This window comes from Desmodus rotundus, chromosome 3 (assembly GCF_022682495.2).
Source record: "Desmodus rotundus isolate HL8 chromosome 3, HLdesRot8A.1, whole genome shotgun sequence".
In the NCBI taxonomy this organism is placed as follows: domain Eukaryota; kingdom Metazoa; phylum Chordata; class Mammalia; order Chiroptera; family Phyllostomidae; genus Desmodus; species Desmodus rotundus.
The window spans coordinates 180,531,520-180,599,375 of NC_071389.1; the positions used below are offsets into that span (position 1 = coordinate 180,531,520).

Genomic DNA, 67,856 nt, shown 5'->3' on the forward strand with positions numbered 1-67,856 from the left:
TGTTCTTGCTCTCCACTGTATCCCCAGGCCCTAGTTTAGTACCCAGCATGTAGTAGGTGTTGAATGAACGAATGAATAAAAATACTAGAAATAATTGATAATGGCTCAGAGTTCTCAGTGCAAAAGACACTTACTCTGGTAGTAAATGACCACACCTGTCACATAATGAGTTCTCTTACTGCACATCCTCAGGATGCACTGGGACTCACTGAGGCCCAGGATTTGGTGTGATTTGTGTGCCCTGCCTCACATGGGTGATTTGTGCACCCAGTTCACATCCAATGTGCACTGTGTTTCCCACTGGGAGACACAAGGATGGCTCACTCCCTGCTGTTCTGACCTCAGAATGAAGGACTGTCAGGGACAGACAAGCAGGAGGGCAGCCACTGCAGCTGCTGCTCAGAACAGCAGGCTTCCTTCTGGGAGGCGGGAGTGCAAGGCTAATGATAGTAATAGTGCAGGGGATGAAGGGCAACTGTCTGGAGGGGCGTGGGTGTGAGCAGAGACTCAGCCACAAAAGCATTGTGCACAGATCACAGGGCAGAGATCAGGGAGGCCAGGAAGACAGAGGAAAGGCAGGTGGAGGGCAGAGGACAGAATGAAGAGTTCCATTGGGTAGGGGTCCCAGGTGAAGTTCGCTAAGCAATACATATTGAGGGTATATATGCTAAGCCCTGAAGTAGGTTACAGGGGAACAAAACAAATGAGATCTTTGTTTTCTAGTATATGTGGGGGGGGGCAGACAATAAACAGTAAACAAATATAAGATCATTTCAGAGAGTGAGATGAGTTGGAAAGAATGAAATATATTGATGAGATAGAGTGGGTGGTTTAGTGAGAGGAAGGAGCCAACCTGGTAAAAGTGAGACTGAAGGGGGCACAACAGCTTCCAGAAACCAGGGATTCAAAAGTGCAGGGGTGCTAAGAGAATGATTTTGGGTGTTCTAGAATATCAAGCAGTCCAATCTGGCAGGAACACTTTGAACATTGAGGAGGAATACAAGTTGAAAGGCCTCTCCCAACAAGGAGTTCAGATTTATTCCAAGTACGATAAAAAGGCACTCAAATATTTTAAGCAGGGAAGGGCATCCTGAAGATGAGTTTGTAAAGGGCAAGGGCAGGATCGAGGGAATAGCTGGGAAGCTAGTGCACTATTCCAGCCATCATCTCATCTGGAGAGAATGTGAGCAACATAGTTGGAGAGAAGTGGATGGATTCAGGATATGTTTTGGATGCAGAGCTCATGGGACTTGCTGGTGAATTAGATACAGGGTGAGAATTAGTAAGAAAAGGGAAAGGGAAGAAGGATGTTTCCTAGGTTTTTAGCCTGAACCAGTGGGATGGGGAATACTGGGAGAGAAATGAATTGGCCAGGGGAGAATTAAAGACATGCATTTCAGCTGCATTAGCTTCGCATGGCTATTAGGCATCCAAGTGGAGATGTCAAGCAGGCTGTTGGATAAATGAGTCTGGAGCTCTGCATATAAATTTAGGACTCTCTGACATTTACATAGTGTTTAAGCCCTGGGACTGGATGACATCACTGGACAGAGAATGTGGAAAGACAAGAGGGCCAAGGACTAAGTCCTCAGAAGCTCAAACATTTAGAGGTCGAGCAGAAAAAGACTGAGGAGGAAAAGCTAGTGAGGTTGGAAGGAAACGAGGAGAGTATGGTGCGCTAGAAGGACAACCCAAATAAAACCAGGTTGTAATAGAGATGATTGGGGTGGGATAGGGTGAGCGTCCGGGGCAGGGGAAGCTACTTTTGATAGAGAGGTTAGAGAAGGCCTCCTAAAAGGTGACATTGGATCTGTGTGAAATATTAATGAAAAGAGTGAGTCATTGGTGAAAGCCAGGGCGAAAATGGTCCAGGCACAGGGAATATCAAGTGCAAAGACCTTGTGGCCGGTTAAGCTCCTCTAGTTCTAGAACCATAGATCAGGTACAGTGTAGCTGGGGCCTAAGTGTTAGGAAAAGAAATCGGAGAGTTACCTAGGGGCTAGGTCATGTAGGGCCTTGTAAGTCACAGTGGAGTCTGGATATTCTGAGTGCTAGATAAACTGAGTGATGTGACTTGAACTACTTATTTTAAAGATAATCGGGTTGCTTTGGAGACAATGCATCGTAGCAGGGTCAGAGTGGAATCGGGGGACTCAGTTATTGGGATAATCCAAGGATGGTGCGAGGTCTTCGAGGCCACCCCCACCTCGCTCCCCACTCCTCACTCTCCACCAGGAGTGAAGCAGAGTTGGGAACACAGAATCTCAGAAACTGCCTAAGGTAACCATGGGTGTCCGTGGTGTTAGGGTGGCAGGGTGGAGAAGCCCGCCATCACAACGCGGGGAATCAGAGTGTCGCTCACCCTCCGCCGCCTTCTCCAACCTTCCACCTGGGACACAGCTGAGCGCGCCTGGCTCGGTGCGGCAGCGGGAGGGTTAAACTGTGTGGCCTACGGGCGGGAGGGGGAGAGGCGGAGACCGAGCGCTTGGAGGTGCCAGCGCCGAGCCCCGCCGAGCCGAGCTCAGCGCGAGCCCAGCCGAGTAGAGCCGAGCAGAGCATCTCCCGCCGCCACCGACGCCGCCGCCGCCCCGCGCCCCAGGCGCCTGCCCCCACCCTCTCCAGCACCCCGCTGCCGGCCAACCCCCCTGACCATGCCCCGTGCCCCACCTGCTCCCGCGACCCCCCAGCCCCGCTCATCCCTGAGCGCCCGCAGCTGCCGCGCCGCCGCGCCAGGCTTGCAGGTGAGTGAAAGGGACCCCCACGCCCCCACCCGAGGGAGCCCGGCCCTGCCCTTCCGGACTCTGAGTCTTTCGCCCCCGCCTCTCCCCGCGCGGTCCCTCACCAGAGCTCCAGCCTCCAGCCCAGAAGGGCTCCTTCCCTGCCGCGCTATCCATCCCTCCTCCGTTCCCAGCTCCATCCTGCCCCTCTAGCGCAGTGGTCACCGTCCCCGCAGCTGCCTCCATCCTCCCTCCGGCTCAGGCTCCTGGCATCCTCCCGCTTTGGGTTCCCTGTCTGCTTTGGGTTCTCCCTCCCTCCGAATCCCTTCGCCGACCTCCTGGTCCTGGTGTTCTCCCCGATCTCCTGGTCCTCGTTTTCTCCCCCACTCTCGCTGCTTTCCAGCCCTGTGCTGGGAGTGCGGGCTCCTGAGAAGGGTGGGCTGGGGCAACACTGGAGATGGGGCCGGGATCCCCCACCCCAAGCTTCCCGCCCCACCCCCCCCTCGTCTCCTGCGCACAACAGGTCCGTGAGGCGCGAGGAGAGGGAGGGGGTGGCGCGCCAGCCTGGGGACTGCGGGCTTCCTGGAAGGGGTAGCTAAAGGGGGGTCGGGTCCAGAGACTGGAGTTGACGTCAGGGGGAAGGGGTGATGCACAAGGCGGAGAGGCAAGTGGGTCCAAGAGTCAACTGGCCACAGATGTCCCTGTGAGCCGTTCTCCGCTTCACTGCTTCGCTCCCACACTCCCTCCCGCTTCGTTCCCTTTCCGTCCCTCTCTCCCCCTTCTTCCCACTGTGCCCCATCCCTATCTCCTCCCGTGGCTCCACATCCCTTTGCATCGAAAGAAACAATTTCCAACTCCTCCATCTTTGCTGTTCCAGTCTTCAGTCCCATCCCTTCCTCTTCTCCAGTTGTCCACGATATTATGCTCCTTCCCTTCCCATTTCCTTTCTCCCCAACCCTGCTCTTCTCCACCCCTTTCTCCCTTCCCCTTCCACTGTCTCACCTTCCCTTCCTGCCTGGACCTTTTCCTTCCTCTCCTGCCCTTCCCCCTTCTTCCCCTGTACCCGTGACCCCCTTCACCCTCTGTTTCCCTCCCTGGCCTTTTTAATTCATCCTGTTCTCCCTTCAGCATCCTCCACGCGTCCAGTCTTCTGTACCCACCCCTCTTCTGTTCTCTTTCAGGGCTGACTCCTGCCCCTCACCCTGTGCTCTCTACTGGCTTCCTCTTCACCCTTCTCCCCTTTCACTTACAACCCACCTTCCCTTTCTGGGCCCTTCACAAACCCTTCACATCTGTCCCCACTGCCCACTTCCCCATTCCCTTCCTCAGACTTCACGATCATATTCCCATTATTCTCTGAGAGAACTTAATGTACAGATTTAGACCTAGAATCCAGAGGACACAGGGTGTCATATCCTCATTCACTCTGGAGAGACTGCGCCCCCACCCAGAACCCTCAACCCTGAAAACATGACCTTCCTTTTTCAAAACCAACCATCCTGATTCTCCCAGGATTCTTTACCCAGGAGAGCTACATTTAAGGAGGTTGCTTCTCCCTATTTCTGACTCCCTTCAGAGGGCACCTATGCATTTGGATGATTACATATTGAGCAAAAATTAGCCCTGGCTGGTGTGGCTTAGTGGACTGAGTGCTGGCCTATGAACCAAAAGGTCACCAGTTCGGTTCCCAGTCAGGGCTTGGGCGAGGCCAGGTCTCTCACACACTAATGTTTCTCTCCCTCTCTTTCTCCTTCCCTGTCTCTCTCTCTAAAAGTAAATAAATAAAATTATATTCTCCCACTCACCTCTCTCTTTCTCTGTCTCTTTCCTTCCATCCCTCCATCTCCTCTTCCCCTTCTCCTAAAGATGCAGATTCCTGGGGCCAATAATAAGAGAAATGCCTGGAACTGCAGGTGGGGTGGGCAGGCTGGGATGCTCCCACTGCGCACACACCACATACACACAGTCACAGACTCACTCCCTCAGATTGACTTCCTCTTCCCTCCCCCACTCTCAGATTCCCTCCCTAGCGGTAGGTACACAAAGAATCACAAGGTTCTTTGCTCTAAATTAAGATTCAAGAAAAGCTTGGAGCTGTGGGCAGCGGAAGTGAGAAGGAGGCCTGAGAAGTGAGAGTCGACCCTAGGGTGGGGAGGTAACAGTGGCCTGGGGAGTGGTAGATAGGGGCTGGGGTCTAGACAGGGAGCCATTCTGCGAGTTTTCCACCCAGAGGATGCTCTGTAGCAGTGAATCCTGGGTGGCAGCAACATAGCTGGCAGCCAGCAGCCTGGGAGGGGAGATGGGGGTAGAATTGGTGATGAATGAGCTGGGAAAGTACCCAGGGCAGGGAGGGTGGGGATGTGACTACCCCTTCTCTCTCCCAGTAAAGGCTGGAAATCTGGGTCACAGCTGAGGAAGATCTCGAACATGGAGTCCAGGATGTGGTAAGTCTGGCACAGCAGTGGGAACTTAGAGGCCACTTTCCCTGAGGTCTTGGCCCTTTTCCTCCTTAGGCCCACCTAGGGCCCACCATCCTAAGGGCTAGACACTAGGAAGACAGAAAATGAGGCTGTCTTCCCAAGGCCCACCTGCTTTTGCAGAGAGACCTGGAGAGAGGCAGCTGGGGATCTCTGGTATGAGCTTGTCCTCCCCACACATAGGCCCAAGATGGGCTCCATCTCACCCTCTTTTTCTTCCTTTTTGCAGGCCTGCACTGCTGCTGTCCCACCTCCTCCCTCTCTGGCCACTGCTGTTGCTGCCCCTCCCACCACCTGCTCAAGGCTCCTCCTCCCCTCGAACCCCACCAGCCCCAGCACGTCCCCCATGTGCCCGGGGAGGCCCCTCTGCCCCACGCCATGTGTGTGTGTGGGAGCGGGCACCGCCACCAAGCCGATCCCCTCGGGTCCCAAGATCTAGGCGGCAAGTCCTGCCAGGCACGGCTCCCCCGGCCACCCCATCAGGCTTTGAAGAGGGGCCACCCTCATCCCAGTACCCCTGGGCTATTGTGTGGGGCCCTACAGTTTCTCGAGAGGATGGGGGGGACCCCAACTCTGCCAATCCTGGATTTCTGCCCCTGGACTATGGTTTTGCAGCCCCCCATGGGCTGGCTACCCCGCACCCCAATTCAGACTCCATGCGGGGTGATGGAGATGGGATCATCCTTAGAGAGGCACCTGCCACCCTGCGGCCATTTTTATTCGGGGGCCGTGGGGAAGGTGAGTGGGCGTGGGAGAGGCTGGTAGGGATATGAGGGTGGGGAGGCTGGTTGAAGACTCAAAAGACAAGAAGAGATACCTTGTCTGTAAGCTCCTTCCACAAATGTGCTGGCACAGGAGGCAGGGATGAAGATGCCTCTGAGCCCCCAAGCTCAGGTCCATGGGAGAAGACAGATGTGTAAATACTTGGGGATGTCAACGTAATAAGTGAACACTACTAGAGTCATATACAGCATGTTTTTAAGAAAAAAGAGGGGAGAGACTTCTGCCTGGGGCTCAGGACACTTTTCAAGAATTGACATTTGAACTGAACTTGGAAAACAGTAGTAGTCCATGCAGAGGAACACCATGGGTGCAAGGAACTCAGGGTGACAGCTCAGCTCAGGGAGCACAGAGACAGGGCCAGTGGTTTAGGGGTGATGCCAGGGCAGATATGGTTGCTTGCAGCCCCCTCCTCATCACATATATCCAGCTTTGAGAAAGTGGAGAAGGATTTGGGAGGAAAAGAGCTAAAAATTTCCGGTAAAGCTGATGAATAGAATAAAGGGGGTGCTCTAGAAAGAGCTGGGCAATACGGATTCACATTGCCAGCCCTCCTCAAGCTTACTGATCCTGCAACCCAACTCCATTCCCACTGCCTCGCGGCTCCTCCCACCTTGAGCCTCCCTGAAACTTTCTTCCCATCCCAACCAGGTGTGGACCCCCAGCTCTATGTCACAATTACCATCTCCATCATCATTGTTCTTGTGGCCACTGGCATCATCTTCAAGTTCTGGTAAGCTGGGGTGAGGAGGGTGCTGGCAGATAAGGACCGAATGTTTGGCTGGAAGGAGGGAAGGAGCAAGGGCATCAGTTTTGCTGGGGGTGGGATAGGAAGTGGTTGATTAAAGCAAGACCTTGGGGAAAGGTAGTTAAGGATTTGGGTTGGGGGAGACAGTGAGAAACCAGGGCAGATCCGTCCTCCCAGGGAAATAAAAGGGTAATGGGAGAGATGGGGGATTATTTATGTGCACTAGGGGCTTTGGTGGGAATCCCTTGTCCCCATTTCCTCTAGAGGAGGAAGACAGAAAACTGACCCAGTCTGTAGAGCCCCTCCTTACGGCTGCCTGGGAAGGAGGGAGCTAATCTGGAGCTTTCTCTGCATGTATTGAATAATGGGTCACTCAGTCCTTCACATTTTACTGAGAGAATCACTAGACAAAAGTGTCCAGGTCATTAGCTGACTTTGAACTAGAACTAAACCTGCCAAGGCACATGCTGAGGAGAGAAATGTTTCTTCTGGATATGCATGGGGGAGAAGGCAATTCTGGGGAACTCTACCTGTTGGTGGGGAGGAAGTACTATTCTGTGGATCTGGACCAGGTTGGGAGGATGGTTTAGATCCCAGAGCCCCAGGGAGACAGGGTAGGAGAAGTGGTTTTATGGACACATGGTCTTAGAGGCCAGTTTCTATCCTGTTAGGGTGAGGGAGGCTGGGGGTGACCAGCCCTGCAGGCCCAAGATGGGGCTTCTTAAATTTATGAAAGAAACTCTTCCCTTACGGCGCACCAGCTGGGACCGCAGCCAGAAGCGGCGCAGGCCCTCAGGACAGCAAGGTGCCCTGAGGCAGGAAGAGAGCCAGCAGCCACTGACAGACCTGTCCCCAGCCGGGGTCACTGTGCTGGGGGCCTTCGGGGACTCACCCACCCCCACCCCTGACCATGAGGAGCCCAGAGGGGGACCCAGGCCTGGGATGCCCCAGCCCAAGGGGGCTCCAGCCTTCCAGTTGAACCGGTGAGGGCCAGGGCAAAAAGATGGGAGGGTGAGGAGGGGAGGCCCTTTAGGTCTCTGGAACTGTGGTTGGGGTACTCCTTCCTGGGTGGGTGGGAAGGAGGTAGGCCTGGCCCTCCCAGAGCCTGTGGCTTTCCTTCCCAGCCTGGCTCCTGGCCCTCCCAAGGAGCCTGGACCTCTCCTTTCTGGGGAGACCCTTCCTTCTCCCCTCTCTGTGGATCTGTGTCCTGTTCTCATGCTGCCATTTAACTCCAGCTCTGCCCTCTTAACCTTGATTCCCTTTGTCTTGGACTCCCTTTTTGATTCTGGCTTACCCCTTGTTTCCTGACTGTGCCCTTTCCCTCTTCCTCTCAGGATTCCCCTGGTGAATCTGTGATGCTCACCAATGTTGGGGTGCCACCAAGCAGGAGGCCGAGGGGCCGGCATAGCCACTGCCCCACTGAGGGTGGGGCGGCTGTGGGAGCTGGGCTGCAGGTGCTCCTGGCCCCTGCCCTTGCCCTCCACCCTGGAACATTCACTGGCCCCACAGTCAGTCCTACCTGTTCACCCTCCTTTAGGTGGGGACCTCCCATATTTGTGGTTTCTGGTCCCCCATGCCCACCCTTGCACACTCACATGAAAGCCTTGCACACTCACCTCCACCCTCATGGGCCATTGCACACACTCATGCTGTTGTGCAGCCAGTCTTCTGCACCTGCTCCCCATCCACCTCTCTCCTCTGCTGACCCCGCACATTCTTCCTTTTGTTTCACATTTTTCACGCTGTCCTCTTCCCACAGTCCACGCTCATCTCAGTCACTCTGGTCAGTGGGCGACTTCAGCATTTCCTCTCACGTGTGCGTCTGGCCCCATGTTGTGATGGTGCGGGTCGTACCCACACTCTATCTCATGAACACCCACTGACCTCGTTTCTGTGGCTCCTGCATGCTGCCCAGAGGTCGGTGGGAGGTGAGCTGGGGGCTCCTTGTGCCGCCATCTGTCACGGTCCCATCCCACTCTGTGTCATGTTCTTCACTGTCCTCTCATTGCACTCCATGGGCGCTCTCATTACCCTGAGGGCTCCCCCACAAGAAAGGAGGTAGTGAGGCCCCACACTTCTCCCCACCCCACTGCGAAATTCTGTTGTCTGGGAGATGGGTTTTGGGGAGTCACCTGCTGCACTACATGAGAAAGGGGCTCCCATTTGCCCTTCCCTTCCTCCTAAGTCCCTTTTGTCTTATCTGTCCTGGCTGTCTGTATGTGTGTCACTCTCTGGAATTCAAAGCCCCCTGAGCCAGTTGTCCTCTTCCCAGCCTCCCTCAGGGCCTGCTGATTCCACTGAGGTTGGCAGGGACTGGAGGCAGCTGGTTCAAGGCCATCGGGAGCTTTACCTCCCAACCTACCCCTCCCCTTCCTGGGCTCCCTAACATCTCTCCCTCCCTCCCTCCTCTGTTCTTCCACTCACTCCTTTTGCCCCCCACCCACGCCCCAGGTGTGTCCCTACTTCTCTTAATTTTTTCCACTTTCCTTCCTCCTTCTTCTCTTACCTGGCTCCTATGCTGTGATATATATTTTTGTATTATCTCTTCTTGTGGTGATAATCTTGAATTCTTGTGGGATGTAAGTTTCAAAATTTTCAAATAAAGCCTTTGCAAGATACGTGAGTCCCCTGGTTCTGTCTTACGAGCCCTGTAGAATGGATGGGAGGTGAGGTGATGGGCAGCCAGGAGGGAGAAAGAGAAGGATGAGCAGAGGAGCCCCTCTGGACTCAGTGTGACCTGCGCTGCTCTGACCTGGAGTTGGGTTCGGGGACTTTACCTGGGGACTAGATGGAAGGAAGAGAAACTAAGGAAGCAGTCCTGAGCAAGAGCAGCCAGAGCAAGAGAAACTGGAAGAGTGGCTTGCTTGTTACTTGCCAGTGAAGGTCAAGAGAGACCATGTGAAAGGAGACAGAAGAAAAGGGCAAATTCCACAGAAGGACGGGCAGTGGAGCAAGCAAGAAAAGGGAGAAGAGAGAGCTGATAAGACAGACAGAGGGTGAAGGGTGAAAGAAGAGAAAAATGGAGCAATGGGAAAGAGGCTGCCTTGCTTGGTTTATTTTCAGCCATGCTCTCTAACCTGCCCCCACCCACAGTTGCCCCCTAAAAGCTGTACAGCATTGGAAGCTCTGTGGTTAACACTAATTAGCTTTCCCCACTCTGCCTTCTCTGATAGGGTATGGGGGTGGAATCAAGGGGTGTGTTTTCAGGGAGGGAACCCAGTCTGCCCAGCTGGGATCAGTCACCTCTGAGCCCTCAATTCTAGGTTTGGCTCTTGTAACAGCTCTGCAAAAGCCCACGGAACACATCAGCCTCTCAGCTGTTGCTAGGCTCTGTTGCCATGGTAACCACCCAGGTCCCATTTCTCCCCCCACCCCCATCTGTGCCCCACTTGCTCCCTGGAAATGGGGAGCTCCAGGGAGGAGAGGAGACTGGAATGTGTGAAAAGGCAGTCTGGGCTGCCCTGGACTGTGGATGCCTCCATGTGTTTATCTTTGCAGCTCAAATCAGGAATGTACGTGGATTGGTAGATGTGTGTTTTTAGGTGTTGGAGCGCTTGACTGTGTCCTCAGGGAAGTATGGCTGAGTTCATGCAGCACACAAAGGTGAGTGGGGAGGAGGCGGCATATTTCTCAGGACCAGAGCAGTGTGTACATTCGGGGCATCAGACTCCCTAAGAAAAAGACAGACTGCTATAGAAGAAAGCAGCAGAGCCAGGCTAGGGAGTGATGAACCAACTAAAAGCAGAGGTGCAAGGCAAACAAGCTGCTGAGGAAGGCTCAAAAGCAACCCAGTGGGGCCTGAAGAGACCCCAGTGGGCAGTTGGTAGACTGAATGGAACCTGAGGGTGCAGGAAGGGGTGCTGACTGGGGTGGAGTCGGGGGTTGTTGGGGGCAGTGAGGGAGGGATCCAAGAGGACAGAAGAAGCCTCATTAACCTTTCCCTTCTTTCCCCACAGGAATCTAGTCCTTGTCCTGGGTGGGGGAGGGAAGGGGAAGGAGCTCAAGTGCCTGGAGAGCACACCCTGGCTCTATCACCTTCAGCAACTGTCTGCAAAGGGACAGTGTGACCCTGCAGCTCATCCATATGCAAAAGGCACACATGAAGGCCCCTAATGAAGAGGGAATTAATTATTGCCTGATTAGACTGCTGTTTCTCTAAATTTAAATAGATTAAAATGCACCAGCAGGACACTGGAAATCCTCACCTGTTCTCTCTTCCTAAATGCCCTCTTGCCCGTGGAAAGTCAGATGGGAGAGACAGAGGAGAAAGGAGACATCCTAGTCTTCTGAGTTTTCCTAAAGGAATTACCCCCAAACTAAATCACCTAGTCACACTAATGGGGAAGTGTCTTGAGGCCACAGGGAATGGATGCTAACCTTTCTCTCTCTCTTGGAGCTGAAACTGAAACTGGGGCCTTGGAGGTCCTTGGAAATCTCCAAGGAAGTGGTAGAGCAGAGAGTCATTGCAAAGTGACAGACCCAGAACATAAACAATGGCCATACTACTCTCTTGGTTTTTGGAGGCCACGCATCACAGACACTACTGGGACCAGAGTCTCTCATCACTATGCATTGTACTGTCTTTGCCTCCTGAGCTGTGTATCAAATGACTCAGCTGGGCTTCCCTTAAATGTTTTCCTGGAATGCTTACCACTGTGGCTCAGACCAAACCAGGGAATGGGGAAGCCCCCCGGAGGAGGGATCTCCTGGGCAGAGCTCCGGGTGTGGAAGTGATTCAAGATGGTAACAGTGTGCCAGCTGGAAAGCCCCGGGCTAAAATTAACAGCCCTCCTCCCCCTACACCCCACATTTATCTCTCTAAAGCTATTCTCTAAGGAGTTCAAGGAACTTAAAACTTGCTTCTTATGGCAAGGGCAGGAACAGGACTCAGCCGGAGACACTGAGGCCCAGAAGTGCCAGTTAATGTAAAGAGGAAAAGCACTAGAGGAGAGCCAGGACTTACAGTGATGACTACTACTTTGCTCCCACTCTTCTACCTCAGCCCCCAAAGTCAAGGTTTCTTGAATCATGGTTCTTCATCTCATACAGTAACTGGGTCTGGTCACATCTGAGTCCTTAAGACCTTTATCCTGCCTGCTGTTGCTACTGGGTTAACACAGACTAAGCACAGAGCCCAAAAATATGATTAAAAAAAAAGTAGATACTTAAAAAAGATACAAACAAGCTCTGGTGGGGGGTGGGTAAAAAGCTTGTGGGTTCAATCCCTGGTCAAGGGCACATACCTAGGTTTTGGGTTTGATCAGGAGGCAGCTAATCATGTTTCTCTCTCACGTGGATGTTTCTCTTTCTCTCTTCCTCTCTCTCTAAAGTCCATAAATATATCTTGGAGGATTAAAAAAAAAAAGATATAAACAGTTACAAGCCAAAGACACATATCTTCTTAAACATTTATTTTAAATATTTATTTTTTAGGTGTTCTTTGCTATTTCCTTGCTGTGGCCTTGGGAAAAATCACTTAAATCTTCTGTCTTATTTTCATTATTGTCAAATGGGCATTATAGTTATTTCTACTAGGTTTGTTTTGCTCTCTAAGCATGGGGCTGTTACTGTTGGTAGAAGGGGCTTCAATTCTGCTTCAGTCAAAACAGAGCTGCTCTGGCCCTATCAGGATGCAGGGTAGTGGCAGCATTCATTTACTCAACGCACAGTAGTCCCTCCTCATCTGCTGGAGATAAGTTCAGAGACCCCCCAAGGGATGCCTGAAATCTCAGATAGTCTGAACCCTACATATACTATGTTTTTTCCTACACACACATACCTTTTTACTTAAAGGAAGCACTTCCTGGTTTTTTAATTGCCATATCTGAGTTGCCAGCATCACTACAGTTGTGCTTTGGGGCCATTATTAAGTAAAGTGAGGGTTGCTTGAACACAAACACTGCAATACCTCCACAGTCAATCTGATAACTGAGATGGCTACTAAGTATAGGGCAGTGTACACCTTGGAGACATTGGACAAAGGGATGAGTCATGTCCCAGACTCAGCCCTCAGCTGGATGGCTGGAGATTTCATCATGCTGTTAAGAATGGCACATAATTGAAAAGTTATGAGCTGTTTATTGCTGGAATTTTCCATTTACTGTTTTTGGACCACAGTTGACCAAGGGTAACAGAAACAGTGGAAAGAGAACCTGTTGATAAGGGGACTGCTGTACAGTTACTTAGCATGCACTATATGCTAAGTAAAACAGTGGGAAGGACACTATGTATGGGACAATTTCTTCCCTGAGGAGCTGACAAGCTTGCTGAGGAGTCACATATATGAAATAGTTAAAATAGCAACAAAAGGTACAGACTAAATGCTGCGGGAATTAAGACATAGGGGCCATTATGGGTTGGAACAATCAGGGGAGGCTTCCTGAAAGAGTTCATATTAAGTGTTCATAAATGTTTACTGACCACTAACTAAATCCCAGCTCTTGTCCTTGCCCTCATGAAGCTAATATTCTAATGGGAAGAGGAGACAGTATGTCAGGTAGTGACAAGTGCCATATTTAAAAGCAAAGGGTGAGGAGACAGAGACGTGGAGGAGGGCAACAAGACTGAAGCAGAGATCAAAGCAAAGAGACTAAGGGGTGTGGTCAAGGAGGGGTGGATATTGATGGCTGCGAGAGGTTATCAGTTACTCTTTGGGCCTAAGTAGGAACCTCAGAAAACTGACATATCCTGTCCTCACCCGCATATTCAAAGCATTGAGAAATTCTTGAGAGTACAGCATAGGAAAAAAGAACGGCAACTTTCTACATCAGCCTATTCCCCGACCGCGGGAAGGGAAACGGGACCCTAGGCTTTTAAAATCCATACCTCCGCTGGTACCTTGATGCATAATTCATGAACCTGTCGGGATCCCACCCTCCCACTTCCCCAAAAGTCGCTTCCGGAAGCCGGAGGCCCGCAGTTCTGAAGATTCAGCTTCTGCCCTTAGCAGAGCCCGCCTTCACTTCCGTCGCGGCGTCACATCCACAGAGGGTTCTACCGGGTCCCTGGCAGAAGCCACTTCCGCCCCTCCTTGGCGTAACTTGAGGCTTAAGTATTCCTGGCGCTAGCGGCGCCGGATATGCTCTACCGCTTCCGGAAGTGACTCGACCTTTGCATTGCCCCCCCCATCCCTATTGCCCCCCCCCACGTTGCCATTTCCCTCCCTCCCCCCCTTTTTTCGTTTCCGGTGCTCCCGCCTTCTCTCCGCGGCGGACCAACTTGGAGCGTGTTGGGGGGGGAGGGAGGGAGGGGCCGTGGAGGAATTGGGGTTCTTGGGAGCACAAGCGGCAGCAGCACTTCCGGGTGAGTGTTAGGGGAGGGAGGGCGGTAGAAAGGGGGCCACCCACTGCTTAGAGCCCCCGCCCTGCGGGTGTCTCGCACGCATTCTGTGCGTGTGAGAGTGTGGTCTCTGTCGCGCCGAAAGTGCGTGCTCGCGCGCTCCGCGGTGCGCTCCCCCTCCCCTCGGCCCCTGAGGTCCTCCCACCCCAGCCGGTTCCCTCCTCTCCCAGCGAACGCCGCCCCTCCCGCGCTCTGGCTCTGGCGCCGCCGCAGCCGTCGCCGCTGGGTGAGTCTCGCGCCGCTGCAGCCGGGGCGCGCCAAGCTCTCTGCTCCTCCCCCCTCCCCTTTTCCCTGGGGGGGGGCGGGGAAGGGGGTGCTCCACGGTGTGACTGTACGTGTGTCCGTCCCGGAACCGGAAGTGGTTGTGGAGGAGCGGGCGATGGGGAGGAATGGGGGGGCTTAGGGGGCGGGTGTCTCTCTGGTGGGTGGCAGAGTTCAGCTCCCTGGTGGAGAAGGAGGGGCATCCCAAGGAAGGGCCTTTGAGGAAGGGGTGGGGGGGTTGACATCAGGAGAAGGCTCCCAGGAACTGTCTCAAGGGAGCAAAGGTTTTGGGGGGACAGCTGGGGTCTCCAATAGATAGACCGCTGTTCAGGCTGAGGGAGGTACTTATTGGCGCAAGGCCTTGGGTAGGCAGGGGCGAAGTCCTCCCAGAAGTGGGGAGGGGAGACCAGAGGAAGTGGCTGGGCCTGAACTGGCCCTGTGCTTGACACAAGGGTTTGTGCATCCCCCTAGTCCTCAGTTTTGCTCTCTGAGCCAGTCCTGGGGGCAGGACCCTTCTCTTCCAACTCTTCTGTTCTCTGACCCCTGGTTACCTGTGGCCCTGTGGAAAGAAGAATCAGTGTCTGAGGCCAAGAATAGAACCCAAACACTGGTGATAGAGTTCATCTTAGTTTCTGGGACTTAGATTTATTTCCTTTGTAGCTACATTGGGGTGGCACTGCCCTGCTGTGATTATAACCGTGCACCTTTGGATTCTTGGTTGGTGGTCCACCTGCCTTCCTGACTGCCTGCTGACAGTCCAAGAATTCCTCCGCAGTTCTCTGGTGCCTGCGCCCTTACTGGCCCCTGTAACCCAGACAATTTGTTTACAGAAAGTTCAGGAGCCCTGGAAAGGAGAAAGAATAAAACAACAGGAGGAAGAGAGAGAGAGGGTAAGACAATTTTGGGTTAATGGTTTTTCTTGTTTGGGGGGAGAAGGGGTCATAATAAAATAGGTTTTTGGGGAGACAGTATAACAGAATTCTTCAAGTAATAGCGATTGTAATACTGGTGTTTGCTGTGGGAGAAAAATCTGCCTTTTCCTACTATCTCTTGGGCATGCCTAGGAAGTTTCTGTGCAGAAAGTTGGTTCTGTACCCCATCACCTTCCATTCCCAACAGTGCTCATCAGGAATGAATTACGAAACGTGCAGGTGAAATCACAAAGTAGGGTTGCATTGTGTCCAAAGGAGAAACTTACATCTACTTTGGGGACAAAGGGGCCCTAATTGCTAGTATGTTCCTTGTGGCATAGCTTTTGGAATTGCTTTCCTGTATTTGGAACCAGCAGAGTTGAGTTTAGAGCAGGATGTGGATCCTTGATATTACAGCTTAGGGTTTGGAGTGGATCTGTTGAGTGATTGAATCTATGACACAGTTTTTTGAATTTGATGTGGCAGGGTGAAGTTTTCAGGAAGAAACTGGGTCATAGGTAGTTTGAAGTAAAGTAGATAAAACTGTACGGAGTAGACTCTGTAAGTGGGCCTGAAAGAATGGAAAATATAAGACTTGATGGTGATAGAATTTTAGGTAGGCTGAAAATGACAATGTATTGATCCCAACAAATTTTGAATTCAGAGCTTATAATCCTAGCGGTATCTCCTAGGATTATAAGGCTGGTTTATAAAATGTATTCCCCATAAGTTCCTGAGCCAAATTGATGATTAAATATTAGGTGCATATCCCCTCTTCTCCAGCCTTCCACTGCCCCCCCGCCCCCCATGCCTCACATTGCCTAGATCCATGATTTATAGTGGAATGGGCAGGTCAAGAGGAACCACTGTGTTGTTCTTCCCACCAGATACAGAGTATGATGGTCCAGCGGTGCCCAGGGTAGAAGGTGATGGTCCAGACTGCCATCTGTGTGGTGGTGGTCCTGTTGGTCTCAAACATGTGTGGTGTGATGGTCTTTTCCAATAAAGTTGGGGTAAACCTGTTTTGAGTTATATTGTACTTGAAAGAGTTTACAGAGAGTAGGAAGGCTCTAAATTCTATTAGGATGGCCCTTTTTGAATGTCCTTAGTAACTGAGAAAAAAACTTTGTTTTCTTACTGAGTAAAAAATGGTCCTCTGTTTTTTGCTTTGTTTTGGTTTTTTCCCTCAAATCCTTAACTAATATTGCAACCTTTCTGTAGTTGTGTATTTTGGAACAGTTTTGCTCAATAGAGTGTCTGAGATCCATGGGTCAAGTTCTTTGTGTAGTTGAATTTGAGTTGATTGTTCTTTGCATCTCTCTTTCTTGTAAGTGTTTCTAGTTGGTGATTACTAAGCTGGAGGCTCTAGAACTGATACTTTGGGGTAGTTCCTTTGTAATTATGTGGTCTTTATGTAATTTCCCCTAATTGTCACTAATAGGCCTCATCACATGGAAGTACTTCTCTTTGTTTCTTTCAGGAGCACTTTGAGCATTTTATTCTTTTTCTGTTTTTTGCTGCCTTCATCCCATCACACTGTGCCTCATGAATTTGTTTTAAGGGGTTTATTTTGCTGCATCGTTTACCCAAATAAAAACTCAGTAGAGTTGCAAGTTACTCATTTCTCCACTGATGTAGGAGCTAAAATTAGATTCCAGAAATCTTGATTCCTAGGTCCATTCTCTAGCTACTTAATGTGGTTGGTGTATTTCATGATTTTCTAAAGGTTGGCTGTGTTAAGAGAATGTTATTTTCCTGAGGAAAAGTTATGCTTTGTTTTAAAAAGAACAAAAAGTTGTAGTAAGTACCGAGAGAGAGGTGGTGGCCTTCATCATGTATACAAAAACCACATGCTGGGGGCAGTGACATCATTATTTTTTGATGGCTCGTAGCACTGTGGAAGGATGGACAGACGGACAGAGCTCTAGTGCAAGAGTTCAAGTCCTACTATGTGTTTATGTATGTTATGTAATACTGTCTTTTTTTTCCTTCACCTCCTCAGTGCTTCCAAGATTTCTTTGGAGATTGAAAAAGAAATAAAGCCTTGGCTGGTGTGGCTCAGTTGGTTGGAGCATCGTCCTGTAGACCAAAAGGTCATGGGTTCAATTCCCGATCAGGGCACATACCTAGGTTGTGGGTTCAATCCCTGGTCAGGGCACTTATGAGAAAGCAACCAATCCATGTTTCTCTCCCCCACCCCCCAAAAGCAATGAAAAAAATGTCCTAGAGTAAGGATTGAAAAAATGCAAAAAATAAATAAATATGTAGTTCCTTAAACCTCTTGAAAGAAAAGAACTGCCCAATTTAATTATAGCAAGCCTTCCTGCTTATTGTTAACATTTGAGGCACAGTGCAGGGGTAAAGTTGAAATTAGAACCCAGATTTTCAATCTGCCAATATACCTCTCTCTACTCACTGTGTTTTTCCTTCTTTCCTGTTCTTTGGGGCTGTAATAGAAATGACTCCTTTGGGTAAACGACTCCTTTTTTGGTGTATTAGCATAGTCATCAAAGCTGGCACTCTGTGTGCAGATGAGATCTCCTTATAATATCATTGGGCTTCTCCAGGTTTTGGAATGTTGGTACATGCCTGCTTAGGTGTCAGAATGGTTTGGTGAGAATTCCTCCATGAAAAAGAGTTAAGAGGGTGAGTGGTAAAATGGACAGTGAACAGGTACTTGAGTGATCTCGCCCCAGCGGCACCCTGTTACACTGCTCCGAGGGCGCCATTTGCCTGTATTTCTGGCAAGAGCCTTCCCTTCTTGACTCTCCACAGTGGTATAGCGTTTCTCAGGTGTCGTTTTGCAGGCAAACATTGCTTCTAGTTGGCCTAGCAGTACTCTCCATGTTACCCCCATTTGGGGGCTGACATATTTGTCAGGAGCCCACAGAGCACACTTACCATTTTGTCTTAGGACCAGCCATAGTTCTGATCTTCAGCCTTGTTCTCTTAAGAACCAAAGCAGAGTGACAGACTGGGTGTCCATGGAAGTGGAGAGGCCTATTATTCAGTTTATCCCTCCTGGATAGTCTGGCCTTTTTACTCAGAATCGTGATTCTAAAATCAGTTATCTTGGTGGCCAAGCGAGGTTTCACAGAGAATATTATCTTTAACTGCTGTCATCAGAACTTCATTTTTGAAAACATAGGTGAGAACTACCTGAAAAATATATAGCCCATTCCTGTAAATATTCTAAATTGTATGTTGTGAATCAAGCCACAACGGCAGAGAGCATGTACTTCAATTACATGGCTTTGCTCTCTTGTAGAATCCCTTTCTCTGACTTGCTCTGCTGTTTACTGTTTGCCTTCAATTTCCTCATTTAAGAAATGGAATTACAGGAGCGAACTTCAGAGAATTGTTGTAGGTATTAAATGATGTGATAGTTGTAAAGTGCTTAGAACAGGACCTTGAACACAGTAAGGGCATAGTAGATGTTAATGGTGGTGGTGGTGGTGATACTGTTCATATCACTTTGTGCGCCCTCTTTATAGGAACCTACAGAAACTGCTTTACCTGCACCACTTGTAGGGCAGTGAGAATAGATAACAGTCCTTTGGGGGGAGGGATGGGCCTCCTCGCAGGAATCTTATCTGAGGACATTGTTATTTTCAGGCTCTCAGTTTCTCCTTAATTTTCACGTCCAAAATGCATTTACTTCCTTGACTCTTTAGGGGGTGTTATCTTCTAGACCCTCCTTTCTTCTACTCTCCAGTACTACATTTCTATCATATATCACCACTCTTGTCTGTTTCACTTTTCTCAGCTAGAAGGTTGGGCAACATGGGGTCATGGGTTAAGGTTTGAACTCCTCACAATGTTTTCGAAATCTGTGTCTGGAGTCCACTGTCATTCATTCAGTTCATTCAATATGGAGTTGCTTACCTGGTGATAAGTCCTGTGTTAGAGACTGGAGAGGTCCAAGATGTGATCTCTGCCTCCCGAAAAGCTTGGCAAGATTGGTTCCCCATAAACTGCGGTCTGTTTGTTTCTCGATTTCTCTTGCCTGGGGAGGACCTGAGGCGCCTAATGCTGGGAGGAAAAGGTTAGCACCTGTTTTGGAGACTGTCTGGTTTTACTGTAATTTGTAACTCAGGGAGCAGGAATTACCTGTAGTTGATCCTCAGTCATTTAATACTGAGCCCCATTTGTGTGAAGCTGCTATAGTCACAAATTTGGTTTGTTGCCTTTCTCCTTTGCTACTTTTTAGGAAAAGTCTGAAATTCAGTTCTGCTTCCCTTTTTAGGATTTATGAAAACTGAAGGTGCTCGTTAATGGAGAAAAAAAAAAATCTGATGAGACTTCTAGAGAAGGATAAGGGACAGGGTTGTATTTAGAGAGATATTCTTTCTGCTTGAACTCCTTTGTTGAAGCTCTTTTCTAGTTTCCTTAGTCAGTACTTGAAACCAAGTTTCTGTATTCAGTCTACCTTCCAGCTCTTAGTATCTCTGCTGTCTGCTGCCAGCATATCCTCAGTGGGACCTGTGGCTGTAGGTCACAGGTCCTTCTTCCCCACCCGAATCTTGATTGCTCTTGGCTCAGAGTACGAGTGTGGTGACCATGTTTATTTCCTGCTGTTCCTTGTTTCCCCATTCCACCAGTCTCAAACTCTCTCTTCACCTGTTTTCTGCTGGGCTGGATCTTTCCTGGTCCAGGATTTTGGGAAGCTACTCTTGACCAACATACTTCCAGTTAAGCCTTTCTAGAAGTAATCAGAATGTAGAAACGAGTGAGTGGTGAGATGCCTTGGTTTGTACTCATTTGTGACTTGCCATGTGATTTTGAGGGATTAACTTTTCTTGCTTATTCTTCACTCCCAAAGTTCTAAGTTTAATTATCATCTGTGTACAGAGAAGAACTCAAGTTCTCAAGTTCAAACTCTCAGAAGCCGGGTGTTTGAGAACTATAAAGCAGGAGTCTAGTAATGTGGATGCGTTCTGGCCCTCCGTTGTCCCTATTCTGAATCCCTTTAGGTGGAAGTCTGGGGTGCTGCTGCTTCTGCTGGTGCTAGAACTTTTTTTTTTTAAACTGGTAACTCCTAGGTTCTCACTGCTTAGCCCAGCGTGTGTGGTATCCAGTGTAGCACCATAGATGTTCTTTGACCTTGGGATCAGTGGTATGTGGTCCCCAGATACCATATGGTACCCAGAAAATACATTGATTTTGCCCTGACTGGTGTGGCTCAGTGAGTTGGGCATCTTCCTGCAAACTGAAAAGTTGCTGGTTTGATTCCTGGTCTGGGCACGTGCCTGGGTTGCCAACCAGGTCCCCAGTTTGGTGGGTGTGGTAGGCAACTGATTGATGTTTCTCTTGAGCATTGATGTTTCTTTTCCCTTCCTTCCTCTCGCTCTAAAAATAAATAAATAAAATCTTTAAAAAACCCCCCGAAACACCTTGATTTTGATTGCCACCAATTTCATTCTTTAATATCCTTCGACGTTTTGTGTATTGGCCTAGAACCTTTCCAAGCTGCATAGAACTATAGATGTATCAGTTAGAACTCTTGGGGTTTTTTATTTCAAGGAAGGAGGATGTGAGGAATAAAGGAAATGAGGAACAGTGTTAGGTGCCCTGCTGTTTGAAGCCAGTCATTAGTGAGTTTCATGGGACTTTGGGCACATCCCTTCCCCTCTCATGACTTTAGTTTCTTTTCTTGTCAGCAAAGGAAACTAATACCAATTCTGTTTCTCGGGGTATGGAAAGTGTTCTGTGGGTAAATGAGATGTGTATACGTTCTTTCACTAGCCTTAACTAGGACTGCCTTTGTTGGATGGGGATATAGTGCTGAGTGGCTCTGACCAGTGAGACTAATATGCTAGATCCTAAGGTATTTTTTAAAATTTTTATTTGTAAAGATTTTATTTATTTTTAGACAGAGGGGAAGGGGGAGAGAGAGAGGAAGAGAAACATGAATGCGTAGTTGCCTCTTGCATGCCCTTACTGGGGACCTGGCCCACAACCCAGGCATGTGTCCTGACTGGGAATGGAATTGGTGACCCTTTGGTTCTCAGGCTGGTGCTCAATCCACTGAACCATACCAACCAGGGCTACATTCTAAGGTCTTGACCGCTGATTCCCAGCCATGTGGCCAAAGAAGAAATCAGGAACTCTTCAACTCCCCTTCTCCATTGCTAAGGTTCAGATTTATTCCTGAGTGTGACGTGGCCTCTCTTTCTTCAGGTAGAATGGAAGAATCTCACTTCAATTCTAACCCGTACTTCTGGCCTTCTATCCCCACAGTCTCAGGACAGGTATGTGTGGTTTGCGTTTCTGCTCCTCTACCATGCTGTACTTCTTTCAGCTCTGAGTAGTAAGTTCTGTTACTGTGAAGACTGATGCAAGACAACACATACTTTTTCACCAGGTCCCCATTATTCAGAATTATATAGTGTTTCTGTTTAGCTTCTTTCTGGAAGCACAAAGATATTAGCTACTCACTCCTTGATATCCAAGGAGGAGGACAGACAATGCTAAGTGCTTAGGGACAAAATCAGACTCTCCCTGAAGAGGCAACTCCCCTCCCCCTTCCTTTTAATTAATTATTTTTTTAATTACACTTGACATATATTAGTTTCAGGTGTCCATCATAGTGATTAGACATTCATATACTTTAAGAAGTGATCACCACAATGGGTCTCTAGACCTATCTGGCATCATGCATAGTTGAGATATTATTGACTATATTCCTTCTGCTATATTTTACATTCCTGTAACTATTTTTATAACTGGCATTTTGTACTTTTTAGTGCCCTTCACCTTTTTTGCTTATCCCCCACCCCTTCCCATCTGATGACCATCAGTTTGTTCTCTGCCCCTTCCATTTCTTCCAGATTGAAAACACGATGTTCATCAACAAGATGAAGGATCAGCTGTTGCCAGAGAAGGGCTGTGGGCTGGCTCCACCCCACTACCCCACCTTGCTGACAGTGCCTGCCTCAGTGTCCCTGCCCTCAGGCATCAGTATGGACACAGAGTCCAAGTCAGACCAGCTGACCCCACATAGCCAGGCGTCTGTTACCCAGAATATCACGGTGGTCCCTGTGGCGTCTACAGGACTAATGACTGCTGGTGAGCAACTCTGCTCTTCTCCAATCTGAGGTGTTGATCTTCCATGATCAGTACCCCAGGCTGGAGGGCTCCAACAACATGGGGAGTGGGAAATGTGTTTGATTACTCAATCAGATTTTTATTAAGTGCCTACTGTGTGCCTAGCAATGCGCTAGGCATTGTGGGGGATACAAAGAAGTAGAAGATGCGGTCCCTGCCTTTGAGGAGGTGACATTCTTTCCTTCTCTGAATCAAGGAGTCTCCTGTTCTCAGAGGTGGAGAAGAGAAGGGAGTCAATCAAGGGGTAAATCTCACTGTTACCAGGGTTGGGGTGGGGACAGGGGTTAGGAGACCATTTTTTTCCTACAGGGTTTGGGGTGTCCTATATACTCTGGGCTGGGGGTGGTGGTAAGGGGCTAAATTAGACAATGATCTGGGGGAAGTTAAATAGGATTTGGATCAGCATTGGGCAGCATGACACCATCTCCTTTTTCTTCCAATCCTAGGTCCTGGTTTGGTAATCACGTCCCCCTCAGGCTCCCTTGTGACCACAGCCTCATCAGCTCAGACCTTCCCCATTTCGGCTCCCATGATTGTCTCAGCTCTTCCCCCTGGCTCACAAGCCCTGCAGGTGGTCCCTGACCTCTCCAAGAAGGTGTCATCATCCCTAACAGAGGAAGGAGGCGGAGGTGGTGGAGGAGGTGGCAGTGTGGCTCCTAAACCCCCCCGGGGCCGAAAGAAGAAGCGGATGTTGGAATCAGGGCTGCCCGAGATGAATGACCCTTATGTCCTCTCTCCTGAGGATGATGACGACCATCAGAAAGACGGAAAGACCTATAGGTATGAACCATCCTGGGGCAGGATGGGGTGAGGATCCCTGTCTCAGCTTCCCTACCCTCTCTTTGTCTTGCCCCTGATCAGGCCATATGCTCTGCCAGCTTCCCACCTCAGATCCGTGTGCATGTCAGGTATTCTGTCACAGGGCAGGAAAGTAGAGCTTCTAGCACTTCGCTGGTGCCTCTTCCCCCAGGATGCAGACCCATTTCACCCAGGGTCATCAGCACTGACTTATTTTTGAGTGGCATAATGGAGTTATTTCTTGTAATGAGGCTTTAGACTGGGTTTGAGACTCTGTCTCTAGCACCTTTTTGCTTTCTGCATTTTCCATTCCTATTTTTCCAAGAAACCTTTCTGTTAAGCGCCTCACCAGTGTGCTCTCCACTGGTTCTTGGGCCATATTTGAGCATTGAGCCTGCCTGACCGACCCTGCATGGTTGGGATAACGGGAGGGGTCTCTATAAAAAGGTGGGAGGAATAGGATACCTCCCTTACCCCTTGGAATAGATGCTTCTAAAATGACTGTGTGCTCACTTTCTAATTCATGGAAGTCATTTTGATTCTTTACTGTCTTTAAGTTGTTCATTGCCAAAAAGCATTATATTTGCATGTGGTACTGTACAAAAGTAATTACATAAGTAAACTTCCCTGCCCTTTGAACATTGCAAATCTTTTTCATTCCCTTGAGAACTATCAAGGGCCCTAGTGGGTTTGGGGAGTTTGGTCCCATTATACAGAGTGGGATAACTACTGTCACAGCTCTGACACAGACAGGGGCAGATGTGCATGGCTGGGAGACTGGGTCTGTCCTTAGTGTACCGAGATGGGCAATGTTGTTCCCATTTTAGGAGCGAAGGGAACTGCGGCACAGGAAATGGACAGAGCCTTGGGCTCATGGATTCAGTTCCCGGCTCCACCACGAACTTGCTGTGTGACCCTGGGCAAGTCCTTTTCCCCTCTCTGGGCCTCAGTTTCCTCATCTGTAAAATGGGGAGAATTCTGTTTCTGCCTCCCATTCGTTGGGGGTATATATATCAGATAAGAGTTGAAATGTTGGGAACTTCAAAAGAGATAAAAATAGCCATCATTTAGCATTTATTGTTTGTATTTACACTTCTGTAGAGAGCAGCTACAACTACAGAGCATTGAAATCCCTCTTTGTGAAGGGAAAACGAGGGGAGTGTTGCTAAATCCAGACAGTGTTGAGCACTGCAGAATTCAGTGTATAGTGCGAAAGCTCATTGCAGCTTTATTATTACAGGTGTATCCTACTCTATACAATAAAAGTGTTCCGGGAAAATGTTTACATCATATCGTATTATAAAGGTACCTGACAAATTTGATTCATTTAAAGGCATTTTTTTATATGTCATTTCGTAAATGAAAATTCCTCTTCAGTGTATTTTGTAGAAATCTGGATTTTTATGTATTTGCTTAAAGTGAGGTCTGGTGACATGGAGATGCACCTACAGAAACTTTGCTGTGGTGGGAGGAGTGGGGGGGGCTCTCCGACACCCCGTGGAGCCCTTCACATGGATCAGGGTCCTCTGATTCTGCCAATGTTTTCTTGTTTGTTAGTGTTCTGGACCCACATTAAAGCTATCTCTGGCCTTCCCAGACTGTCAATATGGAAAGAAATGTGAATATACAATTAGAAGGAAGCTCTGATGGGATTTTCCACAGCCTCGATGTTTTTGGAATTCTTGATAGACCCCACACCTAGGTGACGAAAGAGAACTCTGAAATTTAAGGGGGACTAATTACATTCTAGGTGAATGGAATTTATTCAGAAACTCAGAACTCGGAAGTTCTAATGGAATCTTTTTAATCACAAAGACTCCCTCTTTCAATGCATGTGTGGGTCAACCACATCCATTCCTGTGGCCAGTGGTATTTGACTGTGTATTGGGGAATTGGGTTCTGTTGCTCTGGGCAAGTCAACTTATTTCTGACTCTTTGTTCCCCTCTGTAAAATAGGAAGATCAATCGTGGCCCTCATCTGTCTTGCAGAAATGTTTTGATGGGAAAATCAGACTATTTGAAATGGTTTTTGAGCATCTTAGGAAAACAATGGGATGATAATTCATTATGGTTATTGTAAGCAAGGTCATTGCACTGCATGCTTCCAAAGGAGCACTGTTCTCACGTTGGTTGTGAATGGTGCCCCCTCAAGTTGTGCACCCAGTGACACAAAAGGGGTGTCAGCTTTTCTGTCCCCCACTAACTGCTCCCTGCCACAACTCTCCTAAATCAGATTCTTTTTCAACCACACAACACTTTGCATGAAAGAACTTACACTCCTTTCTCTGGCTTCATAGGATTTCAGAGTTGGAGATACTTTAATGGTCACCTAAGCTGTCTCTTCTCTATAGTTTTAGTCCCCTAAACATTCCTGGAAGATAACTGTCCAGCCTCTCCTTGAATACCTCTGTGTGAGGAATCATAGGCTAGAATCATAGCTTTCTACTGAATAACTATTTGTCCTTTGGCAAAGTACTTAGCCTTCCTGAGCATTCCCGTTCCTTTCTGTAAAACAGGGATAATACTTGCTACCTTGTGGCGAGGGGTGGAAACACTGTTTAAAGTTCCCTGGCAATATGAGGCACAACAAGTGGCAAACTTACTAACATCATTTTTGTACCTAGTACCTTTTGAGACTGCTGGTTTTGTTGCCAGTCCATTATTGAAGAATTTAAGTTTTGTAGATTCTTCTCTAGTTGAAAACTTTGGTGAACTTTTCCTCTTTTATAATTAATTTCATATTAAGGTGTGTGTTTGTATGTTCAGCACTCATACACTAAATGAGATTTTTTTGAGTTAAAATGAATGTGTCGTTCCACTTCTGAGAAATTTTAGTAACCAAGGGTAATTATTTTGTAACTTTAGTGCAGTTCCCCTCCGAGTGACAATGTGTCCAGTTTCTTTTTTTTTTTTTTCAGTCCTCGCCAGAGGATATATAGGGTCCAGCACAAATAACGCCCCTTTTTTATTACAAAATCCTAAGCATTTAATTCTGTAACATAATAATATCACACTCAAGCACACCATATGGCATTTTAGGTGAAATGTTCAAATTAAAACTATAAATTATTACACCCATATTATTACCCTACCAACCACATTCAAGTAGGCATTACTTCTGCCGGACCCTGTATTTGTTGATTTTAGAAAGAGAGAAAGGGAGTTGGGGGTAGGGGAGAGAAACATCAATTGACTGCCTCCCATACATGCCCCGACAAGGGAACATCCCACAACCTAGCTAGTTCTGTGCCCTGACTGGGAATCAAACCTGTGACCTTTTGGTGTACGGTACGCTGCTCCAACCAACTGGCCCACCTGGCCCAGGCCAATGTGTCCAGTTTCTAACCTCAGTCTTAGTGACCCATCCACGCTGATGCTGTTAACATTAATGCAGTTTTATTATTAGAGAATACTGGCTTACTTTAGACTGTCCTGGATATTTGCTGGCCTTTCTAGGGACAGATATTTATCTATTTTATAGACCAGAAAATTGAGGTCTGGATTGATGTGCAAGCCTATAACTGAACCCTGAGTAGAGCCCAGGTGTCCAGACTTCCCATTGGCTGTGTCCTTTGGACTCTTGCTACCTATCAGTAGAACCTCCTCACCTCCTCTACAGTGGTTGGGCATCCCAGACAACAGTCAGCAATTGGTAAACTGGTGATTGCGTTTCTTCTGGAGTTATCAAGTAACTAGAGAAATAATTGGTTTTAATTATTAGAACTTTAATAGAAGCGTTAATAGAGGGACCATACCCCAGCTGACAGTAATATCTTTTTCTCTGAGGAGCTCAGAGTTCTTTGTAGTCTTGCACTCAGTTATTCTTTAAAAGTTCTCCTGGGGTCATAAAAAAGTAGAAATCACCCCTCACATACTCCCAAGCCCCTCTGACAAAGAGAAGTAGGGAAACTCAGAGAAGAGGTATTTGTCCCAGTTACCGGGCTTCTAGGCTATCGCCCTTTCTACCAGCCCACACTGTACACTAGTGACTTGTTTAGGAATGCTAGGGTTCTGGCCCACATACAAATAGCTTTTACGCAATAAAGTCTGAATAGGTATGGTTTGTCTTGCTCAGAGGCCTTCCTACTTAGTATTGTTGGGCAGTGTTGAAGTAGGAAGACTACCAATGCAGATGATGAGTGAAAGTGTATTCAGATGCTCTCGATGTCAACCCAGAGTGCTGACATGGGCTCCATGTGCGAGGAAAGAGGAAATTTTTAGCAGGGAGGCTCAGTGTTTTGCAAGTCTTTTTCTTTTAAATATTCGAGGGACACAACCCACTTTTAACAGATACTTTGGCTCATTTGCAGAAATGGGTCTCACATAATTGCCTGGGAGGTAGGGGTGGCCGGTGGAACATCAGATACAGGGGGGAGGCCAGACATAATGTGACTTGGAAAAGCCCCTCCAAGTACTGTAATTCTGATACTTCCCCACCCCCATCCCTCTAGGAATCCCTGGCAAAAAGGAAGTAGGAGAAAATCTGAGAGAAGGCAATTATCTGTGGAGACAGGAGAGAAGTCGTTCTGGGTAATCTAGTCAGTTTGTCCTCATTGTCATTTCACAAGTTTGAGGAATACCTGAGTGATGTGCTTATATGTGGGAAATTGGAGGAAAGAGTTCTTTAAAAGTTTGAAATTAAGTTAGAGGCAGAAGGAAAACAGAAGTTAGCTGATAATCCTAGCCAGTGAAATTCACATTAGCCCAGAGCCTATAATAAGATTTTCCTGTCTTACCTCACTGAATTCTTGTTTTTGTACACCTGTAGAGAGGGCAATCATTCAGCAAACCTTTATTGAGTATTTATATTGTACTGGGCTGTGTTAGAAGCTTTGGCTATAAAAATAAATAAAAAAGAGCCTCTTCTCTAATGGGCCTACGATGTAGTTGGAATAGGAAAGAGATTAGAGGGGTTGACTTCTTCGGAAGTAGAGGGGAGGGTTCAGCAGTGCCTTCTTAGTGGGAAGGATTTTAACCGCTGCCCTCACTTGGCCTAGGTGCCGGATGTGCTCACTGACATTCTACTCAAAGTCGGAGATGCAGATCCACTCCAAGTCACACACCGAGACCAAGCCCCACAAGTGCCCACATTGTTCCAAGACCTTCGCCAACAGCTCCTACCTGGCCCAGCACATCCGTATCCACTCAGGGGCTAAGCCCTACAGTTGTAACTTCTGTGAGAAATCCTTCCGCCAGCTCTCGCACCTCCAGCAGCACACCCGGTAAGGCTGCTCTTGGTTTTCTCCCACTGCCTGGCCGTTCTCTCCATGTTTCCTTTCCAACTTTGCCCTTTGGGAGCCTCAATTCTCTCCCATTACTGTCTGTGAAAATTAAACTCTATGTCATAGGACTTTGGGGGGGCCTGGGAAATTGTGGTCTTCAATCCCAAAGTCTGGAACGATTTTTGTGGTTTCTCTCTGTGTCTGTGTTTGGAAATCTTCTGCAGAGCAGGCCCTGCTTTTACTATATGCTTCAGTTCAGAGCCAAGGTGTGCATTCAACTTCAGGTCCATGGGGAACAGGCGGTATTGGTCTTTGTTCAAATTACAGTTTGGAAGCAGGGTGTCTGTGGTGAGTGTGTAATCTTAGAGCCAAACGGAGGGTTGATGAAACTGAAATCTTTAAGGTTACCAGAAGCCAGGGGTTCCAGCTCTTCATCATCTCACTGCCATTTTAGCCACCGACTTAAGCTCAGCAACAACCTAGATCTTGGTGTCCTCTTCATTAGCCTCTCCAGGCCGGAGAATATTTGGGAGGAGGGAGGAGGGGGTGTTTTCATCCGTCAAGCAACATCATTTCACCCAGCAGAGAGCTGAGCCCGTGGTGTCGAACTGCTTCCTCCTCCCCCCTTCCCTCCTCTCCTCTCCGGCAGGATCCACTCGAAGATGCACACGGAGACCATCAAGCCCCACAAGTGCCCGCACTGCTCCAAGACCTTCGCCAACACCTCCTACCTGGCTCAGCACCTCCGTATCCACTCGGGGGCCAAGCCCTACAACTGTTCCTACTGCCAGAAGGCCTTCCGCCAGCTCTCCCACCTCCAGCAGCACACACGGTAAGGGAGAGTGGCAGGCTACTGCCCCCGCCCCGCTGGCATGCCCACCCCACCCCCGCCCCGGACACACACAACAACCCGCATGCGGGGGGCGGGGGAGAAACCTGGCTGGAGGAGAGACCTGGCTGGAGGAGAACACAACTTTCATCTGGGAAAAAGAACAAGTGACAACATGGAGACACAAATGGATGCTCAGAGAGAGCCTTTCTGGGGCAGAAGCTACACTGGGGAGATGGAATGACTGTGTGATATTCCCAGATGCATGGGAGGAAGAGATTGACCTGGAGCAGAGACAACTCTTACTTCCCTCATTTGCTTCCCTGAAAACACCTATGCACACATCTTGCAAGATTTTCTCCTTGATGCTAAAGCCAGGGCATTTGAAGATGATACCTCTAGCCCTTAGGGCACCACTATGAAGGGAAGATACAGACGTTAGCTGGGTACCAGCCTGCTAACACCTACAGCAACAAGCGAGGCTCCAAGGGATGCCAGGAGTAGAAAACAAAACCCAACATGTCCTAAATCTTAAAGAGCCAGCAAACAACGAAAAAGCTCATATTTCGTAAGGATGCCCACTGTTTGTCCCATGAATCTGGAGTGACTAGGAGGAAGTGACTCTGCCAACTAGAAGAATTGATGTCCTTCAGTGGTATCTCAAGTTGAACCAGAATCCACACTCTTACTAAATACCTGGCTGCTACTGGATGTGATGATATTCTTCAAGTGGTCAGACATTGTGCTTTGTGAAGAGGAGGAGTTGGGCTTTCCTCACAAGGAGACATATCCTGTGATGTTTTCAAGATTTTATACCAGAGGTCCAGAAAACCACCTGGTCTCAAAGATGGTCCCGAAGTCCCTGATGAGAAGCAGGTGTCCGTGCACCCTCAAGTCCTTGGCTCATCTCAATGGAGGGTCCTATAGAGTTTGAGAAACAGGTCAAATTGGTACTAAACTAGGCATTTCCTGCCATTAGGGGGCTGGACTGGGAAAAGCCTGAAGGAGTTTCTGCAAGTATTCTTATCACTGCTACTTTCCATAGTTAGCATAACTCTGTGCTTTTCTTTGATACCAGAACTTTCTCTGGGAGTGGTACTCGAGGCAGTGGGGGTAGTTTCTGGCTGGTGAGTGGGGGCCAAGGAAAAAGTTTTATGTGTTTTTTCTTTTTCCTTACTATTGTGTTTACCTTATGTTTCTGAGCATTCATCAGGGATAATTACTGTAGGAGCTTACTTGTATACCAAACGTGACCTGCCTGTCCCTGGGCTGCTGAGCTACCAGTCCCTCCTTCCCCAGCAGGAGGAGTCCATCTTGAACTGAGTGATGCAGGCAGTAAGCAGAAGTTAGGCACTACGGCCTGATCCATGTCAGAGAGGAGCTGAGACGTCCTGGAGATCCATCTCACATTCCCACTCCCGTGGGAGGACAGGAGTGGCCTTGAGGAGGCTTGTTTAGGAGCCAGTCCCCAAGTGGCCTTGCTGATGACAGCCTTTCCCTTTCTTGTTTTCTCATCCCATGCAGAATCCACACCGGTGATAGACCATATAAATGTGCACACCCAGGCTGTGAGAAAGCCTTTACACAGCTCTCTAATCTGCAGGTAAATGTTCCTTTTTCCACATGGGGCCTTGACTCCAAGACTTGGGTCGAAGTGCCATTTAACTCGTAAAGAAGTTCTTAAACTTTTTCAGGACCCCTTCACACTTTTAATAATTATCGGGGAACCCAGAATGCTTTTGTTGATGTAGGTAATGTTTTTCTATATAGATATTGTAAACTGTTGTTTAAAAAACAACAAACCCATTGTATGTTAACACAAATAACATATTCCCTGCCCAGCCTGGTGTGGCTCAGTGGATTGAGTGCAGGCCTGCGAACCAAAGGGTCGCCAGTTCGATTCCCAGTCAGGGCACATGCCTTGGTTGTGGGCCAGGCCCACCGGCGTGAGAGGCAACCACACGTTGTTTCTCTCCCTCTCTTCCTTCTTTCCCTTCTCTCTAAAAATGAATAAATAAAATCTTTTTTAAAAAAAATAACATATTCCAAAACACATACCCACCAAAAAATTTAGTGAAAAGGCATTATTTTACTTTACATTTTTTTCACATTTCTTTAAATTATAGCTTACCGGAAGATGGCTAGATCTCGTGTCTACTGTGTTCAATCTATTGCAATATTACTCATCATTTAATCTCTGTACAGTCATGAGAGAATGAGAGTAAAAAGGCAGACATTGTCTTACTACTATTTTGAAAATAGTTTTGGCCTTGTGGACCCCTTGAAAAGGTCTTGGTATTCCCCGGTGACCCCCATGTCTCACCCGGAGAACCACTGGATGAGTGAGACAAGCACAGCCATCATTCTTCCTTTCAGAGTCCTGGTCTGTGCTGCATGAGGTATGCTTCCTCCCTTAGCCTATGGCTACTGAAGTTTCATTTGAAGCAATTTCTACTGCCTTTAGATGGAAGGAGAACCTGGGAGATCTAACACCCTGTTTAGAGCTTTCCATTAAGGTCAAGGAGGCAGGAGGGAAAAGTCTAATACACTCATCCTTATTTTTACCAATTTTATCAGTCCCACAGACGGCAGCACAACAAAGATAAACCGTTCAAGTGCCACAACTGTCATCGGGCTTACACAGATGCAGCCTCACTAGAGGTGCACCTATCTACGCATACGGTGAAGCATGCCAAGGTGTACACCTGCACTATATGTAGTCGGGCATATACGTCGGTGAGTGCTTGGTGCCTTCTCTTTCTTTCTTAGGCCCGTAAGACTACAATCCACTTTACCCCGTCTTTCTGGATAAAGATCTGTTGCAGTGAATCTGCTGCCTCCCTCGCTCCAACTTATAGTATCAAGAAGAACAGAATCTAAATAGACCCAAAGCTGAGGAATTTAGGGGATGCCTGATCCCTTAATCCTATAGAAATTGCTAAACAATGATTCTTCATTTTACTTGAACATAAGGCAAATTAAAGCAACCTGAGAATTTGGGAAAAGAAAGATTTCTGTTAGATGTTTTCCATTAGACTCCAGAAAAAGGTTGTAGAGTTGTTCCATTCAAAGATCTTTCGGAAAATGACAGTTTTTTCTGTGCTGTCAAATGCCCATGGTGACTCTAAAGGTCCCCCTTCTCCTCTCTAGCCAGGAGTGAGCCTTGAAAGTGGCACAGGGTGAACCTGCCGATGACTTCAGGACATTTCTGTAAAAGTATTGTTCTATTTAAAGCAAAGAAAGAGCCTAGGATGCTAGTTACAAGTAATCTCTTTCCTTCTCTTTCCTCCCTCAACTCCTTTTCACTATTTCCCTCAGGAAACGTACCTTATGAAACATATGCGCAAACACAACCCTCCTGATCTCCAGCAACAAGTACAGGCTGCGGCGGCAGCAGCGGCAGTGGCCCAGGCCCAGGCCCAGGCTCAAGCTCAAGCTCAAGCTCAAGCCCAAGCCCAAGCCCAAGCTCAAGCTCAAGCCCAGGCTTCCCAGGCATCGCAGCAGCAGCAGCCACAGCCACCACACTTCCAGTCCCCTGGGGCAGCCCCCCAGGGTGGGGGTGGTGGGGACAGCAACCCCAACCCTCCACCCCAGTGTTCCTTTGACCTGACCCCCTATAAGACAGCCGAGCATCATAAGGACATCTGCCTCACTGTCACCACCAGCACCATCCAGGTGGAGCACCTGGCCAGCTCCTAGAGACCTGTGCTGCCACCCACTGGGAAGAGGGGAAAGAAGTTCTGGTCTCTTCTTTCTCCAACTCTTGGTGGGAAAAAGTCCTCTTCTTCCTTGACATGCCTTGGCTCCATCTCCTTGGACCTCAGGCACAGACTTCCTTCACAGGATACCATCCTTATTTTCAACTCCTCTTCAAAAAAGAACATCAGCCCTTCTGATTGCAGAGGAATACTGAGCTGGTAGTGTAATCCAGCAGCCTCCCTTCCTAAGCATAGCTTTTAAAAATTGGGAGTTGGTGCTCAAGGGAGGGATTTGCTATGACCTCATAGAAACTTTTCCATTGTGGGCACTTACTCTCTCCTTACCCTCATAATCCTCGAAGTTCAGGCTGGTAGAAGACTAGAGGCTGGCCCTCCCAGACACCAGAGACACGGGAGCCCTAAATGTAACCAGCCTCCTGTTCTGATCTTACCTGTGAAAGAACAGAGTTTTCTCACACGCCCTGACCCCTGGGAGTCTTTTTCTTCCCCCTCATGGTCTCACTTCAGTTCTTACCTAATGCTGGAGGAAGGGGATCTGGGTGGGGGGATGGTCAGACTCCCTTTATTTGTAAAGGGGCATGGGCTGAGATGTGGTCCCCAAGGGGCCGGCAATCCCCAAAATGGTTGAGGGTGGCTTAGAAGTGTGGGTTATGGTTGTCCTTGGAGCCCTTCCTCTTCTCTGCTAACCAAAATCCTATACTCTCAGTTTCTCCATCCCAAAACGTAAGGAGGTATGAGAGCTTTGTGTTCTTTATGAAATCCTGTAACAATGGGGTTTTGCAGAGAAGGGAGGGTTCAGGGCAAACACAAGGACTGGACTTAGCTCCCTAGGTGCCACGGTCAGTTGCCGGATATGGATTTATATATAAATATATATATATATAAATATATATATACCCACTCATCACGGCCATCTTTGTTGTAACCATTTCTGTGTTTATAAATGCATTATCTCTGAGAATTTTCATATTGATGTTTTGTTTATTTTTGTCTTCTTTTTTCCCCACCCTGTCTTCTGGCCAATGACATTTTTATTTTCTTTTGTCTTTTTTTTTTTTTTTTAATCATGACGGATTTTAGAGAAAAGAGAAAATGAAAAAAAATCAGGAAATCAGTTGTTATAAAGCAATTTAAAATGAAGAAAAACCTTATGTACAAACCAAGGGGTGTTTTTAGAACCTTGTATAGAAATAAATTCGTGTAAAAGGATCAGAGGCAGTGGAGCTGCTGATGTGAGCGAGCATGGGAAAAGCTATTTGGAGAGCTGTTCAAGGCGAGTACTAAGGATTTACACTAGAGTTTGTATATGTGAAGAATGAATGTTGTGTGATTAGACTTGGTGTGTGTCCCCAGCCATAGAAGAGTATAGCTTTGATATTTTTGAAGTGGAATCTTGGTTATAAGGACTTCTACATACAAATCTTGCCATGGGGACTGCATTGCCCCCCATAAATATGTGAGAGCAAGGTTCCAGTCATGTTAAAACCACTAAGCTCCTTATCAAAGAATTGCAAGCATGGCCTCTTGAAAGGACCTGTGCTCTTGCCTGAGCATCAGCGGGCTCAGTGCTAATTCTAGCTGGCATGTGTGTACTTACATGTGTCTTCGTTGTACTGTGGCACCTAAAACAGGTTTCCCGTGGTGGAAACCATAACCAGGGTTGAGTAACATTGCGGGACAGTTGTGCAGAGGAGTAGAGGGCGGTCAGAAAGCCTGGACATCAGCCCTGGCTCTACTATCAAACAGTGTTGGCTGAGATGCGTCTTCAGGTGTTAAATGAAGGTTGGGCTAGATCACCTCCAAGATTCCTCTTTGAAAATTTTAAAAAACCTTTAAGCCCTGAAAAAGTTATGACAAAGCTCCCACATCTGATAACACGTCTATCCTCTGGGACTGCTGGGCCCAGTGCTCATCACTCAGCTTAGTGTGGATAGTCAATGAAATAATGTGAGCAAGATAATCTCCATCTGTGGTATGGCACTAATGGAATAATGGAATACCACATGACCAAATATGCTGGCGTTTGTTAGCTTCCTGAATATTTTGTGCATTTTCCCCCTACGCTCACCGTCAGTCTAAAAGGTCCTGGCAGCCTACCTTCATCACAGTTATTAAAATCAGAATCTTTTTTTTAAGTATTGTAAAATTTATTTTTAGAGAGAGGGAGAGAAATATAGATGTGCAAGAGAAACATAGATAGGCTGCTTGTCATTGGAGGCCTGGCCCGCAACCCAAGCATGCGCCTTGATGGGGAATTGAACCCACCACCTTTTGGCTTGCAGGAGACGCTCAACCCACTGAGTCACACCAGTCAGGCTACTTTTTTTTTTTTTTTTTTTTAATGATATGCTCGATTCACTGAGCAACAACCCTGTGAAGTAGGTACTGTCCTCATTTTATGGGAAATAGGCACAGAACTTAAATTACTTACCAAGGGACATGGCACTTTAGAGTGAAGCTTAGGTTCAATTATCTGACCACTTGCTTAGTAAACGTAGGGTTTCACATTATATTTCACATATTCTAAATTATGTATTTGAAAACCTGTACCATTGGTAATTATCAAGAAAGTGTGTTAGGAGTGACAGTGCTCTCCAAAACACTGCCTTACACCATGGTTAGGTTATGAGCGTTGCGTTATTTCACTAGTGCGGGGGCAGTCTGTCACGCACTTGATGGCATCCATCCTGGTGAAAAGCATAGTTTTTATGGTACTGTAGCTGAGGAGGGGACAGCTGGCATCTAACTGGCGGGGTTGTGGCAACTCGTTCATTACACGCCCTAGTCCTTTCAGAATCCTGGTTCTAGTTCACATCATATATAAACTCTAATAAAAAGGGAGACAAAAACATGAGGGGAAGGACGGAAGTAATATGTCATTTTATGCGAGAATATTGAATGTCAAAGGACAAGAATGCTGACAAAAGGTGTGTAGAATTATACTTACCGTGAAGATCAGATTTATTTGTATTTATAAGCAAAGATGATAAGCAATCTATTATTTCCATGTTAAAAAATAATCCTGGGGAGTTGCTGTTCGTGTGAGTGAACAGAAATGTCGATGGTTTATATCTCACAACACTCAGTTTGCCTCTCCAACTTCCTTAAACTACCTACGTTAGAGAAAGTCAATCAATTCTAGACATCATATTTATATTCTGCAAAAGAAAGATTCCCCGGTTGCTGAAAAGGGATATTTATGTAATACAAGCCAAGAGACAGGTTTTGTCAGGGATTTTTACCTCATTACCGCACATTTCCGTTTTGGAGGGAAAAAAGGTTTGATAGAGAATGCAAAATGGCGACCTCCACTGACGTCATGACTGCCGCGGTGGGTCACGTATGGGGCTCAGTAAGGGCGGAAGCGGGCTCAAGCCGCTTCAAGGCACCTCTACGGGAGGTCCAGGACACTTCCGCAAAAAGATAAGGGTCAACATTATCCGCGGATGTGTCCCGGCGAAATAATTTACTAAGGGCGGAAGTTCTCATTTTAAGGGCAGAAAAGCCCTAACCCAAGAATAATAGCTTCAGCGTCTGTCGCGTTTCAGCCACTTCCGGGGCGGATCGGAAGTTGCTTTGTTTTGCTTCAAGATGGCTGCGGGGATGTATTTGGAACATTATCTGGACAGTAAGAGCAGGCTGGAGGGGGGGGTCAGGGGTCACAGAATCGTGGTGGTGGGGGATCGAGGCTGAGGAGATCTATGGCTCCGAAGTCCCGGTGGTTGGAAGGTTACAATTTTGAAGGGGTTCCGGGAAAGATAATATTGGAGGGTATGAAGAAAGAGGGGGCGGGGCAGCAGGATGAAGCCTCGCTTTTGGGGGTAGGTGAGGGAGGGGCTGCGCGATGGGACTCGGGGATGTTGCTTGAAGGGCTGATGGGCATCGCCGGGAAGATATTTGCTTTCCCCATCTTTAGGATCTCCATCCTCACAAACTATATATTATATATAAATATATGTAATATAATTAATATATAATATGTAATGTAATATATAATATATATGTAATTTCCCCCCCTCAAAATCATTCCGAATCGGTTGTTTTAGTATACCACTCACTGCCATTTGGAGCAGCGACAGAGATCTCACAGCTTCCCCGCTTATTGCTCAGAAGCGGCTTCTCCTAAGGATGGGGGCTTATGAGTAACCACTGTCAAATCATGACCTGGAACGCTTCTCTTGCAGTAATGATCCTGTTCCCTTCAAATGGAAATCTGGTGTTTTGTTTACACCGTTTACATAACCCGCCCCTTCACAAAGCCTGTCACCCTATGTACTTACATTTGTCTTAGTGTTGGGAGTCATTCATTCATTCACTCATTCATTTATTGAGGGTCTGCTATGCCTCAGACATAATGGCAAGTAATGAGGATATTTTAAAAAAATGAGTAAGACATAGCCCTTGGTCTCAAGTGCTCAGTCTAGAAGGAAACAGATTCTGCTAGTAAATATAAAAGTGTGACAAGTGAAATACTAAAAATAGCTTAAAAGGACATTTGGTAACACTGGAGATACAGAAGCTAATTACCTAGGTATGTAGGTAAAGTTTTACAGAGGATGTGATATTTGAATAGAGTTTTGAAGGTTGAGTGTTTGCTAGTGTGAAAAGAGGGAATTTCAGGTTGGGGAAAGCATGAGCAAAGTGTTATGATGGGTTTGTGGCAAGGTCAGGGAAAAGTAGGGTCAGAGTGTTTGATATATAGGACTCTGAGTTGGAAGAATGGGAGTGAGACTGGAGAAAGAGGCTGGAGCTAGATAGTGCAAGGTCTTTTTTTTAAATTTTATTTTATTAGAGATTTCTGACTTCTCTTAAAAAAAAAAAGACTTTATGTATTTATTTTTGGAGAGAGGCAAAGGGAGGGAGAAAGAGAGGGAGAGAAACATTGATCAGTTACCTCTCATATATCCCCAACTAGGGACCTGGCCCGCAACCCAGGCATCTGCCTTGACCAGCAATCAAACTGGTGACCTCAGTTTGCAGGCTGATGCTCAATCCACTGAGCTATATCAGCCAGGGCAGTGCAAGGTCTTTTAAAGCCAAGCTAAGAAGCTTGCACTTCAGTGAGGAACCAACAGATTTTTAAAATAGAATGATTTTTATAAAGGAAAATGACTGATGTGTGATAAATTGGAGTATGATAACCTTTGTAATAGAGAGATCAATTAGTGATAACAGTCCAGCTCAGAGATGAGGACCTTATCTCAGGGAGTGACAGAAATATTTGGGAGTTAAATATGACAGAACTGACTGACTAAGTGGTTGAGACAGAAGGAAGGGTCTAAGGTGATTTCTTGATTCCCCGCTTAGGGAGTGAGTTAGACAGTATGTCATCAACAAGATAAGAAATTCAGGAGTAACAGAAATATATTTAATTCAACTTAGACTTAAGCACAGAAATGGTAATTGTGCCCTGGCTGGTGTGGCTCAGTGGATTGTGCACGGGCCTGTGAATTGAGGGGCCATCAGTTCGGTTCCTGGTCAGGGCACATGCCTGGGTTGCGGGCCAAGTACCCAGTGTGGGGTGTGCAAGGGGGAGCCACACATTGATGTTTCTCTCCCTCTCTTTCTCCTTCCCTTCCCCTCTCTCTAAAAATAAATAAATAAAATCTTTAAAAAAAAAAACAGTAATTGTATCCATGAGAATGAATGAGATCGAGATCATTCAGAGAAAACAAGTGAGAAAATGAGAAGGTTAAAGAGTAATCCCAAGAAAACATTAACATTGAAGGGACAGACTATGGAAACGTCAATGTGGGAACTACCAGTAAGTATATGTTGCGATTCAGAATCCAAAGGGACGAAAGTTACTTAAAGGAGAGGAGATGTCTCCAATTAATACAGACTTATATTTTAGGATAGGACTGATAAAATCATTTGCTTTGATAAGTCATTGGTGACAGAGTAATCTGAGTAAACTGGTAGTAGCAGATCTGAGGTTATAGGTTAAAGCAGTGGAGGCATTTTAAATTTGAAGTGTAGTCATGCAAAGAGGGTGTTTTTTTTTTTAAATGGGAGAGACTTAAGTATTCATGCATTTGTTCAAGTATTTATTGAAGACCCTCATATGCAAATCACAGTTTTAAATGCTAGAGAAATAGAAGAGAAGACAGCCTTCTGGAAGGCTGGGGAGACATACCAAAAATACTGTTACTAATTACACAATTATTTAATTATAGTTGGATAAGTGCAAAGAAAGGTAGAGATAGAATAGCTTGACAGCAAACTCCAGAGCACTTATTGGAGTCAGGGTTGAGCTGAACTTTGAAGAATAAACTGGAATTTAGTAGGCCAAGAGGTATGGTGGAGGTAGGATGAGGAAGCCCAGGTGGTGCATTCTTGGCACAGAGAGCAGCATGTGGAAAGCCAAGTAGCAGGAAGACTGCTGTCAAGTTCCAGGTGCTCAGAGAAGGCCAGTGTGACCAGAGCAGGTAGAGCACAAAGGGAGACTGACGTGCATTAAGGCTGGTGTGAGGTAAGCAAGGGACAGAAAGTGCAGAACAGGACAAGAAATAGTGCTGTAGGAAGTTTCTGGAGGCTCATAAGCAGGAGAGTGATCAGATTTGCATTTTTTATTTTAAAATCCTCACCTGAGGATTATGTTCATTAATTTTAGGGAGAGAGAAAGAAACATCGATGTGAGAGAGAAACATCGAGCGGTTGTCTCCGTACGTACTCTGACTGGGGATCAGACCTGCAACCTAGCTATGTGCCCGACAGGGGATCAGACCCACGACCGTTTTGGTGTACTGGACAATGCTCCCACCAACTGGGCCACCCAACCAGGGCCAGATTTGCATTAAAAAAAAACATTCTGGCTACTAAATGGAGCGCAGATTGGAAGTTTGTATGTGATGAGTGGTGGAGGATACCAGGAAGATATTTGTGAGTTTGAGAGCAAGGGGCTTGGAGGCAGAGATTGACTACAAAGGAAAGGGAAGGGCTGATTTGTAGTTTCTGAAGGGGGAGAGCTGTGCAGAGATAAAGAGGTTAGTTGTGAAGAGAGGCAGACACTGGCACTTCTGAGGAAAGAATGAGGATTGCTGTCCCAGATACATCCAACGGTTCAAAGGAGGGAAATTTGAGTCCTATTTTGGACCTGCACTTGAAAAGCAGCTATAAGGCCTGTGCAGGCCACTGAGTCTCAGTTACTCCTCTTCTCCCTAGGTATTGAAAACCTCCCCTTTGAACTGCAGAGAAACTTTCAGCTCATGAGGGACCTGGACCAAAGAACAGAGGGTATGTACAGAATAAGGAGTCCCATGTGTATATTGAGTGTATGTGGTCATTTCTTTTTCTGTTCGGTGTTAGCATATCATCTGGTCTGATCTGGAGGACTCTGGCTTCTTTCTCTTTTTTACTCTCTTGCATTTCTTAAAAGGAAAGTAGTGATGATCTGCATGTTGATATCATCTTTCCATAACAAATGGAGTATTGCAACAATACCTCAAGAATTCAGAGATGCTTATGTTCTGTATATCTTCCTCAAGAAGAATTCAACGAACCAAAGTCAGCACCAGTCATGTCTGTTCTCCATGTTCAATATATTTACAGAAAGGCTAGAATCCTTCTACTCTACTGGATTGTTAATGTTAATGTCAAAAATTCAGCCTGGCTTTAGACTGCACCTCGCGCTGGTAGACAGGAGCTTTGCAGCATAAGAAATTCTTAGAAAGGAAAAAAAAGAAGGAAAAGCAGCAATTAACATCAGGATCTCTACACTGTACTCTTTAACCTTACAGCAGCACTAGATACCATCCGTGGCCTTCCTTGGAAGTTGGACAAGTTTGGCTGCATTGAGGCATTCAGTTGGAGACTGAGGCTACACTGCAATGGTCGGGTTGGTCTCTTCAAAGTCAGAGATGTCTGCTGGAGCTATCCCCCATACCTGCTGAAGGATATGTAGGTCTTACCTTCCATCCTTATGAAACCATGCTGAAGACTATAATAAGCTGGTAACAGAATACCTAAAATTGTGATTTAAGTTACTCTGAATCAGTTTACTCATGAAAAGGAGATCATCTAAAACCCTGGACGTAGGCCTTTGAGAACTATCTGCTGAATTCTGAGAACCAGCTTGCTTGCTTTGTAATACAGTTCCAACTCTTGATTTTATGCACAGAAAGGCCAGTTGGAGATTATCAAACTACCTGCTTTCCCAGCTTCCTTCAAGGGCCTTGAAGAAGTGGAGCATAAGCATGGTGTGCGCGCAGTCCTTCCTGTTACCTATCACTGCACTATGTTACAGTCGTGCTTCTGTCTCTTTCCGTCGATGTACTTTATGATCCCTACCAAGTACTAGGCAGTAGACATCTGTAGTCTGAGTGTCTTGGGACATTGCCAGCCTTCCAATATTAAAATGTTTGGAGGAATATATAAGATAGCAAACAGAAAAAAGTGCTGGAAGTTATCAGCAAATTGGAAATGATGAGCAAAATAGGGTGGGCAGTAAGTTGAAGAATTATTTTGTCTCATTTTAAATGATGAGTTATAGATGCAGAGCCAGCAGCAGCAGATGACCCAGCCTCGTTTACAGCACTCAGAGCTGCTGTGGGATATTTTTGCCACAAGAAACCAGGTGGCTTTTGAGACAAAATTCATCATTCAAGAAGCAGCAGCAAGCCCTGCAAAGAAGCATTTTTAGACAGCACAAAATCGTACTTTGTATTAGTGCAATGTGCAAAGGATCTATCATTATGTTTCAATAATTTAAGTTGCAACTCTGATAGCAATGTGTTCAGCACCTGAAGGAACCTTTAAAACAAATACTATCGTATTACTTGAGTACATGGCACAATACCTATGAACATTCAGTACGTTTTAGTTCAAAGGTTATCATGGTCAATGGAAAAGGTCCAAGCAACAAGAGGAAGAAACGTGTATCACCTAGCCACTCAGGGGCCATTGTGACCAGGCCTCTCTCTGTTGTAGACCTGAAGGCTGAAATTGACAAGTTGGCCACTGAGTATATGAGTAGCGCCCGCAACCTGAGCTCCGAGGAAAAATTGGCCCTTCTCAAACAGATCCAGGAAGCCTATGGCAAATGCAAGGAATTTGGTGATGACAAGGTGCAGCTTGCCATGCAGACCTATGAGATGGTATGGCCCTGTTCATGGCTCCCCACCTACCTCCCATCTATTCCTCAGGGTCCTAGACCCCTCCTTCAGCTGTGTTGGGATCTGTTTTGGGTCTGGGAGATCTATAGAATCTTACTTAAGCAATCTTCTTTTAATGGCACTAACCTTGTACCTCTTCCTTCTCCTTCCTTTCCACCCAGGTGGACAAACACATTCGGCGACTGGACACAGACCTGGCCCGTTTTGAGGCTGATTTGAAGGAGAAACAAATTGAGTCAAGTGACTATGACAGCTCTTCCAGCAAAGGCAAAAAGAGTGAGGAGGGGGGTGGGCTGTGAGAAGCGGGTCGAGGAATCGGGAAGAAGAAGCCAGCTCTTCAGTTGTGAGGGAGGGGCACCAGGTGGGAAAGAGGAGGTAGAAGGAGGACTTAACCTGTCTTTCTCCCTGCCTTTTGGCTTTACCCCTCCTTCCTAGAAGGCCGGACTCAAAAGGAGAAAAAAGCTGCCCGTGCTCGTTCCAAAGGGAAAAACTCAGATGAAGAAGCCCCCAAGGCTGCTCAGAAAAAGTTAAAACTTGTGCGCACGTGAGTGTATCAGGGAGCGCTTTGCCAGATGACATGCTCTTCTCTCCCATGGCCCCACTCCCACTCTGCACTGCCCCTTGCCACTTTCTCTGTCTCCTGTGCCATATTTCCTCTCCTTACCATTTTGGTATCTGCTAAACAGAAAAAAGAAGCCCCAAATCATTTGCCCCACCAAGATATCCTTCCGCCACCTCCGAGAGTCTCAAGTTTTAGCTTCCTTTCCTGCAGATGACACTTTCTCTTCCTCTTGGTATACAGAAGTCCTGAGTATGGGATGCCCTCAGTGACCTTTGGCAGTGTCCACCCCTCTGATGTGTTGGATATGCCTGTGGATCCCAACGAACCCACCTATTGCCTTTGTCACCAGGTCTCCTATGGAGAAATGATTGGCTGTGACAACCCTGATGTGAGAACCATTTTAACTAAGGATGGCGGGTTCTGGGGACATGAAGTAGAAACTAGGTAGGGGGTGGTGAATGGTTGAATAGGACTTCAGAATAGGAGGAAGGTGACCGGAGTTTTTTGGCCTTGGGGCCTCGAAGAATTCTCCAAAGGGATGGGATAAGAGAATACTCCTAAGGAATCTTGGGTGGTGGTGGGGTGGGGAGGGGGGGGTGTGATTCTTTTCTTTATTCTGTTCCACCCTGGCCTGACTTCTGCTTCTTCCATCTTTTCTAGTGTTCCATCGAGTGGTTCCACTTCGCCTGTGTGGGGCTGACAACCAAGCCTCGGGGGAAATGGTGAGCGACAGAGCTGTGGTAGGAGCTGGATTGCCCCTACACTGAGTGGCAGAGGGCATTCTCCCTTTCAATCACTTTCTCCTTCTCTGCTCTATTGCATTGTTTATTTCTTTTTAGGTTTTGCCCACGCTGCTCCCAAGAACGGAAGAAGAAATAGATAAGGGCCTCGGATTCTTACACAGTTTCTTCCACATCCCCTGACCTGGGCTAGTGGGGACAGGAAAGCCGGTGCTGGGGCCAGGGGTTTCAGGGAGAAGTGAATGGTGCAGTGTTGTCATCCCTTCTCCTGCCTTGTCTCCACTCCTGGTGCTGAGGCTGCACCCGAATCCCGGTAGGGAGGGGTGCCGCAGCCACTAAGGGTAATGCTCTCATTTGGTCTGCCCCCTTCAGAAGGAAGTGGTCTTGCCCACTGTCCTTTTGCCTCCATGCTGAGGTTGGTGCTGTATTTCCAAGGGATGGTCCTCTTTATTCCCCTTGCTTTGTATTTAAGGACTGGGGCAGTAGCATGGGGGCGTTCCCCCAACCCTCCTAATTCCCTCCACCCTGTGGTGGGGCTATGGTGTAATAAACTTTCATCATTCTATTCCTGCTTTTTCCATGGAGAGGGCTCTCCTTCCTCTGTGCCAAGAGGATTCGTCCTGGCCTTGTGAATGGGAGAGGGGTCAAGGTGTGGAATGCAGATAAGCCACATGTAAAAGAACTTGGGTAGGTGAATAAAAGCTATACCTGTTGGCCTGCTGTGTTTTTTATAGAGACACCATTTTAGTACATGTGCTCAGCATTTCATTTTCCATGCTCAGGGTTGGATAAGAGGTGGGAGGATGACATGTCAAAAGTAAGACAAGACATGGAACCAGAAGTACGCCAGAATCCCCAGCTTCTCAATTTGGGAAGGACAAAGCTGGCTGGCGGGGTTGGTGTGCCTCAGACCAAGGGTTTTCAAAACTTTAAATTGTACATCTTTTCTCTCTCTCTCTTTTTTTTTAGAGAAGGAGGGGGAGGGAGGGAGATAGAGAAACATCGTTGTGTGAGAGAAACATCAGTTGGTTGCCAATTGCCTCTTGCATGCCCCCAACTGGGGACCTGGCCTACAGCCCAGGCATGTGCCCTGACTGGGAATTGAACTGGTGACCTTTTGGTTCGCAGGCCAGCACTCAATCCACTGAGCCACACCAGCCAGGGCTGTACATCTTTTCTCCATAAAACATCTTCCACTTAATTTCTAATAAATATGTATTTGTGTTTTATACATGTACTATTATAGTAAATACTAGCTTGATTTCTTATTTTAAACACAAACCAGAAAAACATACTTTTCCCCTACACCTGTGGATTATCTTGCTCACCTCCCACTGAGAAACCACTTCCCTAGACTGAGCCATGTTTACACCTGAGCTCCCCTGCTCTTGTTTCCCCTTTTGGCTCATTTCTTACCTGGAGGATTCCTCTCCAGTTCCTACCCAGATAGGCTCTGACTTTGTTTTGTTTATTCACTGTCTGTCCCCCTCCCCAGAACCCCGCCTATACTCACATCTAGGCCTCACTACCTATTGGGCAGTTTGTTTCTCAAAGCCAGTTTCCTCACTTGCAAAATAGGGATAATAATAATATCCAATATGGGATTCCCTTGGAAAAGAAAGAAGGCGATGCACATAGAAAATAACACATAACCTACTCCATTGAAGGTAATCAAAAACTTCCAACGAAAGTCATGGACGAGGTGGCTTCACAGATGAATTTTACCAAACATTCAAAGAACTAACACCTGTAATTCTCAAAACTTTCAAAAAATTCAAGAGGAGGCAGGACTCCCAAGCTCGTTATATGAGGCCAGCATTATCTTAATTCCTAAACCAGATAAAGACACTACAAAATAAAATCATAGACCAATATCCCTGATGAATATAGATACAAAAATTCTCAACAAAATATTAGCAAACCAGATCCAGCAATACATTAAAAAGGTCAGATGCCATGATCGAGTGGGATTTATTTTGGAGATGCCAAGTTGGCACTATATCTGCAAATTAATTAATGTGATACTTTGCGTAAAATGAAGGAAAGCAATCACATGATCCTATTAATAGATGCAGAAAAAGCATTTGATAATTCAGTACCTAATTATGATTAAAAACTCAGCAATATGATAAACCCATAGCCAACATAATACTCAATGGGCAAAAGCTAAACAAGTTTCCCTTAAGATCAGGAACAAGACGAGGATGTCTGCTTTCACCACCCTTATTCAACATAGTACTGGAAGTCCTAGCCACAGCAATCAGACGAGAAGTAAAAGGCATCCAAATTGGAAAGGGAGTAAGAGTACTTGTAGATGACATGAGTCTATATATAGAAAATCCTAAAGATTCCACCCAAACTGCTGGAACTGATAGATAAATTCAGTAAAGTGACAGGATACAACATAAATATCCAGAAATCGGTTGTATTTTTATACACAAATAATGAATTGTTAGGGAAACTAAGAAAACAATCCCATTTACAGTTGCATCAAAAAAATAAAATACCTGGGAAAAAATTTAACCAAAGATGTAAAAGACCTATACTTGAAAATTATGACACTGAAGGAAGAAATTGAAGAAGATACAAGTAAGTGGAAGCATATACTGTGTTCATGGGTAGGAGGAATTAACATTAAAATGTCCATAACACTCAAAGTAATCTATAAATTCAATGCAATTTCTATCAAGATACCAGTGACATTTCACAGAACTAGAATAAATAAATATTCCAGCCCTGGCTGGTGTGGCTCAGTGAATTGAATGCTGGACTGCAAACCAAAGGGTCACTGGTTCGATTCCCAGCCAGGGTGCATGCCTGGGTGGTGGGCCAGGTCCCCAGTTGGGAACGTGTGAGAGGCAAACACACACTGATGTTTCCTTTTCTTTCTCCCTCCCTTTCCCTAAAAATAAATAAGTAAAATTCTTTTTAAAAAATATTCCAAAAATTTATATGGAGCGAAAAAACCCTGAATAGCCACAGATACCAACTATACTACAAGGCCATAACAATCAGTACTGGCATGAAAACAGACATATAGATCAATAGAAAATAGAGAACCCAGAAATAAACCCATGCTTTTATGGTCAATTAATATTTGACAAAGGAGGCAAGAACATACAATGGGGTAAAGACAGTCTATTCAGTAAATGGTGTTGGGAAAATTGAACAGATACATGCCAAAAAAAGAAAGAAAGAAAGAAAGAAAGAAACTAGACTACCACCTTCTTACACCATGCAGAAGAATAAACTCAAAATGAATTAAAGATTTAAATGTAAAACTCAAAACCATACAAATCCTGGAAGAAAACGTAGGCAGTAAAATCTCAGGCATTTCATGTAGCGATACCTTTTTTCTGATATACCTCCTCAGGCAAGGGAAACAAAAGAGAAAATAAACAAATGGGACTATATCAAACTAAAAAGGTTTTGCATAGAAAAGGAAACCGTCAACAAAATACAAGAAAAGACAACTCACTGAATGGGAGAACATATTTGTCAATGATACATTTGATAAGGGATTAATACCCAACATTTATAAAGGACTTATACAACTCAACACCCAAAAAACCCCAATCCAATTAAAAAATGGGCAAAGGACCTGAATAGACACTTCCCCAAAAAGGACATATAGATGGCCAATAAACATGAAAAGATACTCAATGTCACTAATCATCAGAGAAATGAAAATTAAAACCACATGAGATATCACCTTACACCCGTCAGAATGGCTATCCTCAATAAATTAACAAACAATAAGTGTTTATGGAGAAAAAGGAACCACTGTGTACTGTTGGTGGAATGCAGATTGCTGCAACCACTGTGGAAAGCAGTATGGACTTGCCTCAAAAAATTAAAAATGGAACTGCCTTATGACCCAGTGATTCCACTTCTTGGAATATATCTGAAAAAATCCAAAACACTACTTTGAAAGAATATATGTACCCCTATATTCATTGCAGTGTTATTTACAATAACCAAGATTTGGAAGCAGCCCAAGTGCCCATCAGTAGATGAGTGGATAAAAAAGCTGCGGTACATTTACACAATGGAATACTACTGGGCCAAAAAAAAGAAAAAAGAAGGAAATATTACCTTTTGAAACAGCATGGATGGGCCTGGAGAGTGTTATGTTAAGTGAGATAAGCCAGTTAGAGAAAGACAAGTATGATATGATTTCACTTATATGTGGAATCTAATGAACAAAACAAACAAAATAGAGACAGACTCATAGATACAGAGAACAGACTGACAGCTGTCAGAAGGGAGGAGGATGGTGAAAAAGTGAAGGGATTAAGAAAAAAACTCATAGAAAACAGTATGTGATCACAACAGGGAAAGTTGGGTGGGGGAGGTAGAAGAGGGTAAAGGGTGGATAAATGGGGGTGGGAAGGTGAACACACAGTACAATATACAGATGATATATAATTGTACGCTTGAAGCCTATATAATTTTATTAACCAATGTCACCCGAATAAATTCAATAAAAATTTTTAAAAGATATTTGAGAAAAAAAAAACCTAGTTTCCTCGAAGAACCAAGATAAGCACAATCTCTCTAAGACATTAGAACTCAACAGCCTGTCTGTCCAGCTTCATTTGTTCATCCCACTGCCATTTACCGAATGCCAGCCATGTGTCAGAATGGTAAGATGCGTCATCCCGCCCTCCCAAATCCCACAGTCCAGGAAGGACAGACATGTAAAAAAATAATTGCAATAATATGTTGGTAGTACTGCAATAAAAGTGAAAATAAAATCTATAGGAACATGAAGGAGAATGTGATTCTTTATTAATGTTCCTGGAGACATTTATGTTCATTCCTTTGGACAGGGGTCTCTTTTATTCACTGATATATCTCAGATACCTAAAAGAAAATGCCGAGCATCCATAATTAGTAGATACCTAATAAATGTTTGGTTTTTGTGCTAAAAATAGAAAAAGAAAAAGGAACAGCGTCAATGACACCACCATCAAGCTGGCATCGGCCACGTGAGGACCCACAGGCAGTTCCTGAGGCCCCGCCCCCGGCCCTTGTGACGTCAGCTGCCCCTTCGGGTCCCGGAGGCCGCCCGCACCGCCAGCGCTCTCTGGCTTGGCCGGTTGGAAGCCGCTTTGGCCCGGGAAAGGCGGGCGGACCGTTTGGGGCCATGAGGAAGCTCGCTGCTGGCTTCCTGCTCTCACTCCTGAAGGGTGAGAGATTCCCGCCCATCAGGCTCCCCCGACCCCACCCCGCCTGGGTCCTCTGCCCCCCGAAACCTTCCTACAGTTTCGGGAACGTTTCTCCGGGAGGCCGCGTCGGGCCTGAGGCCTAGCTTGGGACTTGAACTCCTCCCGGATCTCCGCCAGGCTCGCCTTTGTCTCTGCCCCTGGCGTCCCCACCGACCAGACACCCACGTGCCCGACCCGCACGAGGCCCCGCCGGCCAGTCTGGGGCCAGTCTGGGTCCGTCCCGGCCGGGAGCGGGTTTTGGAGCTCGGTCCCTCCGTCTGTCTGTTCCCTCCCCGCAGTGCTGCTCGTGCCTTCGCCTTCGTCAGCTGCCCCAGCCCAGGATTCAGTTTTGGCCTCCACTCCCGGCAGCCCTCTCTCTGCCACTGAATATGAACACTTCTTCGCACTACTGACCCCCACCTGGAAGGCAGAGACCACCTGCCGTCTCCGTGCAACCCACGGCTGCCGGAACCCCACCCTCGTCCAGCTGGACCAATATGAGAATCACGGCTTGGTGCCGGATGGTGAGGGCCCGCCTAGCGGGGCAGCTTTGTACTCACTGGAGACGGGAAGAGTATGGCTGGCCTCTTAGGCTGCACCCATATTTTCCACTCTCCAGACCCAATGCTCCTAGTACCCCGCCGGGAGGGAGCTCCCCCTTGTGTGTTCACCTTCTCCACCCCTGCCCCTTCTCAGGCGCTGTTTGCTCCGACCTCCCCTATGCCTCCTGGTTTGAGTCCTTCTGCCAGTTTACTCAGTACCGTTGCTCCAACCACATCTATTATGCAAAGGTGAGGCCCAGGAAAAGGTGGATCTGGTGTCCCAGGATAAAGGCAGAGGCAGTGGCAGTAAGGAGCCAAGAAAGGGCTCCAGGAGGACCATCCTTGGTCCTCCCTCCCTGCCACTTTGCCAATCATTTACTCAGGTTATGTATGAATACAGCCTTGCCTTGGGCATTCTGACTATCAGAACACTTCTGTTCCTGCAAGAAGAGGTGGAGATAAGCCCTTCCTGGTCTTTTGACCTTCAGTGCTTTCATTCAAATTGAATGCTAAAGACTGAAGGCAGGATTGTGGCAAAGACCTGCGGAGTTTTATCTTGCAGTTGAATCCTTTCTCAGGGCTAGAGGGTTCCACCAGGGACCATGTGCCTTCATCCTGCCCAGTAACTGTTGAGAGAGGAGGCATGCTAGAAAAGCATAAATTGGAATAGAAGTCTACCCTTCAGGAAAGTCATTCCCACATTTCTTCTCTTCTTGCAGAGGGTCCGATGCTCCCAGCCAGTCTCAATTCTCTCACCTAACACTGTCAAGGAGATAGATTCTTCCACTGAAGCCCAGCCCAGCACAATGCCCTCCCCCATGTCATCCCACATCACAGGTGAGACCCTCCCAGCACCTGGGAGACAATGAGCAACTCCTTTCATAAATCCCAGAGCCCAGGGTTTAAGGCATCAGTGGCAGAGAAATGGCAAGAATGTTGAGCTAGGGTGGGAGGTGTGGACACGCAGCTCCTTTTAGGTAAGGGAGGGCCTGTTTCTTAGGAATGCAAGTTAGAACTTTCCTGTCCCAGAATATCTTCTGGCGTGACTTAGAAGTCTGCCCTGAATCCATTTTTTTATAGCTCCCCAATACATTCCTGTGTTTGGAAGTCCTCTGGGACTTCTGTAAGATACCATTTTCAGTCTAGAAAGAATTAGTTGCTAGCTATTCAGAGTACGTGCTGTTTCCTAAGTGAGAGGAACAACAGGTGGTATTTGAGGTGGTGGTTAGGGAAGAGGAGTGCTTGAAAGGGAGGTGGAAAGGCGACATACCACCAAGACCACAATTGCCATGGTAATAGTATTTTGATATTTGTATTCCTCTCTGTGTCTTCTGTACTTGACTGTGTGCGTAATTATGATTTAGGCTGTTTTCTTCCATGGTGTTTATATGTGTGTCCTTCTGTGAGCAAAGACACTCATAGTTCAGAAAGTTAACTGTCCCTTTTCTTCTCTTCCTTGGTGCCTCCCAAACCCTGCTGTAGCCACTGAACGGCAGGCATTCCAGCCCTGGCCCGAGCTGCTCAGCAACAACGTGGAGGAGCTGCTGCAAGCCTCCATGTCCCTGGCAGGCCCAGAGCAAGGGTCGGAACACAAACAGGAGCAAGGGCAGGAGCACAAACCAGAGCAAAAACAAGGACATAAGCAGGAGGAAGGGCAAGAGCAAGAGGAACAAGAAGAGGAGGAGGAAGAGGAGGAGGAGGAAGAAGAAGAGGAGGAAGAGGAAGAGGAAGAGGAGAAGCAGAAGGAAGGACAGGGAACCGAGGAGGGACTGCAGGCCATGTCTGGGCTGCAGACAGACTCAGAGCCCAAGCTCCAGGCTGATTCTTTATTTTCCAACCCTTTCTCCTTCACTGCCCGGGTGCGGGAAGCTAAGTCTACGCCTATGATGATGGAGAACATCCAGGAGCTCATTCGATCTCCCCCCGAAATAGAGGAAGTGAGTGATATGTATGATGAAGACTCTGTTTGGAGAAGCCAAAGCACTGGCAGGTACAGGAAGTTCTGACTCCCCTACTGGCCCTGCCCTTCCTGCTGCCTTCTTTGAGAATGAGAAGCCCACTTCCCAACTTTGGCCTGCAGACCCACCCAGTCCTGCGTGGGCTTCAGGTGCACCTAGCAACTGCCTGCCTCACCTGATCTGTGGCCATCAGGGGTTTAAGTCCTGCCCATTTCCTGTGTGACATACTGGAATGAGCCCTGTACCTGGAGCTACCAGGCTTGGGTTCCGGTCTTGTCTCTGGCCTTAATGAGCATTGCAACTTTGAGGAAATTACTTCCCCTTTTCTGGACCTCCGTTCCTCATTTTTAAAAGGAAACAGTTGGTCCAGAGGTGTCTAAGGCCCCATCCAGTGTGCTGAATGTGTGTGACCAAGAACAGAGTCTGAGAGGAGGGGAAGAGAATGAATGAGGCTTTCTGCCCCAGCCCTCTGGCCCATCCCCACGAACCAGGGGTGTCTCCTTGCAGCCTCTTGCAGCTGCCCCATGTGGAAGCCTTACTGGTGATGTGCTATTCCATTGTGGAGAACATCTGCATCATGACACCCACCGCCAAGGCCTGGCAGCACTTGGAGGATGAGACCCTTGGCTTCGGGAGGAAGGTAGGCCCACCATGCTCTTTAATGGATACATGCTCACCGAGCACCTCCTGGGCCTGGCGCTGTACTACTAGGCCTTGGGGGGGGGGCATGGGCAGGGATACAGAAAGCATGAGGCATTGGTGGACAGGCTCTCTTCACCAGTGGGAATCCCTTCTTTAGAAGGACATCTCCATGCCCTGGCTGGTGCAGCTCAGTGGATTGAGTGCTGGCCTGCAAACTGAAAGGCTGCAGGTTCGATTCCCGGGCAGGGCACATGCCTGGGTTGCAGGCCAGGTCCCCAGTTGGGAGTGTGTAAAGGCAACTGATCGAGGTTTCTCTCACATTGATGTTTGTCTCCCTCTCTTCTCCTCTCTCTAAAAATAAATAAATGTAATTGTAAAAACAAAAAAAGGACATCTCCAGCAAAAAAAGGACATCTCCATCTTCCTCCTTAAAGGAGGAAGGCTCAAGACTAGTCTGGAATCCATTCCAGTCTCAAACTCATTCCTCAGCTCTCTGAGTTGTTAGGCTTGACTCATCTCCTGACCCAGTTCACCACCTTCAGTGCTTGGACCTGAGATGCAGCTCCCCTGTTCCAGGGATCTGTAGAGATATTCCAATCTCAATGTGTCCTCAGCACCCAACAAATCCTATTCCAAGGAAAATATCCTTTAGGTTTTCAAATAATACAAGTTGGCAAGAGTTGGTATGCCATCCATTCACCCATTTATTCAACAAATACTGATTGGGCACCAACTCTGAACTAGGTATTTGAGATATTAGCAGTGAGTACGATCAATGTAATCATCTTGGAGCTTTTGAAGCTCAGTGGGAGAGATGGATGAGGAAACAGGCAGAACAGTGCAACAGGAGAAACGCTGTGACGATGAGTACGAAGTGCAGAGAGAGCGGAAGGGGACAACTGTCTATGTTCAGGAGGATCAGAGAATGCTTCTTAGAAGAACTTAGAGAATTTCTTAGGAGAGAAGAGAAGTTAGCCAAGCAGAAGAAGGGACTTGGTAGAAGTTTCCTGCTAGAGGGAATAGTATGTGCAAAGGCTGTGAGGCAAGGAAGAGATTTCATGAGGGACCAAGAATGAGCATATTGCTCCTGCCCTTAAAGGGCCTACAGCCCACAAGGGATTCCGTGGCATTACCAAAGGGGTATGGTAGGTGTTGAAGAGAGGTTTTTAAGAGTAGGAAGTTTAGGAGTCATGGGGAGCCCACCGGAGTTTAGGGCTTGGTTAAGGGAACAGTAAGGAGCTCATTTTGCCTGGAGCAAAGCAGGAGAGAGAGTCAAAGGGATAGTAAGGGTCATAATGTGAAGCATCTCAAATGGCAGTCTGAAGCATTTGCATTGGTTAGGAAAAGGAATTTAGTAATCACTTTTGAACAGGGACGACTGTGCCTCCACTTTTGAACAGGGACGATAGTGCCTCCCTTAGGAGCTGCTGTGTGAGCAAACGAGGTGACATGGGAGATTTTGTGCACTGCGGTGTGCTGTGCCCAGGGGTGAAGCAGGAGGAGGATGGGATTGACTGCAGATCCTCCTGAGAAGGCTGAGGGAGCTCAGTCAGGGTGGAGAGTCCAGCTAGGAGAATGTCTTCCAGGAACTTGGAGGTTTTTAACCTAGGTGCTTAGGTACAGTATAGGGTTTGAAGTTGGAAGAACTGAATCTACATCCCAGCTCCACCATCTATTAAGACATTTGGTTTTGAGCAACTTAGCCTCACTGAGCTTGTTCTCTGTCAGCCAAATGGAGATATTATTAGTACCTATGCTAGTGTAGGGCTCCTGTGAAGACTAAATGAGATATAGCATTTATAACCATGGTGTTAGCCTTGTATCAAGTCTTTGTAAATGTTAGCATTATCGTCAGGAGAGAGAGAGAATGAGTAAGTTAGTTAGGACCTATTCAAATAGTCTAAGTCAGAGGTGGTTGTAGGTCACTGGATCCCGTGGTGGATATCCATCAGACACTTGACAACTGAGGATTTGAAGTTTGGGAAAGAGATCAGAACTGATGATAAAGATCCGGTGTCACCTGCAGAGAGATGATGATGACCTGGGAATAGATAAATTGTCCAGGAAGAGGGTGAAGAAAGAGAAAGCTGAGGCAAGGTCCTTGTGGAACCTTGGGGAAGGGGCAGGGAAAAAAGCCAGAGAAGTCTTTGGAAGAGCCTGAATGCAAAGACAGCTCTGAAGGGCTGAGGAGTGGGACGGTCTCAGTCTCAGCCCCTTAACTATACTCCTGTCCTAGGTCTGTGACAGCCTTGGACGGTACCATGTACCTATGTGTCCCCTCTGTGACTTCTGCTCCCTGAAGTTGGAGCAGTGCCAGTCAGAGGGTAACCTGCAGCGGCAGCAGTGTGACAGCTCCCACAAAACACCCTTCCTGAGCCCCTTCCTTTCATCGCAGAGCATGTCCATCGGCATCCAGGTACCTAGCCAGCTGGGCTGCCTGCAGTGGGGGAGGCCTCAGGCTCCAGGCAGATCTGGACGTCTGGAAGGGAGGCCTACGGGGGAGGCAGAGGTGCACACTTCTCCCCTGTCCACTGTGCCACAGGTGGGGACTGTAAAATCGGGACGCTATTATGGCCTGGATTTTTATGGTGGGCTCCGCACGGACTTCTGGTGTGCCCGGCTAGCCACAAAGGGCTGTGATGATCATCGAGTCGCTGGCTGGCTCCAGACTGAGTTCCTTAGCTTCCAGGATGGGGATTTCCCCACCAAGGTCAGAGCCTTTCCCCAAAGCTCAGCCCCACCACACTTACCCCAGTTTCTTCCAGTTACTCACTCTAGGCAATCCTAGGATATGGAAGGGGGCTTGGGACTCTAGCTTCAGAGAATCAGTCCTCACTGACCCTGCTGCCTGTCTCCCATAGACCACACACACACACACACACACACACACACACACACACACACACACACAGAGTAGAACAGGATTGTGTTGGCAAAGAAGTAGGAATTGAGGGGTGGGAGAACACAGGACTGGGTTCCAAGAGACAGAGGTTCTGGTCCCAGTTCAGCCAGTTATTGTCAAGAGGCTTTGGTCAGGTCACTTCTCAGAGGAGATCGGGTGCGTTCAGGGTGGTATGGCTGTAGACTGATCAGGTCACTTCTCATTGTAGGCCAAAGTTATACTCATCTCTACAACAAATGATTCAGTGATGCCTGAGGGGCTGCCCCTCTCCCCACCATCCAGTACTTCCCTGCCTCAGTCTGACATTTTCCCTCCCTAACTCTTCCAGTGCTTTCCCTGCTCAATGGCATCATTGTTACCCCCCTCCCTAAATTCACCTCCTCTGTGGAACTACCTGTTGTACCTGAGAGCCAGTCCCCTCCTGTCTGTGGTTTAACAGGGAAAATCAGGACAGGGAAAAGTTAGGGAACTAAGAAAGGGCTGGTCACTGAGCGGAGGGGCCCCTGCCCAGATCTTATCTCTGGGCCCCTAGATCTGGAAGGGGTATCAGAAATCACCTCTGCTCCTCCCCTGAATTTATAGACGGGAGGCAAGGTCCACCGAGGGAAGTGATTCACCCATGGTCACACATTAGAGATTGTTCTACCCTCCCTCTCACTTACCCATCACTAGAAGGCTCCCTGAGGTAGAACAGGGCATGGAGGCCCAGTTCTGTACCCTTAGTGCCCCCCTGCCCCATTCCCCATTCCTCAGCCATTTTTCCAGCAAGCTGAAGAGCAGGACAGCCATTTCCTACTCTCCAGCTCCTTGCTTCCTGACTGCAGGTGGGACTGGAAAGGCAGAGGGGACAAAGGCCTCTTCCTTGGAGAGGGGGTACCCCAGCTGTGGGAGGTGTGGTTCTCAAGGACCACAGCCCGGCCCTTGGTTCTGCCACCTCAGGCACTGATATCTCCCTGCCTGCCCATCCCTGGCTCCTGGTTTAGATTTGTGACACAGACTATGTGCAGTACCCGAACTACTGTGCCTTCAAAAGCCAACAGTGTCTGATGAGAAACCGGGAAAGGAAGGTGAGCCCCTCACCATGCCCCTCCTCTTCCCATCAGCCCCTCAGTCACTCACCTTGGTTGGGTGTCCTTTCTGGGCCACACCCCCTCCCCTGCTCCAAACAGCAGGGATGTGGAGAGCAGTTTCCTGTTTGCTTCTCAGGGCAGAGACCTCCATCAGAGCATTCACTCTCCTCCACTCCCACAGCCTTAGAGTAAGCAAGGTTCCCCCCACCACCACCACCAGGCCAGAAGGGGCTGAGGGCAGGGATGCTGCAGATGAGAGGTGAGGGCCCCGAGGGCACCACAGGAAGAACCCCAGCTGGGTTGGGAATTAGAGGTTGAGGCTGCAGTCTTGTCTCCCTGCTCTTACTCACCAAGAAGTCTGGGATAAGTCACTTCCTCCTCCAGGTTCAACCTCTTGATTTCTGAAAGGAGAGGGGTTGGGCTACTTGGTGTCTCTTGCAGCTTGAAAAACCCACATCTGTTTCCTCCTTCCCTCTACTGTCCTGTGCCCATGCCCTCCTGTCTCTGGTTCTTGTGGGACTTCTGACCCCCACACCTCTGGCTCCTTGCTCTGTAACTCGGACTGTGTGTGCCCAATCCCGGTGTAGGTGTCCCGTATGAGATGTCTGCAGAACGAGAGTTACAGCATCTTGTCCCCAGCCAAAAGTGAGGACCTCGTGCTTCGATGGAGCCAGGAGTTTAGCACCTTGACTCTAGGCCAAGCCGGATGAGCTGGAATTTGTCCTGTCTCCACCCCACCTGATGCTTCCGCATTCTCCATTACTTTTAGACCCCATTTGTCATCAGTTTGCCTCCAGGCTGCCCCTTTTGGGTCTCTTACCTGGTCCCTACTCACGGTTTCCTTGGGTTGGGTCAGCAGTCCCACAGAGGTCTGCAATGGGAACTCCACCCGCTTTAACGGATGTCCTTCCATAAAGTGTTTATTTTCAACCAGTGTGCCCTATTTTGGTTATGATCCCATCCTCAGCACTGCCACAGTGCCCCATGGGAATCAACCCTCCACCCCTTCCCCACCCCAGGGCTTATGTATCCATCTGCAGGTGAGATGATTTTATGGGAATGAAATAATGAAATTGTCAGAGAAGCAGCCATCTGCTGGGAGAAGAAACTCTAAGAGATCAGAGATCAGGGAGTTGAATTGAAGGCCTCAGCTGGGGATGAGGAGTCCTGTGAGCCAGGAGGGCATGTGTGCCTTCACCTCTGAAGCCCTGGGCCCCAGGAGCTCAGATGTGAGTGTAGAATTGTCCCTCTGGACAGTGAAGGCCAGAGCCTGACTGAGATCATGCCCAGGGGCAGCAATCCCAGGGAAAGAGGGTAGGATTGCGCTTTATCAAGAAGATGGAAAAAGCTGGGGCCTGGAGCTCAGGAAACCCTTGTTTGACATCCAGGTGCGGGCAGATGGCCTGAACGTTGAGGTGGTTGTGTCTTGACAACATGCATTGAGATGTGACTTCACTATTGGCCTTGGAATTCAGTATAACTTGGGATCTCCCAGAGTGTATCCTGGGGACACATATGTTTGGGAAGCTGTACAGTCTCTCGCTCTCATGTAGGTTCATGGTGATCAAGAACATTTTTTAAAAAAACATCTGGAAAAGTTAAAGCACGCACAAAAATAGAATAGTGTAATGCAACCCCATGCACCCTTCACGTCGCTTCAGTTACCAGCCCTTAGCCAGTCTTTTACTGGCACGTTCGAGGCTCTGAGAAGCCCTGTAACAGAGAAATCTGTTTCAGCTAACATGTTTCAAACTCCTTTAACTACACTATCTTTTTTTAGTTACCACTCAAAAACTTGAACTTGCTTTTGTGTATTGAGCAAGGACCACAAGCCCACCCCTACTGATACAGAAGATGAGGGGCTTGGTCCAAGGGTACAGGAAAGCAGGGCTGTCATCTGAGCTCTCTGTGAGCCCAGTGTCCCCAACCCCCAGCTCACAGCCTAGGGAAGAGACAGAAGCAAGGAGGTAACTGCTGTGATGGGGAGGCTGTGCACACTCTGCGGTGAGAGTGGGCCTGGCAGCAGCCCCAGCATGCAGCGGGGCGCTAGGCAGGGTGAGGTGTAAAGCTAGGAGTGGCAAGAGCAAAATCACCTGAGGGATCTAAAAGAGAGAAACCCAGGGGGAACTGGTGAGAAAATGGAGAGACTGGTGGGTTAGTCATCACTTTAGTGGGCGGGTGTGCCTGTTAAGGTTCCCGGAAACTGTGGGGAGTGTGTGAGCGATGGGTGGGGGGAATCATTAGTGGGGCCAGAGTTGGGGCTGGATTAAGTGCCATTATCCTCTGGGGTTTCTTCTCTGGCCAGTCTATGAAGACTGCTGAGGGCAACTGCTTCCTCTTCTCTCCTTGTGCTTGTGGGGTTGGGTGAGTGCAAGGAGCTGGAATCTGCTGAGATCTGCCCAGGTGGGTGTGTCCCCACCCGCCCCAGGAGCAGGTCCTTCCAGCCAAGCCCAGAACAGGCAGCGGAAGCCAGCTCGGGGCAGCGGCAGAGCTCAACAGGGACACAGGTATGGGGGCACAAGGGGCAGCACCTCTCTTTTACAAATGAGGGACATGGGGGGGGATGGAGGTGAGGGTGGGCCATGGACCCCTGGGAAATTTTTGTGAGTAGTGTAAAAACTAAAAGGGGCTGCCTCAGGCAGAAGGACTTTACCAGACAGAGGTCGCACCCGGGAATGCCCCTCTGAAGCTTAAAGCCCTCCCACACGGGGGCACCTCGGGAGGCTGTGTGCTCCCCTTCATTCTTTAGGCCCCACTGTCATGCTGAGCCCTGGGCTTCCCAAGGCCACTGAGGAGGGTCTCCTAGGGATGATTTCCAACCTTTTCTTACTCTCAGTTAATGCTTAACCCCTCATGGCCACTCACCTTCCAGGGCCAGGCCCTCTGCTAGATGACAGTGAACTTACCCAATGAAACACCATGAACGGCCTCACTGGCACAAATGCGTGCTTATGGTGGTTCTTCCAGGCTAACCAAGGCGTGCTTTAATGTGGTCTTTGAGAAACACTGACCTAACCTAATGCGTTCATCTCTATAAGAGGATTAGACAAGGTGATTTCTAATGTCCCCATAGCTCTAGTAGAATGTGGCTCCTGGGCGACAAGAGGGGGATGACATTTCAGATATTGAGCACAGGGGGGGATGTTTGAGGATGGGCAAGGCCTTGTGATACCTTTTCATCACACCAATGAGGGAGGCTCCCTATCACCTATGTTGATGGGGGCTTCCCTGAAAGAAAGGGATCTCCTACCTGATTGTACCTCCAGATGAAATTGTAGCCCTAAGGGGAGATGGAGGCAAGGATTGAGGGGGGAACAGAAACTTATACCTCCAAGCCTCACTTCTTGGCCACTCAGAGACACTGGAGTCCAACTCTGTCTGTGTCTGATGCCGTCAGCTCTCCCCACCTTACTGCCCCCCAGTGTACGCTTCAAAATGGAAGCCTTATGTGCCCAGGCCCATGGGGAAGGAGACAGCAAACGGGTGAGGGCAGAAGCCAGTGGTACACACGCACACAGTGCTGCCAGGGTTTAGGGCAAGACCAACAAGGTCAAAAGCCTGCAGGATACTCTCCAAGGCAGGCCTCAGCCAGGCCCCTCAGCCAGGTAAGAGGCATGCAGACCTCTCAGAGCACAGGGCCAGGACAGCTGTCTGAGTGAGTTCTCTTGATGGGGATTTTATTTCCTGTTTTTCCAGCTCTTACACGAAGGGCGAAGGGAAATGTGCAGGTGAGGAGGTGTCATCCCCACATTCGGGAAACTAATTATTGAGCTGCAGGCCACCTTTGCTTTCTGCCTTTTCCCAGAAAAAAATAAATGAGAGAGATGAGATCAGAATACCTAGAGTGGAAGAAGATGTGTCTGGGGGTGATGTGGAAAAGGCAGCAGGAGACAGGCTCAGGTAGAGGGTGGGGACTGGAGCAGGAATTTTGGTTGGAGCAAGCAGAGCAGGCCTGGACGGCCTGGGATGACCTCCGGGGGCTTGTGCCAGACAAGGCACAGCCCCTGGTGCCTCTGTGTGCTTGATGCTTTCTTTGCCCTTAGGGCTGCGTCTGCCCTTCCTCCCGGGACCGGTTGTCCATGCCTCCATGCATACTTGTGTGTTACAGGGTGTGCAGCAACACTGATTGACAGGTTATTAGGGGTCTGGTGTGCACATCTCATAGGGTACCCACCTCTACCTCTGTGTGTCCTTGCATGGCCATGTGTGTGGAGTTGGTATGTTTACGTTACCACCTCTGAGTGTGTCGAGGTGACTGAGCCTATGCAGGCTTCCATGTCCTGTTCCTCCTTCTCCCCAGTGTCCATTCTTTTCTGGGCTGCTGTTTCTTTACTTCCTACATTTCCCCCACAATCTGACCTCTCCCTCAAGGCAGGGTTGGGGAGAGGCCAGGCTGCCCCTTCCCAACACCTAGAACCCTCCTTGCATTTCCTGTTTGCCTCCTTTTTGGCAGCTTTTTCCATCTTGCCATCTGGCCTGGCACTCTGCCTATTCAGCTCCACTGACGGGAGCCTCAGGGAACAGCGGATGGGGTGGGGACCGGGGCAGGGGCCTGGCAGCTCTCAGCACTCAGCTCGGGCTGCTCTGTGTAAGGCTGTCAGAAGGGAATGACTTTTTGACAAATAGGCCCCACTATAAAGAAACCCAAGGACTTTCTGTTGGAATGAGAGCGCTGCCATCTGCTTTATGAAAAGATTCCTAACTTTACCTTCAAGTAACAGCTCATGTAATACATTTTGGTCTGTTTAACATTGTAACTTTGTCAACTGAAAGACTTGAAATGCTTGGAAAATAATTGTTCATTCACTCATTCAATGTCTATAGTATGTGCCCCCTAGTTGTAACATGTATTGATTTTCCAAGTAATGGTTAAGAATGATAAAGTGTTACTGTAATTATAGTGTGAACTGTTAATGAAATTTATGCAGCAATATGTAACTAATACATATTTTAATCTTTGAGGCATAAAATAAATAGGTCAAGAGTTACCTGTTCTACAAAATATTGAAAAGCACCCTGTCCTGATATGCCAAGGTTGTAGGGTTGATCTCCAGTCAGGGTATATATAAGAAGCAACCAGTGAATGCATTGAAATAAAAAAAAAGAAAAGAAAAGAAGAAGTGGTTAGTTGTAAAAAAAAAAAAAAAAAAAAAAAACAGAACAAAACGTGGTTAGCTGACTGGATTGATACGAGATGTTAGAACAGAATTACACACTGGGCAAGCATGGGGGGAGGGGCACACCGGGTAAACATGGGCCCAGCAGCCAATGAATGCCACAATGCCTGCTAAGTAAAGAGACTGAAGTGTGCATGAGCTTGGGAAGAAAAGCAGTGGAAGATGTGGCCCCCACCCTAGGATCCTACCATCTAGTTGGGGAAATGGAACAAATAGACATAAAACAACCTGAGGAGTGTGAAGCAGCAAGCTAAGTGCTTAAGTGGAACTTGTGAGGAGGGACATATTTGTGTGTGTGAAAGAGAGACGAGCCCACATTACCAGTGTTTGAAGTGGGAGGAAGAAGTGAATTATTAATAAGTATGTGTTTCAATTAGACAAATGAGGAAGTAAAATGATTTATCTACTAGCACAGGTTTCATACAGGTACCTGTAAAAGAGCAGGGGCTCTGTGCAGTGTCCATCCTCGTCTCCAGCCACCCGCTCTTATTGGAAGTAGCACCAGACAGCTTGGACATTGGAGCCAGGAGGTCCTGGGTTTGAATCCTGACTTCACTCCTCACTGACCGAGCTCTTGAATAGTTTCCTTTCCTGTAAAAATGAGCATAAACACTGACTTCAAAGGGCTGTTGGGAGGATTAAAGATTATGCATATCAAATACCCCAGGATATGGTGAACGATCAGTAAATAACAGCTATTTCACTCAACATTTATTGCCATTGACGTAGATGCTGGTGATACAAAGATGAATAAGTCACAGTCCACAGCCTCTCCCACAGTCTAGTGGGAGGTGCACACGAAGAACAGCTAATTACAATACAGGTGGGAATGGCTATGATAAACCTGCACACCGAGTGGGAGCGCCAGTGAGGGGACCACATCTGCCTTGTAGGGAATGAGGGAGTCAGGAAAGGCTTCACGTAGTCCTAAGAGGTGACTGAGTTTGCCAGCTGGAGAATGAGAAGAAGTTCATTCCAAATTGAGGAAACAGCAGGTGCAAAGGCAGAGTCCTGAGAACATAAGGTATGTGCAAAATTATTATTTTGATGTAATTGGAGCAAAGGAGCATGGGAAGTGGGGCATGTGTCAGGAAAAGAGCCTGGTTTTATTTGCTTTTCAGCATGTTTAAACCCCATTTAGTGTTACTTTCACTGCTGAATTTGGTATTTTGCAGAGTAAGTGTTTCTTTATTCCCTTTAACTGTTCTACCTCTTACAAGTCTTAAACTGCTGATAGTCATGGTTGGAAGGAGGACAAATGAACAGAAAACCCACAAGAAAATTTGTTACGGCCAGGTTTACAACTTGGTTCCATGTAAGAATTCAAGCAGTTTCTTTTGAATGGAAGAAGTCCAGTGTCTTAGGATAATTGCTTGGGGTCTCCGGACAACTTTGCTCCCTGAGGTGGCATGGGTGTCACAATGGCCAAGAGGTAGAAAAACCCAAGCAACCAATGACAGAAGAATGGGTAAACTAAATGTGATATACGAATACATGTTGTTCAGCCGTAAAAAATGACTGCCGTTTGATACGTGCTACACCACGGATGGACTTTGAAAACTTTATGCTAAGGGAAATAAGCCAGATACAAAGGGACAGATATTATTATATGACTCCACCCATATGAGGCATCTGGAATGGGTGAATTCATAGAGACAGAAAGTAGAACAGAGGTTACCCATGGCTGGCGGGCGGGGGTGGTGGTAGAATGCAGTTATTGTTTCATGGGTATAAAGTTGTTTGGGATGGTGAAAAAATTCTGGAAATAGTGGTGGCAGCTACACAACATTGTGAATGTACTTAATGCCACAGTACATTTCAAGATGGGTACCATGGTAAATATTAAGTTAGGTCTATTTCACCACACACAGAGAATAGATAGCATCTGGGTAGCTCCTGTAGCCTGGTGGCATTAAGAAACCGTGTCCTGTTGTCTGTCTCCTCTACCTCTTAGCCATACCCTCTGTCTGCCACCTGCTGCCTGAGGACTGCAGCAGCTGCACTCTGCTCTCTCCAGAAGCCTCATCAGCACCCCTGGTACTTTCTCACCTCACAGCCTTGCTCTCTTGGCTTAGGGTCCCCTTGGAACCTTCACTACCAAACCACCATCTCCCCTCTATCACAGAACCCCATCTGGGAAGTTCTCTAGTTGGAAAAGCTCAACCCACAGGTTGTTTGCCCGGGTAGAACTCTGCTGCTTGTTTGCCCAGCCTGTGAGCCCTGTTATATCACCATCCCCACCTTACAGCTGTGGAAACTTAGAGGTCAAACAAGCAAGGTGAACTCAGGGCACTTTGAGCACAAACCCAGCTCACAAAGGAGCAACAGTGGATGTGATGGGTGAGGCTGGGATGTTGTACTGTGTACTTGGAGCTTGAACTTCATTGTTAGGTAATGGGGAGTCAACAGAGTGCCTGTTCCAGGGGAGGTGCTGTATAGCACTTGTCACCACCTGATGTAACATCTTCTTACTTGTACTTTTATTACCCGTCACCCTCCAGTGGAATGAAAGTACGTGGGGGCAAGACCTTTGTTTTGTTCATTGCTGTGAACATACCTGTGAAAGCCCAAACACTTTCCATATATCATGTCATTTAACCTAAAAACCTCATGAAGGAGCCCCCTTCTTCTCCCCTGCCCCCCCCCCCTCAGGTAAGGAAAATGAAGTTCAAAGCGATTAAGTCACTATTCTGTGGACAAAAGCTAGGCAAATCAGCAAAGCCAGGATTTAAACCCAAGCAGTCTGGCACTGTGTTCTACAGCCTTGCTATAGAAAGCTACTCTGGCCAAATGAAAGGTGGGGTAAAGACCTGAGACTGAGAAAAGACTCAAGAGGCCAGCAGGTTTAGCTAGATAAGCATAGGTGTCTTAGGCCCTGCCCTTGCATAATTTTGACTTCGGGCTTGCCTTCCTATTCCAGGTCTGCAGATGATGAAGCTCTGACCAAAGGCATCCACCCCCTTGGCAGCCATCTGCCCTGCAGCCATAGCCCACACTCTCATGCCCTGCCTCTGCTCGCTTTGGGACTGTCTCTGTGCAGCCTCCAGGGCCCCTGTTCTGGAGATAAATGTGATGCCGGGACCCTGATGATGCCCCGGGCCTAGCTCCTTGGCACACTTTGGCATGATGTTGGCCAACTCCTTCGCCAATACTTCTACCAACAGCTCTGAGCTCGCGTGCCCTGACTACCGGAACACCCACCGCCTGCACATGGTGGTCTATAGCCTAGTGCTGGCCACAGGGCTCCCGCTCAACGCACTGGCCCTCTGGGTCTTCTTGCGTGCTCTGCGTGTGCACTCAGTGGTGAGCGTGTACATGTGCAACCTGGCGGCCAGTGACCTGCTCTTCACCCTATCGTTGCCCGTGCGCCTCTCCTACTATGCGCTGCACCACTGGCCCTTCCCGGACCTCTTGTGCCAGACGGCAGGCGCTATCTTCCAGATGAATATGTACGGCAGCTGTATCTTCCTGACTCTCATCAACATTGACCGCTACGCTGCCGTCGTGCACCCGCTGCGGCTGCGCCACCTACGGCGGCCCCGCGTGGCGCGGCTGCTCTGTCTGGGAGTGTGGGTGCTCATCCTGGTGTTCGCAGTGCCCACTGTGCTCGTGCACAAGCCTTCGCCCTGCAGCTCCCAAGGCCTCCGTGTCCGCCTCTGCTTTGAGAGCTTCAGCGAAGAGCTGTGGAAGGGGGGACTGCTACCGCTCGTGCTGCTGGCCGAGGCGCTGGGCTTCCTGCTGCCGCTGGTGGCCGTGGTCTATTCATCCAGCAGGGTCTTCTGGACCTTGGCGAGGCCCGACGCCACGCAGAGCCTGCGGCGACGGAAGACAGTGCACCTCCTGCTGGCCAACCTGGTGATCTTCCTGCTGTGCTTCATGCCCTACAACGCCACGCTGGCGGTCTATGGGCTGCTGAGGAGCAACCTGGTGGTGGTGAGCCAGGCGGCCCGTGATAAGGTGCGCGGGGTGCTGATGGTGATGGTGCTGCTGGCTGGCGCCAACTGTGTTCTGGACCCGCTGGTATATTACTTCAGTGCCGAGGGTTTCCGCAACACCCTGCGTGGCCTGGGCTCTCCTTTCCGGCCCAGCACCTCGGCCACCAACGGGATTGGAGGGACGCTTGCCCAACGGCCTTCTGAGACCACCCACGCCACGAGGTCTGCTGCCACCAGCCAAGGACTGCTCCCACATTCCAATCCTGGGACGCCCTTCACCCAGTGTCCTGAGGATTCTGTCCTCTGAACGCACAAAGGGCCCTAGCACGGTTACATCCATCTCCATCCCCTCGCGCTTCTCACACTTGGAAGACTTGCGCGGTGTGCATACTTGCAGGGTGCATACATGAGGGAGGTGAATCAGACACTTGGATTTCTGCATAGCAACTTCAGCTCATAAATGCAGAAGGAGCAAAGTGTGGGAACAAGGGGCACAAGGAAGGACGAGTGCTGTTGGAAATGTCTTTAAATTGGTGGTGATGGTGAGCGTAGGAAAGACCTCTTTTCCAGTCCGTAGGAAGTGATGCTGTGAGCCTGCCAATACAGAGGCAGACGACTGAATGAAACACTGGGCCTTGAAACACTGCTGAGAGCTGGTAGATGGAGCAGAAAATGGGTGTCCTGGATTTAGACTGACCACAGCAGTCTTATGGCCATAGATGCCACCCACATTTCATTTCCACCTCTGCTTCCCCTGCCTGGCATTGAGGCCATAATATGAGAGTGTATTGGATACGGACAGAACAGGTTTCCTTTTTGTTTAGAGGATTGTAACAAATTAGACCTGACCCCCAACATGGGATGGTTGGGGCAGGGCAAAACTGTGAGGTTTTCTTCCTCCAAAATCTTGGTCCTTTTTCCCCTTTCTGAGTCTTATCCTTAAACTTTAACCCCGTCCAAGACCTCCTCCAATCTAGGTCTTAAGTCTCCCCCCTCCCCCCACCCCTGCTTCATCTACAATAAGGAAACAATTGTTTGTGCTAACGTAGCAGTTCTTAAACTTTTTGGTCTCAGATCCTTTTACACTCCTAAAAACTGAGGATTCCAAAGAGCTATTGCTTATACTTTACCATATTAGAAATTAGATACTCACCATATTAGAAATTAAAACGAAGCTTTTAAAACAAATTCATAAGCACACATTTCATTAGCTGTGAGCGCAATGATATCATCATATTTCATGAAGCCTTTGGAAAACCCCCCTGTACACTTGTGAGGGAACGAGAGTGAAAAGAACAAATGACTGGTGCAGTCACACTGCTGTCCTCATCAGCTTCAGAACTCCACAGGGGCAGAGTTCTGTACCCATCGCATTTTGACAAGAAACAAAAATGCTTCAGCGCTTGCTCAAGACTCGTCAGTTTCGGCACTATCACTGAGTTTCGGAAGGAAAAACTGACGAGTACCGACGTACCATTGCATTATGAAAGTAGTTTTGACCTCGTGGACTCCTCAAAGAGTTGGTCCTCAGATCACACTTTGAGAACCATACCTATACTAAATTAGAGTAATACAGTATTAGAGCTCATGGGTAACTTCTTCCTAGGGCATTCTGTATACATTGTCTTTTATGGGAGAGAGCAATGCTCACCAAATCAATTGCTAAGTGTAGTCCTTAAGGCTTGGGGTTTGAGGGTGGGTGGGGGACAGTAGGAGCTGCACACAAAAAGGGACACTGCCTTGGGCTTCCCTGAGCAGCAGCCCTAAGGTAGGGGTGGAACTAATTAAGCAAACACTCAAGAGGAGGGGTGGAGCTTCTCCTGGGAGGGAAAAGGGACTGTGCCACAGCCGGAAGAGAAGAGTTCACAGAGCAGTTTAGAGTGCCATGGGAGCACAGGAGTAGGCTGGCTGTTCTTAGCAAGCTGGAGGCAAGGGAAATGGAAGACTGGTTTAATGAGCCACCTACTGCTTTCTTTCCTCTATTTTTTTTTCCTTAAGATTTTATTTATTTAGCCCTGGCTGGTGTGGCTCAGTGGATTGAATGGAGGCCTGCGAACCAAAGGGCTGCTCACCAATTCCACTCCCAGTCAGGGCACACGCCTGGGTTGCGGGCCAGGTCCCCAGTTGGGGGCATGCGAGAGGCAACCACACATTGACGTTTCCCTCTCTTTCTTTCTACCTCCATTCCTGCCTCTCTAAAAATAAATAAATAATCTTTTAGAGAGGTGGGAAGGGAGGGAGAAAGAGACGGTGAAAAACATTGATGTGAGAGAGAAACATCACCTGGTTGCCTTTGTACATGCCCCAAAGGGGGACCAAAACTGCAACCCAGGAAGGTGCCCTGGCCGGGAATCAAACTGGTAACCTTTTGCTTTGGGGGACGACGCCCAACCAACTGAGTCATACGGGTCAGGGCCCTCTTTTTTTATTTATTGATTTTTTAAATAAGAGACAGTTTATTTAGAAAGTCACAGAGGTAGAAGAAATGGGCTCAAGAAACAAGTCACAGGGGCAAAAGAGGGGCCCTTGGAGCTTAGGAGAGAGGAAGGTAAAGGTAACACTCCTGGAGTGGCAGGGGGGAGAAGAGAGGGAGGGGAAGCGCACAGGTGTGCTTCTGGGAGGGAGAGTTCCTGTTTTCTTCCCTCTTACAGGAGTTGGGAGCTGGGAGGAGTTGCAGAGTTGGCACTATGACATCTTGAGGCCCTGACATCAGTGAGAGAGTTATTGCCATTAATGTATCTTGTACGCACTTCTGTGTCTGTCTCTCTCAATGCTGTATGCTTGTGCGTGTGCACACACACGGCAGTGTCAGGGTTTTTCCTGTGTGTATTTCTGTGTTTAAGTTTGGTATAAGCCTTTTGTGTGTCTTTATGTCACCTGTCCAGATGGTGATTTACAGGGATAAAATGACCCCTGGTGGCCAAAGCTGAGAACTGACCCAGATTCCTCAGAGACAGCCTTGAAGTCTGGGCCTTCTACCACCCGGCTGGAGGTTAGAGTCCTGGACCCAGCCCTTACCTCCTGATGCTCTAGAAGAGGCCTGATGGTTAGCACCTGCTCCATCTTGCTTCATCCTTAGAGTTCAGGACCCATGCCCT

The 67,856-nt window shown here is 47.8% G+C and overlaps 5 protein-coding genes and 2 long non-coding RNA genes across 26 annotated transcripts in view; 5 read left to right on the forward strand and 2 right to left on the reverse strand.

The window, feature by feature from the left end:
* The first annotated feature begins 2,405 nt into the window (after nt 1-2,405).
* PIANP (PILR alpha associated neural protein) lies at nt 2,406-11,388 on the forward strand. 2 transcript variants are annotated; one of them, XM_053921877.2, is made up of 7 exons: nt 2,406-2,741; nt 5,102-5,161; nt 5,424-5,932; nt 6,626-6,707; nt 7,484-7,705; nt 10,221-10,325; nt 10,679-11,388. In XM_053921877.2, exons 2-7 carry the CDS (start codon nt 5,145-5,147, stop codon nt 10,833-10,835), a joined length of 1,092 nt encoding a protein of 363 aa, XP_053777852.1. In that variant the 5' UTR covers nt 2,406-2,741; nt 5,102-5,144; the 3' UTR covers nt 10,836-11,388. The 2 variants fall into 2 exon arrangements, with proteins under 2 accessions (XP_053777852.1, XP_053777853.1); XM_053921878.2 differs by lacking the exons at nt 10,221-10,325; nt 10,679-11,388 and adding an exon at nt 8,057-8,340 and having other exon boundaries at nt 2,476-2,741.
* LOC139440806 (uncharacterized) lies at nt 6,127-8,454 on the reverse strand. Its single transcript, XR_011651040.1, has 3 exons — nt 8,339-8,454; nt 6,657-6,755; nt 6,127-6,460 (listed from the first exon to the last, which is right to left on the reverse strand). It is a non-coding gene; the product is annotated as an uncharacterized lncRNA (long non-coding RNA).
* On the reverse strand, nt 9,254-13,866 carry LOC123478578 (uncharacterized). Its single transcript, XR_008426544.1, has 3 exons — nt 13,548-13,866; nt 11,966-12,065; nt 9,254-9,370 (listed from the first exon to the last, which is right to left on the reverse strand). It is a non-coding gene; the product is annotated as an uncharacterized lncRNA (long non-coding RNA).
* Nucleotides 13,867-13,903: 37 nt separating this feature from the next.
* On the forward strand, nt 13,904-34,116 carry ZNF384 (zinc finger protein 384). 9 transcript variants are annotated; one of them, XM_053921869.1, is made up of 13 exons: nt 13,904-14,024; nt 14,231-14,286; nt 15,152-15,211; nt 21,413-21,483; nt 22,063-22,300; nt 22,536-22,583; nt 22,786-23,119; nt 23,965-24,057; nt 28,135-28,359; nt 29,009-29,191; nt 30,713-30,791; nt 31,766-31,924; nt 32,507-34,116. In XM_053921869.1, the coding sequence occupies exons 4-13, from the start codon at nt 21,418-21,420 to the stop codon at nt 32,885-32,887; spliced, it is 1,806 nt and encodes a 601-aa protein (XP_053777844.1). In that variant the 5' UTR covers nt 13,904-14,024; nt 14,231-14,286; nt 15,152-15,211; nt 21,413-21,417; the 3' UTR covers nt 32,888-34,116. The 9 variants fall into 9 exon arrangements, with proteins under 9 accessions (XP_053777844.1, XP_024435060.1, XP_053777848.1 ...); XM_024579292.3 differs by lacking the exon at nt 14,231-14,286 and having other exon boundaries at nt 13,942-14,024; XM_053921873.1 differs by lacking the exons at nt 13,904-14,024; nt 29,009-29,191 and having other exon boundaries at nt 14,031-14,286.
* A 2,258-nt stretch (nt 34,117-36,374) lies between these two features.
* Nucleotides 36,375-44,036, forward strand: ING4 (inhibitor of growth family member 4). 8 transcript variants are annotated; one of them, XM_045187182.2, is made up of 9 exons: nt 38,642-38,671; nt 39,521-39,572; nt 40,072-40,143; nt 41,836-42,002; nt 42,182-42,296; nt 42,456-42,564; nt 42,823-42,970; nt 43,243-43,304; nt 43,422-44,036. In XM_045187182.2, the coding sequence occupies exons 1-9, from the start codon at nt 38,645-38,647 to the stop codon at nt 43,459-43,461; spliced, it is 792 nt and encodes a 263-aa protein (XP_045043117.2). In that variant the 5' UTR covers nt 38,642-38,644; the 3' UTR covers nt 43,462-44,036. The 8 variants fall into 8 exon arrangements, with proteins under 8 accessions (XP_024435256.2, XP_045043116.2, XP_024435257.2 ...); XM_053921879.1 differs by having other exon boundaries at nt 42,459-42,564; XM_053921880.1 differs by having other exon boundaries at nt 42,182-42,287.
* A 4,422-nt stretch (nt 44,037-48,458) lies between these two features.
* On the forward strand, nt 48,459-56,444 carry ACRBP (acrosin binding protein). The gene is made up of 10 exons (XM_024579670.3): nt 48,459-48,514; nt 48,832-49,056; nt 49,229-49,323; nt 49,794-49,911; nt 50,557-51,064; nt 51,540-51,672; nt 53,911-54,090; nt 54,217-54,384; nt 55,560-55,643; nt 56,234-56,444. Exons 1-10 carry the CDS (start codon nt 48,472-48,474, stop codon nt 56,354-56,356), a joined length of 1,677 nt encoding a protein of 558 aa, XP_024435438.1. The 5' UTR covers nt 48,459-48,471; the 3' UTR covers nt 56,357-56,444.
* A 1,431-nt stretch (nt 56,445-57,875) lies between these two features.
* LPAR5 (lysophosphatidic acid receptor 5) overlaps nt 57,876-67,856 on the forward strand; it is a 12,222-nt gene continuing 2,241 nt past the window's right edge. The window contains exons 1-4 of one of the 4 annotated variants that reach the window (XM_045187136.3): nt 57,876-58,153; nt 61,553-61,847; nt 62,778-62,860; nt 63,744-67,856. The exon at nt 63,744-67,856 is cut by the window's right edge and continues 2,241 nt beyond it. In XM_045187136.3, the coding sequence (XP_045043071.2) occupies nt 63,947-65,065 (1,119 nt within the window). In that variant the 5' untranslated portion in view covers nt 57,876-58,153; nt 61,553-61,847; nt 62,778-62,860; nt 63,744-63,946 and the 3' untranslated portion in view covers nt 65,066-67,856. The remainder of the gene's footprint in view (nt 58,154-61,552; nt 61,848-62,777; nt 62,861-63,743) is intronic. The other 3 variants (XR_006653870.3, XM_045187134.3, XM_045187137.3) reach the window with 3 other exon arrangements.

Excerpts from the sequence above, each read along its gene's own strand:
- ACRBP (XM_024579670.3), top strand. The coding sequence starts at position 48,472 with ATGAGGAAGCTCGCTGCTGGCTTCCTGCTCTCACTCCTGAAGG. Across the intron at positions 49,912-50,556 it reads CATGTCATCCCACATCACAG|CCACTGAACGGCAGGCATTC; the intron begins GTGAGACCCTCC and ends ACCCTGCTGTAG. Across the intron at positions 51,673-53,910 it reads CCCTTGGCTTCGGGAGGAAG|GTCTGTGACAGCCTTGGACG; the intron begins GTAGGCCCACCA and ends CTCCTGTCCTAG.
- ING4 (XM_045187182.2), top strand. The coding sequence starts at position 38,645 with ATGGAAACGTCAATGTGGGAACTACCA. Across the intron at positions 40,144-41,835 it reads CCTGGACCAAAGAACAGAGG|ACCTGAAGGCTGAAATTGAC; the intron begins GTATGTACAGAA and ends TCTCTGTTGTAG. Across the intron at positions 42,971-43,242 it reads TTGGCTGTGACAACCCTGAT|TGTTCCATCGAGTGGTTCCA; the intron begins GTGAGAACCATT and ends CATCTTTTCTAG.
- PIANP (XM_053921877.2), top strand. Across the intron at positions 5,933-6,625 it reads ATTCGGGGGCCGTGGGGAAG|GTGTGGACCCCCAGCTCTAT; the intron begins GTGAGTGGGCGT and ends CATCCCAACCAG. Across the intron at positions 10,326-10,678 it reads AGTTCATGCAGCACACAAAG|GAATCTAGTCCTTGTCCTGG; the intron begins GTGAGTGGGGAG and ends CTTTCCCCACAG.
- ZNF384 (XM_053921869.1), top strand. The coding sequence starts at position 21,418 with ATGGAAGAATCTCACTTCAATTCTAACCCGTACTTCTGGCCTTCTATC. Across the intron at positions 23,120-23,964 it reads AAAGACGGAAAGACCTATAG|GAGCGAAGGGAACTGCGGCA; the intron begins GTATGAACCATC and ends TTCCCATTTTAG. Across the intron at positions 24,058-28,134 it reads AACTTGCTGTGTGACCCTGG|GTGCCGGATGTGCTCACTGA; the intron begins GCAAGTCCTTTT and ends CACTTGGCCTAG.